At 37.3% G+C, this 60,637-nt stretch overlaps 4 protein-coding genes and 1 long non-coding RNA gene across 12 annotated transcripts; 2 read left to right on the top strand and 3 right to left on the bottom strand.

Moving 5' to 3' along the window:
- Positions 1-435: 435 nt before the first annotated feature.
- On the bottom strand, positions 436-3,587 carry LOC125489178. The gene has a single exon (XM_048624059.1). It carries the CDS (start codon positions 3,455-3,457, stop codon positions 542-544), a length of 2,916 nt encoding a protein of 971 aa, XP_048480016.1. The 5' UTR covers positions 3,458-3,587; the 3' UTR covers positions 436-541.
- A 195-nt stretch (positions 3,588-3,782) lies between these two features.
- On the top strand, positions 3,783-4,768 carry LOC125489179. The gene is made up of 2 exons (XR_007266788.1): positions 3,783-3,983; positions 4,565-4,768. It is a non-coding gene; the product is annotated as an uncharacterized LOC125489179 (long non-coding RNA).
- A 3,716-nt stretch (positions 4,769-8,484) lies between these two features.
- LOC105393004 lies at positions 8,485-13,638 on the top strand. 4 transcript variants are annotated; one of them, XM_011564695.3, is made up of 3 exons: positions 8,485-8,611; positions 10,054-12,673; positions 13,479-13,638. In XM_011564695.3, the coding sequence occupies exon 2, from the start codon at positions 10,365-10,367 to the stop codon at positions 12,660-12,662; it is 2,298 nt and encodes a 765-aa protein (XP_011562997.2). In that variant the 5' UTR covers positions 8,485-8,611; positions 10,054-10,364; the 3' UTR covers positions 12,663-12,673; positions 13,479-13,638. The 4 variants fall into 4 exon arrangements, with proteins under 4 accessions (XP_011562997.2, XP_037972160.2, XP_048479982.1 ...); XM_038116232.2 differs by having other exon boundaries at positions 8,512-8,623; XM_048624025.1 differs by lacking the exon at positions 8,485-8,611 and adding an exon at positions 8,717-8,740.
- Positions 13,639-19,256: 5,618 nt separating this feature from the next.
- LOC105393005 (mucin-17) lies at positions 19,257-49,603 on the bottom strand. Of its 4 annotated transcripts, none has more exons than XM_048624195.1 (27): positions 49,553-49,603; positions 49,196-49,255; positions 44,650-44,748; positions 43,625-43,678; positions 43,386-43,433; positions 42,877-42,975; positions 40,800-40,847; positions 40,482-40,577; positions 40,190-40,237; positions 39,598-39,693; positions 39,187-39,234; positions 38,835-38,930; positions 38,656-38,703; positions 38,443-38,538; positions 38,092-38,139; positions 37,549-37,644; positions 37,418-37,465; positions 37,233-37,328; positions 35,843-35,941; positions 35,503-35,550; positions 34,889-35,029; positions 34,363-34,407; positions 34,112-34,159; positions 33,027-33,074; positions 32,899-32,946; positions 20,243-31,090; positions 19,257-19,939 (listed from the first exon to the last, which is right to left on the bottom strand). In XM_048624195.1, exons 1-27 carry the CDS (start codon positions 49,590-49,592, stop codon positions 19,794-19,796), a joined length of 12,735 nt encoding a protein of 4,244 aa, XP_048480152.1. In that variant the 5' UTR covers positions 49,593-49,603; the 3' UTR covers positions 19,257-19,793. The 4 variants fall into 4 exon arrangements, with proteins under 4 accessions (XP_048480152.1, XP_048480154.1, XP_048480153.1 ...); XM_048624197.1 differs by having other exon boundaries at positions 42,877-42,972; XM_048624196.1 differs by having other exon boundaries at positions 44,650-44,745.
- A 2,917-nt stretch (positions 49,604-52,520) lies between these two features.
- LOC105387925 (GATA zinc finger domain-containing protein 14) lies at positions 52,521-59,949 on the bottom strand. 2 transcript variants are annotated; one of them, XM_048624214.1, is made up of 8 exons: positions 59,806-59,949; positions 59,587-59,620; positions 59,385-59,420; positions 55,469-55,621; positions 53,898-54,887; positions 53,477-53,533; positions 53,071-53,109; positions 52,521-52,696 (listed from the first exon to the last, which is right to left on the bottom strand). In XM_048624214.1, exons 1-8 carry the CDS (start codon positions 59,848-59,850, stop codon positions 52,644-52,646), a joined length of 1,407 nt encoding a protein of 468 aa, XP_048480171.1. In that variant the 5' UTR covers positions 59,851-59,949; the 3' UTR covers positions 52,521-52,643. The 2 variants fall into 2 exon arrangements, with proteins under 2 accessions (XP_048480171.1, XP_048480172.1); XM_048624215.1 differs by lacking the exon at positions 59,385-59,420.
- Positions 59,950-60,637: the final 688 nt, after the last annotated feature.

Here is a 60,637-nt window from a genome sequence, read left to right as displayed (position 1 = left end):
GCTCAGAAAAGCCGAGATCTCGCGAGATTGAGATTGCAATTGCATTCCCTATGATACTGTGTATGGGGAGTAGATATTTTTTTCGGGAATATCCCAAGGTCATCATAACAAAGTTGTTCAGAGTGAAAAGCTCTGTGACATACTTCCGGATGTGCACCTATGAAAGACTCACCCTATAACCTAACCTATCCACCCCCAACGTATCTTTTTCATGCAAAATGTGAAAGGTAAATTAGTTGATGAATATTTATTCGATAAAAAAACTACGTATATCATCATCAGCCCGTAGTCGTCCACTGCTGGACATAAGGCTCTCTCAATCAGAGCCACGACACTCTGTCCTCGGCCTTCCCCATCCAGCCACTATCTGTTTTAGTTACCTATCCTAACCTGCACCTATCATAAAGAACATTCAAACCAAAAATAAAATTGGTATAACATCATACATTCATTTATTGATAATCATATTTACAATCTAGATACACATTACATATTTAATAATAAGTTCAACGAACTTAAAAAAGTGCCTCTTACAAAAAGTTTACGAAGAAGGTTTAACAGTTTTTTTCGACACTCTCCGCTTTTTCGCCGGTGTCGGGGTCAATAGCGGCTTATCATCATCACCAGCTGATGCGGCTGCAGCATCAGTAGCTACGTCATCTTTCACAGCTTTCTTCTTTTTAGGCGCTTGCTTTTTCCGAGGCTTAGGTTGCTGCGCTTCTAATCTCGTCAGCGCGGAGTGTAAAGCTGTTTTCAGATTGAGTTTGGGTTTGTATTTATAATACTTCCTTTTCTCCTCAAAGCTCTTCAGCAACATCTCAGTTTTGTCGCCCAGTAGATGCGCTAGCGGGTTTATATTCACCAATTTCGTGCCAGACGGCAGTAACACCTCAGCATCATCATCCTCCTTGGCTTCCTCTGGTCCTGGGCTTGGTTCTTTCTTAGGATTCAAGATCTCTTCGAAAGGAACGATTTTGAAGAAGGGTGCTTTAGGATGCAAATGGCCCACTTGGATGTTGTTGAGCAGACCGTCGGTGGGTAACGATGCGGGAAGAACTATGCTATGAGATACAACGCCTTGGTTCGCATTATCTGTTACCGTGATGTGCTTGGGTATGTCCTCTGTGTTTTCTAAAAATACTTCTTGAGCTACTTCTGGTATTGTCGAGTTTTGTGTGCTGTTTGCATCGTATTTTTCCTCCTCTTGGTTGTAATCATCGTAATAATCGTCGTTCGGTATGTCTTCGTCTTCAGGGATTGCTGGTTTTCTGTCAAAATTAAGTTTTGGTTCTTTGTAGTCTCCTTGGAACACTTTAATAGTGGCACTCACGGGTTCAGTCTTTTTGAAGAACCTATTGAATTGAACAGGCATCCTGAGTTTAACTGGCCCAGTAATTTTAGGTTCTGGTTTGAACTTGGTCAATTTGATAACATTTGTCTGCTTTTCAAGTTTACCTTTAACAGGTTTAATGCAAAGTGTGTCGTTTATGGAAACATTTTTTCTGACGTCAGTTTCAGGAATGAAACTTTCAAGGAAGTTTTTTGCCGTGTTTGATGTTAATTTCAAAGTGGCCGTAGTATTTGATTGTGGTACGTATACTTTTTTTACTGTTCTCCTAATTCTATCTGAAAGAGGTTCAATATTGTTGAAAGATGTGACCATTTTGCGCTTTTCCATCAGCCTTTTTAACGTATCAGTGATGTGGGTTGTAGCGTGATCAGTTTTTAAATGATTGTCGAGCTCATCAACTGAGGTAAATAATTTCGCACATTTAATGCACTGTTTTGACTCATTCTTAAAGTGTGTACTGACGTGTCGGTGGTAGTTCTCAACGGTGTAACAATACTTTTTACATATGCTACAAGTCAGTCTTAGAGGCACCTTGTGTTTTTTCGAATGCCATTTCTTTGGGCCAATACTTTTTTTAGCTCTATTTTTTTTATCTATCAATGGTTCGTCATCTGAACTCATGTCAGGATCCACATCAGTCAGTAATTCTTTTGTTAAAGATTTCTTTTTTCGAGTTAAAACTTTTCTCTTGACATTTTCAGCATCAGTTTCATTGTCAGTTGGTGCCATTGTGTCTGTTTCAAGATTAGTTGAACTTTCTTCTTTGGATGTATTGACTTTCCTTTTTTTGTTACCTGACTTTGTATTCTTTTTTTCTTCATCAGTTTCGTAATCATTTGTAAAATTTCGAATCTCTTGTTCTTCAGCCTCGTTATACAAACTGGGGTTGTCAGGTGGTGTAAATGCATTCTCCAACTTCTTTTCCGTAAAGAACACATTAAAGTTCTTATCAAACTCAACAAAGCCTACACTGTTGTGTGCCATTTTGATGTGAATCGTAAAAGTCTTCCGAATTCGCCATTCTATATTGCAAATTTTGCACGAATAAGGTTTGATATCTTTATGTCTTGAGAAAAAGTGGCCTAACATTTGTTTGGGGTGTTTGAAGATGTACACGCAATGTGGACACTTGTACTTGTACAAGTGATAGTCTTTGCGGTGGCAACGTTCCATGTGCTGCCTTAAAGCTTTAGCCCCGACCAGCTCCAGGTGACAGTATCTACATTTCCTCAACACCATGGCGACGGGATGTTTCTCCGTCTGATGCGAAGTCAACTCATTTACCGTTGTGAAAGTGATATTGCATGGTACACACCTTAAAGCGCGACACTTCTTCACATGGAACTTATATGTGCGCTTATCAAAGAACTGCATACATTCTCGGCATTTAAGTTTACTATTTTCAGGTTTATATCCGTGGGAGCACTTTCGGCTGTGTTTGAAGTGCTTCCGCATGTGGGCTTTTCTCCGATACACACCAGCACAATGGTCGCATACTAGGGATGTGCATTTTTTTTTCTGTAGGTGTTTCACATAGACACTTACATCTGAAGTTGTGAACCTGCACTGTGCACACATAAACGTGCTGTTGCTACACAAAGACTTCAAGAATATGTCCGATCTAATGTTCAGAATGCTGGACAGTAGCTTGTAGTGCTTCTGCAGCATAACGCCATCTTTAACATCAGAATGGTTTGCTACTTCATGATCTTCCAAATCTTTTGGCTTGCTGAACATAACTCGACACTGCGAACACGACAACATGTTGTCTACAGCACAAACATGTGACTCTTCGTGCTTTCTTAGTTCCTCTGAATCTATAAACCCGCGCAAACAGTACCGGCAACACTTCAAGGAGGGAAAATGCTCGAAACATACATGTTGTAGATACGCCTCTTGATCAGGCGCTGTGGACGAGCAGAGGTGGCACGTGAGCCCCTCCGCGGCGGTGTAGGGGTGCACTTGAGCGACGTGGACCCGCAAGTCCTCGGAATCCAGGAATTCCGCTTCGCAAACTGAACAAGTAGTCTCGGCATCTTGGACGTCGGATATCGTGACAAAATCGGGTGCCGCCTTAGGCTTCTTGCCGCGGCGGGGCCTCTTCATGGTAGTCAGATTCGCAGTTTCATGTAATTCTTGTTTAAAAGACGCTATTCGTAGTAAAATTAACGTTTTTTGAGAAAAGCAAAGAAAAAGAAACGCCAAAATCGCCAAACGTAAACGAAGCCACAGAGTAGAGTACAGCCAGTCTGGCGAAAGACAGTCTGGGAAAAAATAAGTATGGAACGCGTACGAAAAATAATGGCGAGCACCGCTCACAGAGTACTTTTTACGCTATCATAGACATCTTTGGCTTTTGTCATCTGTCAGTGTCAGTCAGTCAATCGTTTAGTTTGAAAAATAATTGTAAATCATAAATTAATTAAGATTTAACAGTTATTTATATATTATTATTACTGTGGATAAGTGCAGTGTTTGTGTGGAGGTACCTAACTATTAGTGTTGCTTGATATTATTGATAATAATTATGTTTTATAAAACTTGTGAAATATTTGGTTTAAGAGCCGCTAGCCGGTCGTATAGATGGCCAAAAGAGAATTTTCATGGCCAAATTTCCACTGGATGAGGAAAGGTAAGCTACAATTAAAGGCTAAAGCATAGGATTTAGATTATTTATATGTATAAAAAAGTTAAAGTCTAATAAAATAACTGGAGGGTCAGCACAACCAACAATAGTGCATGAATGTTTTTTTTTATCGATATCGATATTTTTATTTATCATTAGTACGCACAGCTCATCAATCAGAACAACTTTTGTCTACTAGTTTTGGAAATTAGCGAAAATCAAATTCGGATCTCCATACAAAAATTACCAGTGACTTTTATTACAACACACGCACTCACGCCTTGTACTACTGTACTCCCTTGCGGGGTAGGCAGAGGTGCATTGCTGCACCCACTTTTCGCAAGAGTGTTATGTTAGTCCCAATGTAATAGGGGGCGGGCCTATTGCCATTTTACGGGCACATCCAAGACCTGAGAACAAATATCTGTGTTTAAACAAACATCTGCCCCAGCCGGGAATCGAACCCGGGACCATCGGCTCCGTAGTCAGGGTCACTAACCACTACGCCATTCGGTCGTCTACTTTTATTATACCTACTTAAATAATATTTAATTGTTTAATAATAATTATAAAAATGTTGTTTGCAGATGTAAACAGTGGGTTAAGATGACCGGTAAGGAGGATCTGGTTTATGTGCCTATTGAAAAGCTACATCAACTTAAACGAATTTGTGGCAATCATTTTCTACCACAACATTTTAAGAACACAATTGAAAAAAAAAAAACAATTCCATGTGTGGGACTTACTGCAGACACTTTATTTTATAATAAATAAATATAATTATATTTTTCCACTTTTATTTTATTTCAACATTATATCATAGCACTTACGTCAACGGAAAATCTCGAGTTTATTTTATGGATTATATTTTTGTGTTCAAATAGGAACATAACATAACGTTGAACCGAGACTTAACGTTGGTGTCATTGTATAACACTGAAATCCTATTGTGTAAAACTGAAATTGAAGTAATACATACACTCGCACTTTTTTTTTTTACTAGTTATCGATAAAAAATATTGATAAGAAGCACATCACTATTTCAGCGGGGCTATGTTGGCAGTTTTGTACGTCATAATTTTTGTTTTGTTGGTACCCTCTGTTAGTACGCGTGAATAAAAAAAAATAGTACAAGTATTTTTTTCTTTTTTTTCCCTTGTACTCCCATCTCTTAAAACGTAGTGTTCTTTTCTCTATGAGTACAGCTTTCCATTCCATAGGTTTTGACATTGACGTACACACAGAATATTAGGGTTATTATTCTCAGTGATGTGCTACTCTCATGGAAGTAATAATACAACAGGAATAATGAACACTCACCAAAATAATGCAAACAAAAATAGACCTAACGAATTCACCTTAAGATTTATATTTGAAGTGAAAGAGGCCGCGAGCCGATAGAGAGGGTTAAGACAGAGCCCTTCCTCTCGTTCTAACAATTGCCAGGATTTAGTTGTGTAAACTTTAGTAGATTTTGTACAAAGAGAGCTATGCAAAAAAAATATTAAATTAACTCATAGACTACTGTATATCATATCATTTTCAAACTCAAATTTATAATAAATCATTATAAACATGTAATTTTAATGAAATATTTGGTATTTGTATGAATAATAATATCATAACAAATATTGGTAGTTTTTCTAAATACTTTACGACAAGACCGAAGTTGTCAAGATGACGGATGACGTTTTATACTGTTGTGAGAGACGTTATGGTTAGGGTGACCATTCATTTATACTTTTGACTCACTTTCCATTAATTAGGACCTGTTTCATTCAACTTTTTGTTTAATTTTATATCTAAGTATCATTAGATATTGTTGTGGCTGTTATCTTATAAGGCTGGTACAGAGTTATGAGCTGTTGATTTTTTTGGTGATAGATATGAGTATTATAAGATAATTAATCAACATTAAAACCGACGGAAGCACTTAGGCTGAGAAATCTTATGATTTTCATCAACTAGACTATGTAAACGGAACACCCACAGAGTAAACACGTTTTAGGTACATAGTTGCGTTTAATGTTAACCTGTTTTGACACTTTCTTGTCAACACTACACCCAATTTAATTTTATTTACTTAAAATTATATTTTCCCAAATTTCAGCTTTCCTTCCAATGAAGAAAGCAAAGGTGGTTCCAAGTAATTCCCACAAATTTTCATCATTTTAAACCCGATGATAAATCCCGATTCATCGCAAGTGTTTATTATCGTTACAGTCGAACTATAAAATACATTCGTACCTACATTGCAATCGAATTATTCGAATAATAGGTGACTTTGAGATCATCGACAGTTATTCGCGACATGATAGATTAGAAGTGATGTCTCATGAATTACCTAAAATTATGGTCACCAAAAATAGAAAGAGATGGAGGGCTCCGTGCTGACTATCTCTGTCGGCTCGTTTTTTTGGTGCAGTGCGCATTCCTGTTGTATTATTACTTCCATGGCTACTCTAACTAGTACTAGCCCCTTATTATTCTTCTGATGATTTAATGCATGTTGTCGATGTTGCCAGGTAAGACATGGAAAACTACACAGATTTTATTTTCATGTAAATATAGAAATGGATATGGAAACACAATCATTATTTTAACCAGTGCTTAGATTTTTACTATCATTGTTTTAGTACGAATCTATTATATAAATTGATAGAGTCCCTGATTGTGTTGCGGAGAAGTTTTCCTTTTAATTTGTTTGTTTGAAAAACATTTATTCATCAAATAATGCAATAAAAACATACATTATACCCCAAACAGTAGTACTGTTTCTCGGTGAAGATACACTCTGGAAGATATTTTATTTATACATAATTAGCCATTTTACCGAAGCCTACAAATAACATCTAAATCGAAATAAAAACTTAATAAATTGTACGAATACAATATAAGTTTGTTATTTACTTAAATAGAATTAAATAAACATTACAGTTTATTAGGGTCACAAAATAGATACCTTTATAGAAATAATAACGGTTCACAACAATTTTCATTTTTAAAAACTTAAATGGTACTTATTACACTTTTAGTTACGTCATCCATTTTATTTAAAAAATTAGGAATTATGTATTGCTTTGTTCGTTTACCATGCCGTTTCCATTAAGCCAGAAGGGGGAGAGTCTTTGAAGCTTAATATTTCGTAAACGAATTACTGAATAAAAAATGATTTATGCATCTTTCAATTTTAAAATATTACTTATTGAAAAGTATAAAAAATATTTATTACCACTTTTCAGGGTATAACGTCGGCTTGGCACACCGCCAATACGATGAAATCACGTTTCCGCGTGTTTTGAAACTATACAAGGCCAGAACGCAGAGGGTGGGACTGCTCACGTATAGTTTCAAATTAAAATGGTGCCATAATTTACTTGAAAGTATACAAGGCCATTACGCACTAATCGCGTATATTTTCAAGTAAGTTTGGCCAAAATTATAGCTTGAAAATATACTGCAGCAGTTACCACTGCGTACTAATCGTGTATATTTTCTAGTGCCAAGCGGCAATGCGAGCACTTGAAACTATACATGATTAGTTACCAGGTAGTTATTTTGAATTGTTGCTCTCTCTTTCTTTCATGCGAAATAGTAGTAAGTCTATTGCTTTCTAAATACTGCATCGTCATTCCGCACTTGGCATTGTTTTCGTAACGTGTTTTTTGTTTACATCGTACAGTTAAAAAGTAAATTGATTTAAATTAAACTGTAAAACTGTTGTAAATAGTAAAAATGATCTCAGAAGAGGGTGTAGAACAATAAAATTCATAAAAGATAATTACGGTGAATTCAAAACTTGATGACAAATATGTCTGTAATAGGTCTATAGGGCAATACCTATCACACACACGAGCAATGAATATGTCCAAAAAGCAAAAAGTTGGTTGACACCAAATGACCCCAATTTTTTAAAACATTTAATTTGGAATTTGATCAAAATTTACGTTTTTAGTTGGTTATAATAATATTTTGATGCGCTGTTAAATGTACTTTAATATTGCCGACAGCGTCATTAAGTTAGTGTTTTCCGTTCAGGAGCTATCGTCACTGGAACTTTTTCATTGCTCGTGAGTGTAGTAGGTATTACTCTTAATTCATATAAATAATAAGATATTAGTATTCTTACTTGCAAGTATGATTGCTATAAATATCATTTTATCAATCAAATTAGAGCTTGATCATCTTTATTTATCAACATTCTATAGGTATGACAGGCAGAACAAGCAAATGGTAGTCATGTACTAGATGTACCGAAATAGTTCAGTAAATCAGAATCAGCATGTAGGTATAAATTATTTTCGACAAGAACGCCAATCAAGCAATGTGCGTAATGGCAATGTATATTTTCAAGAACGATTCAGTAAAACCCAACTTGAAAGTATACGCGATTAGTACGCACAAATCGTGTATATTTTCAAGTAAAATATATATTTTTTTCACTTGAAACTATACAGTGCTAGTACACTATGGGTGCGTTCTGGCCTTGTATAGTTTCAAAACACGCCACGTTTCCTTTGTCAAAATTTGTATCATGTCATGTCACCACCACCGATCACCGACTGTCACCCTAAGCCCGTACAAATCTAAAATAGGCGGTTTTAACTGCCATGCACAAATTCCAAGACCAAAAGGTGATTATTCAAGTAAATATCTAAGTGTCCGTTCGTGTTCTTGACAATATTCTTTGGAAATCTCCAAAAATAAAGTTTTAGCTTTATCATCATAACCTAAAAATCTTGTGTTATTTTTCGTCAATTTAGGTCAGTTTATCGACGCTGATGTTTAGTTTTGTGGTACCCTATGGGCTTTTGTGTGTGTTGTGCATGTTTATGTGATAACAGTATGTTGCCTTTGCAGAAATTATGGTTTTAACATAATGGGTAACATAGTATGAACACAAGTAATGGGTAGCAACCTTACTAAGTAAAAGAAGGTTTAAGCAGTATTGTACAAATATGTAAATAAATAAGTACATCATGGGTACGCAACGAGTTTAAATTGTGCCTCTTTTTTATTGTTGTTGTTTATCATTGCTGGATATCATTATTTAGGTGTTTACCCTACTGTTAATCATATAGACATGGAGTTGTTAAATTAATGAGTACTCTACAAGTACTCTCAATTTTTCTACATTGAACATTTCATCTAACAACCATGCAGCAGGTAATCCAATCATTTACAATAAATAAATAATGTACTTACTTATTTCAAAATCATAGCATAAACCTAATGTTATTTGCTTAATGTTTAAAAAAAATTAGCAAATCATAACTAATAAATGGGTACTAAGTAAGTAGTAAAGGTAAGACCCAGTAGATTTTACAAGATTGAACCAGTTAACTCTGTTTTATATTGGTTTAGAAACTCATATTTACATAAGTTACCATTATCAAATAACATCTGTTATTTGATTTTTATGTGGCAGTAATCCAATAGTGAAGTAAATTAATGAAGTGAATAAGTGGGAAGAGTTATTGATAAACTAATTTATCTATCTTCCATCCACAAGTCTTAGGATCAATATATTCACTCTGCGATGGCAATCTTGTCTCTTTTGCTGACTATACATTTCTGCCAAAGCGTCTGTATATTGGGTGTTTCCTGAAATGTTCATGTATAGGTTCTTTATACTTTTTTTTATCAAATTTAAATTAGTGACATCTTGTGGTAAATACATGTAAATCATATCACACACAATGTGACTCTGGGATCTGTGTTGTAAAACAAAACACATTAGAAATTTAAATAATGTTGCCTCTTACCTACCACTCATAAATTTACTTCCATTGTTTTCCATAACTTATCCTGTATAAACAAGTACGAAAAATAGTTTTTTTTTGTTGTAACAATAGGAGTTATTCTGGATTGTAAGAGATCAATAAAAGTAAAAACTCTTATCTCCTAAAATCAATTTACTGTATGAATCATAATACATAAGGATAATTTGTGTCCAAAGACTTTTATTAGAATAGATATTGAAACAGTTGTTTCAAAGTATTGCTATTATTAGAGAGTTCACTCTTGACAACAATATATTTATCTTACAACTAACATCCCTTCTCTTCTATTCCAGATCTTGTTATCCGGTGATAGTCATCAGACCCCACAGCTCTAAATCCGACAGTGTCCATCAAAATCTACAAACTTCCACACACAAGGCACCCCCCCTTTCGGCCATCACTTGTACGGGCATCACCAAATTGTTCCAAGCTTGCAACCGCAAGCTAACACGCTACATAAGCTCTTTTGAGCTAACAAGCACCAGACGAGGCAAACTCATAATCTTGACAAAACAAGAAAAACAGTTGCGCCTCAGTAGTTTCTAAGAACAATCATTTGTACAGACTGTTTTATTTTTTGTACAGAACGTTTTACTGAGCCGCAATGGCTGAGAGTAGCTCAGTGGACGAGTCCGTAGCGGACGTCGTCAAGAGGGCGTCCGAACTGACGGTGTTGTCATTCCGCAAGCTGGATGACGTGAAGAGACTCGCGAGGCATTTCCGGGGTCTTCTGGACCACCCTGACACGCAGAAGAACGCCACCGTGCTCAGGTACCTGAACAACCTAGATCAAACGCATAAAGCTATTTACACGCAGAAACGCGAAGGCGTTGAGGTTGAGTACATTTTTACCACGGAGAAGAAGAGCAGTCTCCAGAGGCAGAGGTTCAACAGCTTGCCGGTGAGTGAGGTGCCGGATCTGCTGAAAAACGAGCTGCAAGTGAGCGACAACGCGAAACAAGTGCACATCTGCACCGACTGCAACGTGGAGATCGAGTTGAACGACGAGGAACCACTGATGGAGTCGCTGCAGAAGCATTTCAACTTAGAAGTGCACTTGCCGAAGCTAAAGCGCGATAGTATCGACGTGTCGGAACCTTTTGAGCTCCCGAAGATGTCGCGTCGCCTGTCGTCCATGGGCTGCGGCGAGATCAGCCCGGCTCACATGGAGAGGATCGTGGCGATGGTCAAACCGACAGAGAAGGTCGAGCGCACTCTGCTGGCCAAACTAGAGGCGGCGTTGGTCAGACATCTGCCTGACAACTCCGAGGCAAGCATCAACGCTGCCGTCAAGTTCTACCAGGGCGCTTACGAGAAACTCTGCCAGGAAGTGACGTCTATCGACTTCGCGCCGCTCACCAGCTCTGTGGCCCCGATCATAATGAGTATCAAGGACAACGTGAACCAGAACTTTGCTTCAGACGCGAACAAAAACTATGACAACGAGGAGACTGAGCCGTCCGAGAAACCGGCCAAGAACCAGGTGAAGAAGTACCGCTACTACGGCCCTATAGAGAATTTTATAGTTAAATTGTTGATGAATCACAAGCTTCTAGCGTTGGTTGACGACCGTACCGGCAAACCGGCTTTCTTCTGCATGGCGTGTGAGTACTACACGCTGAGGTTCCGCTACGATAGCGTCCTCGCTCATATCTTCAGCGAGACGCACATTCACAACCTCGCCTGCATCGTGCAAGCGGACAAACACATTCCCTTCTGCACCGACGACCGCTCCATCGAGAAGATCAAAGAGATGAACAAAAAGTTCCTGTTGAACCACAGTATTACTGAGGACGACAAAGGGTTCAACTGCGGCCTCTGCAAGCTCACTCTGGACGCGCCCGAAGCGGCAATTTTCCACATCTTAGACGAGAACCATCTCGGCAAGATGTCCGACCGGCTGTACAGGAAAGCCAAGGCTAACAACCCTGACGGGCCGATGCCGGAAGAATGGGGCCCCAAAAGCCCTGATTGGGCTAAATTCCTCGCGGGAACCGGAAAGCCGTTGACGCATCGCGACCACGTGGTCGTAGAGAACTTCATCAAGCCGTCGGGAAAGATTTCCAACTACTGCTCATGTTGCGATATGACGCTGAAAGGTCCTAGACAGGTGCTCTTCAACCACATTCGCCAGAAGAAGCATTTGCGCAACGCCGCCCCGCACAAACTAGCCATGTTGTACCGCAACCACTGCCGCCCTTCCGAATTCTACGCCAGTTTCGGAAACTACTACCTTTGCGCTTTATGCCCTAACCACGTCGCGTTGCCTTCCTTCGCCGCTATCGTCGAGCATTTCGAGAGCACCATGCATATCGAAACCATGGCTAAGCTCATCCGCGCAGCTTTGTACAGCGAAGACAAGAATATTGACCAGAATCTGTTGTCAGCGCATTTGGAGACCACTCCCGAATTGAAGTGCAAGTTCTGCGACGAAGGATTCGAGGACATGACTGAGGCGGTCCAGCATATCCTGTCCAGTGTTCAGCATCAGAACGCGGTTGCCGTGGCTAAATACAGTGCGAACAAGGGCGATATCATCAGCGTTTACATGAGCGGTCATTACATTCTGCACAACGAGGGTGCTACTTTCACCTGTGCGTCTTGCAAGGGCATGTTCACATCGATCCGTCCGTTGCTTAACCACTTGGTCTACGCTGACCATTTCGCAAATAAACCCACTTCTGAAAACGTCTTCCGTTTCTACTTGGAGCTGAAGCATAACATCAATATGTGGGGCCGGAACAAGTATGTTTACTACGACTTTGGCAAGCTGAAGTGCGGGGTTTGCGACGGGGATATAGACCAGGAGGAGAATGCTAAAAATCACATTGTGTCTTCACGCCACCGCGAAAATATGGGGGCCAGTTATAGTGTTAATTTAGATGTGCCTGGGATGGAGTGAGATGACGATTGGTGAGTCTAGTTTGTAAGTTATGTGGATAAAGAAACAGTATGAAGTATTAAGTTGGCGAAATAATGCTATCTCGCCCTATTTGGAGGTGTGTCAACTGTCAGTACTCCTTACTTCTTTTACAGCAGCCATTTTTATATTGTTTCTTTATGTGCGCGTGTTATATTAGGTGAAATTATTAATTCTATTCATTCCTTCTAAATCAGTTCTACACCCAAACATGGAACCCTTATTATATTATACCTATGTCCGACGCATCGTGGGTAGCGACCGACGCTAATCTCACTGGCTTATCCTTTTAGTCGGCGTACCCTGGGCAGACTTTGAATAACAATATTGAAGGCTTTTTACAAAACCAGAGTAACTAACTTTTTTGCATAAAGGGATTTTAGGTTCTTGTCAATAGCATATTGGATAACAATTAAGAGTGATATCAGAAATATAAAAAAGTTAAGTTTGTTTTTTTAGAACCCCTTAATTTATCTGACTAACTAAACCTTTTACCGACACGCTAAGAAGAAGAATCCTTCTTGTCACTAACACGAAAAGAAAAACATAATCCCTGTCTCTTGTCCTAGCACCAAGACAAGTTTGTTAATGCCTAAAAGGAGGCTTCAACTTGTAGTTGTTAAGTAATTAAAAAAAAGTGATGTGAAAAACCTGTCTTATTAAACGAAAAACCTGTCTTATTGTCTTATGAGACGGCGCCGCCGCCGTCAAACGGAAGGTCACATAGGTACTTATAAAAGTCCACCCTGTATACATGTATGTGATATGTAAATAATATTCGTACTCTTTTGTCCACAGATAATGCTGCATGTTGACTGTGAAATGAATTTATGTGACGACGTTGTCGGCAAGTTGTTAAATCTAATCATGTTTCAACAATGATATACTTAAAAAGATTTACATGGCATTGGTGAAATCGTTTTACTATGAAATTTGAATAAATGAAATAATATTTTTATATGCGTGTCTCATTTCCTTTCAACTGTTTTACCAATTGAGTCACTAAGATTAGGTATTTAATCCTAGGATTCATCAAGTAAGTAGTTAGGTATTTCAGATTAGATAAAGTAGGTACTTTATAAATAAAATAAATATTGCTCAAGGAACCGATAACCGGTAAATGTATTCTCGAGTGAGAGTATCGTTCTAGCATGCTAGAGGGCGTCCCACGTTATGACTGCCTCTTTAGGTAAATACCTAGGTCATCTTAGACAATCTTAGTAGTACCTAACCATAATCACGGAATAGAGAGCCTACTATGTACTTGTAGTAACTAACTCCGGTCTAGTATTACTGCTTAAAAACCCAAAGGAACAGGGTCCTAATCCCAGCTAGGACCATCAATTTGCGTTACTTAATTTTGGTTGTTATGTTAGGAAGTTAAAATGCATTGAATTTGACACAAATTACTTCGTTATCCTTACTTACTTCGTTTTGACTTAACGATAGGGCCCATTCCCCTAGCTCTCTCCAGTCGTGTCATTGGGTTATGTTTTTGAAAATGCTTGAATGTAGAGTTGTATCCAGCGGTTCCCGATTAGTGTACCTAACACCGACAGATATGGAAAAACTGCTTACTTGATGAAAATTTGGTAGCTAGGTACCCCATATGAAGATACCCAAGTAGTAAGGGGTTTCTCTACACTTTGGATCCATGGTAAAACAGTCAGTAAGAATCTACACTAGTTACAAAGAAGATAAGTATTGATCTCTTTCTTAATCACGTCTCTTTCATTTTTTCCTTGTTTATCTCGAAAACCGTAAGAGATATCGAAAAACTAATGAAAATTTGGTACCCCCTACGAGGATACACCCCCGCAATGGGGGGTTCTCTACACGTCGGACCCATGAAAAAACGGTCAAGTCAGAATCGGAGAAGTAGAAAAACATTAACAATATTTATTGCATGTGTCGTTAATCTATGAGTTGATTTGAAAATTGTTAACTATTATTTAAATGTTTTTCTTTGCCGCATATTATAATAAATAACAGCTAAGTACCTACATAGGATAATATATTTATAGAAATATCTAATCATGTTTTGGTGTAACTCGACTAAGTTTGGATAAGACTCGACTCTCATTCATGGGGTCAAATCTGGCCATGAAAAATGAAATTCTGTAGTTGTAGCTCCAAAAATATAATTAAGTATGTTGAACAAAGGATGGAGTAATTATTTAAATGATACCAATGGAAAGTGCCTGATAAAATAGTAAAGGCAAATAGCATTGGGTCTTCACTTCACACTCAACAGAATTGCTATTTAAGGAAGCAGGCGTTTGAAAGGATAAAGGGCAAAAATGTGTGTGTGGGGGGCCCCACACACACATTTTTGCCTACCCACGTATGTACAGTCAGGTGCAGAAAAACCTGACCCCCTGCGCTTCAAATAGAAATTCCAACGACGCAAAGCCAATTTGTCGGTGTGACGTATGTTGCGGTAGTGCTCGTGTCTATAGACAGACATAGAACTATTTTACTATTCTCCTATTTATATCCATCATTTAGATAATATCCATCATTTACACAAACTAACGAATTCATAGAACAATAATATTATAAAATACAAAATTTAAATTCTTTTTGTTTTTCATCTGGGCTCGAATCCGCGGCCCAATTATTCGCAAACCAACCATTTGCCCGCTACGCCACGAAGCTTGTTAAACTCGTTTGCAAAATAGTGAATATGTTGCGGTTCATTAGCAAAAGTATAGTCTATGTAGTGAGTGATAATTGTTTACAATATGAAATATTATAAGCGCAGAGGGTATTTTGAATTTATTTCTCATTTGAAATTGTAGACTTGAAGAGAATGTTTTGTTGCATTGAGATGGGTTTTGTTAATTCCATCTGATTGATCTGATTTATATTTACCTATAATATAATCAACATTATTAATTTGTAACGATGACAAACGAATTTATTAACAAGGTCATCATTATTAATTGAGTTAAGTGCCAGGACAACATTGGGTTCGTATTTTCTCTTTATAATTTTATTGGTTATTTTATACATTATTGGCTTTCATTTATTTTACTTATAGATTATCATAATATACTTTTTACGCTATAGTAATAATGTCACAATTATTTTATCTTCATTAAGGCATGATCAAATTATTGTTTTTAAAGGTTACCGAAGATGGATGTCCTATAATAGGCCCTGAAGAACTGTTATAAAATAGCTAACGCATGACAAGAATTAATTTGAGAATTTTAAAGATGATATTATGGTTGCTGTTTGCATTGCGTGAGAATATCTTCTACACGATAACAGCACAACTCGCATTGAAGAAATGGAACATTATAACTATGTTATTATACGTTTAGTAGGTATTTAACGGGTCCCCAGTTTAAAAATGAGTAAAATTTATTTAGTAGTAAGATAATTATTTGTTCATACTGTTAAGATAATTGATTACATATTTATAAGTAACTACTTAGTAATAAAATTGTTGCTTATTTATAATTTAATTGTAGAAAACAACAAGAGATGTAAATTGTGAAATTTAGTAACATGTTGGTTCTAATTGTTGTAATTCTAAAATTTTTGAATTTGTTTACTTTTGTTCATAATTATTCTGCATACAGACTAATAATATTTACTTGTTTAGTGAAATAAAGTTCTTTTTCTTATACATATATTATGTTTTTATTTTATTTCCTGTTCATATTGATAAAGATAGTCTAAAATAACCTATCTATAATAATTAACAAAGTAAAACATAAAAATAAATTTTATAAGTCCTCTTCCCAGAGATTTGAACTCTCAACCTCCATATTGATAGCCGAATACCTTAACGATTAGACCACACTGTCAAGTAGTTAGACTGGTGAAAAATGCAATCACTTCGTATCACACTGAGCTGGCTTGCAATAGTTAAAAGTGAACAACACAGGTTTTAACATTCTGGCATGAACTTTATGAAGCTAGTTCCAATATTTGAATTAAGATGGCGCTTAAATTAATAAAAGTCCGATATTTAGCGCCATCTTTTCTTTAAGTCTTAGTAACGAAACAAGGTTTATGTAGTTCAAGGTTATTTTACATAGGTGGCGCCTAAGTGGGAGGGTTGTAGTTATAGCTATATAGGGGATCAGGATTAATTGCACTTGACTGTACCAATAATGACCAAACGTACCTACAGTGCCACAAACTTATCTGATCCGGTGAGCAGTGGCGGATTTACAAATTTGCCGCCCGTAGGCCATTCAATTTTTGCCGCCCCTACTGACTTCTGAAATTCAATTTGTTAGTTTAATCCCGTTATTAGTATGATTGTGAACTTAATGATGTGGATATTTCTATGTCTATCTGTCACCAACTTCAAATGTTTCATCAAATCTTATTTAAGGTTCCGTACCTCAAAAGGAAAAAAGAAACCCTTATAGGATCACTTTGTTGTCCGGCTGTCTTTTTCTCAGAAACGGGTAAAAATATCAAAGCTGACATTTCGCAAAGATATACAAGGTGGGCCAAAAGTAATCACCCTATTGGAAATTGCTCTCATTTGTACAAATGGCCGCCAATTTCAAATTTGTTTTGATATTGGTGGACTAGAGAAATGCAGAATACAAGTTGACAAGCCATGGAAGCCACACTTCCCAAGAACGCCAAATAATTTTGTATATTCAGTTTTCGGGTCGCCTTTTTTTCGTTTTATATGTCATTTTTCCCTGCAATATCGCCCGATTTAACCGTTTCAGACAGTTTTTGTGGGTGTTTTTTCAAGACCCGTGTTAATGTGAATAAGCCCGTGTCTCTGGAAGCCCTTATGGACAACATTCGACACGAGTGCGAGAATCTCTTGCCCGAAGGTCTCGCTGAATTGATGAGAAATGCCATAAAAGGAGCCCGTAGGGCAATCAATTGTGACGGCCAAACGGAGAAAAAAATTAGAGCCAATCAAGATAGGATGACTTCTTTTATCCACCTTGTACAAATGTACGGCATCGACAAACTGGTAAAGTAAATTAATGAAAAAAAAAATGTTACCTTCCATACATGTAAAATGGGGAAGATTTTTTTCGTTGATGTACAGGTCTTTCAAAAATATCAAAGGTCTTCTCAAACCATTTTTTTATTCAGTGACTGGTTTGCGAAATATTAAGCTTCAAACTGCGAATTTTTGGTAGACTCAAGTGACTGTTTGGTCCAAAAATATCACTGATGTACTTAGGGGCCGTCCATTAATCACGTGAGGCTAAAAAGGGGGGGGAGGGGGTACGTAAACCTCACGAAACATCACGAAGGGGGAGGGGGGGTCTCGTTAGACATCACGTGTATAATTTTTTTGTCAAAAAGGGCTAGAGGTATTTCCGAACCGAAATTTTGAACGGCGAAAAAATTTGAACGATTTGTAGTATGACCTTGATTGACTCGGCCGCCGTTGCTAAGCAACGACTCCTCTTATATTTTTTATAGTAAAATAGCTTTTACATAGACTTCCAAAAAAATACACGTTATCCAGTGGGGGGGAGGGGGGGATGAGAAAAACGACCTCACGTGATTAATGGACGGCCCCTTAGTACATATGGCAAAATTCCACATTATCCACAAAACTACCATTACAGCCGTTTCCAGTTTCTCCAAATTCGAAAGTATTCCCGCCGATTCTTGTCGCGTTACAGGCTTTTCAGTAATATCATATTTGATTGATTTCAAAGAATATGCATGCCAAGAATCTCTTTAACTATTACATGCTTCTTTTCTGGCTGACCATCGTCTCAAATTAACTCTATTCCGGGTTTTGCCTTTCCTGATTTCACTCATTTATTTAAGCCAGCGTTATGTCGAGTTTACAAAAAATTCCTGTAGCAGCATGAAAAAGCGGCAATCTTGGCTAGTTTAAGACGTGACATAAGTTATGCATCGCGCTCACTCACATCGCGCAGCCTCAAGAGCGAGCGCGACGACGTAGAACTTTTATCACGACTTAAATACGCCCCGTACTAGCCCTTCTGAGCATGATTCAGCAGCCACAGTTGCCACTAAATTCAAAGAATATAGGTACATACTGATATGACAGTGCGTTTATTTATATGTAGATTGTGTACACGTAAATTTATATTTAAAAAATCTGTAAAATAAAAAATGCAAAATTTGCCGCCCCTCTAAATCTGCCGCCCTAGGCACTGGCCTTTTTGGCCTATAGGTAAATCCGCCACTGCCGGTGAGAGCGAACTAAATTGATCCATATCTCATTACTTACTAATGAATTGTATATTATAAAAGATTAGATGGGTTTATTAACACCGCAAGAGCGAATTAACAATACGAGCAAACATAAAATCTTATAGAATTATGAAATATTAGACATTTATGTGAGCTGACACCGGAACAGATAAGTTTGTGGCACTGTATGTCTTTAGAAAGCTTTTTTCATGACTGTCATTTGTTATTGTGTATATGGGCTAGTCTCAATTCGACTCATCTTGATAGGACATAAGGACCAAAACGCCCGTCATTCTTTTCATTAGTTTCTCGATGTCTTACAATTTTTTTTAGAGATAAAGAAGGAAAATAATGAAAGGATAAACTATGCATGTAAATTAAATGTCTGATAAAATAAAATCGTTTACAGGAAAAAATTGAATAAACTTTAATAATAAAACTAACCATATGAGTAAGCACACTTAGTTATAACGATATACTATTCATAATAAACTTACAGGTATAAAATATTTTTAAAAAATTTAGGGGGAGGTTTGATGTCACCATAAAGTATGTGTAAATCGGAGTGAAAAATCGGTCTGATAAACTATGTGATTCGGACACCCTTAAACTGCCACTGTGTCACAATTTTTATTGCGTTATGTTATGGTCACAATTTTTATTGCGTTATGTTATGATGCGCCACTGGCATGCAGCTTTTTGGCTGCCAGTCCACCAGAGCGGACCGAGGTAGCGGAACGGTGTGCGAGGCAAAAGTAGACCAATGAAATTGCTTAAAAACTCCGCTCTTGCAATTTTATTGGACGATTATTGCCTCGTACACCCCATACCACCCTTGCTCCTATCTGGTGGACAGGTAGCCTAGAGGCGGCTGAAAATTCCATGGTAGTTCTACGAATGCAGCGTTAAATCTAGAATGGTGACACCAGCCCTCACAGACTAATTCAAGCTCGGCAGGTTGCTGACGGGTATGATCTGTGGCACGCTGTCGTTGTCGCACGTACAGAAGCAGTTCTTGCCAGGAGGCCCCGTGGGCAGGATCAGGATCTTGAGGTTCATGCTGGTCTGCAGGGCGTGGTAGATCTCTGCGGATACACAGATTAGGGTATATAGGTAGGTATGTATATAAAAATGGCGCGATATACCAAATATTGATTGCCTCTGTCGGTAGCGGTAGGTATTCGATAAACATGGCAAAATCATGATTGCCGACCGGACTTCAGTTTCTATTCAGTATGTCAGTTGTAGGAGATGAGTCTTATTATAGCATTAGCACTAAATAGCAGTGAACGATCGAAATGACATATCGACTGTACCGTATACATTCTTCGCGGTCTCTACCGTATGTCGGCGTATGAAATATGAATGAAAGAAATATCAACACTTACCTTTCCGTTCGTAATTAGCAGCGACTTTTCCTCCGACTTGTCTGTCGTCTGGGGGCCCCACGGGCGCGGGGGTCGGGGGACGCGCGGCCCCCGGCGGGGTCGGCGGCGCCCCCGCGGCCGACTGCTCTATCCGAGTTATATCTGTCTCTTTGCTGCTGCTAGAAGACTCCCTACTGCTCATGCTACTGCTTAAACTGTCTTTAGACGACGAACTGCTGGACTCTGATCGTTTCAGGCTTGAAGAAGAACTGCTCGATTCTTCTGTATCCGTGCTAGAAGATTCTTGCAGGCTAGCAGAGAAGTCACTGCTTTCCGACTCTCGTTTAGAAGCGGAATAACTACTGGAAGAAGATTCCTTGTCGCTGGAAGAGGCAGAATAACTATCGCTTTCAGACTGTTTGCTGCTAGACTTGGCAGAAAAACTGCTGCTCTCCGAATCTTTCTCGCTTTCGCTAGCAGAATAGCTGCTGCTTTCGGAATCTTTCTCGCTGGCTGAAGCAGAGTAGCTACTGCTAGCGGACTCCTTGCTGCTAGATTTAGCAGACAAACTGCTGCTCTCTGACTGTTTGCTCTTGGAACTTGCGGAAAATTTGCTGCTTTCAGACTCTTTCTTGCTGGAAGATGCGGAGTAGCTGCTGCTCTCTGTATCTTTGCTGCTCGAGCTGGCAGACAAACTGCTGCTTTCGGAATCTGTTTCGCTTTCGTGAGCTGAGAAGCTACTGCTCGCTGACTCCTTCTTACTGCTGCTTGAAGAGAAGTCGCTGCTCTCAGAATCTTGACTGCTGGAGGCTGAAGATGACTTTTTACTTTTTTTGCTCTTTGATGTAGTTTTCGATTTTCCTTTTCCACAAGTACACTCTTCTTCGACTTCTGTTTCCGTGGACTCTTCATCGTCATCCTCTTCTAAGCTCATGCTATTTGACGATTTGGATTTGTGGCTCTCAGCCTTTGCATCGTAAGAGGCCTCAGATTCAGCCTTAAAAGAGCTTTCAGAATCAGAACTGTGTTCGCGCTCAGATTCAGCATGGAAACTACTCTGCTGTTCTTTTTCGGAGCTTTTTTGCGCATTGAATGAGCTTTGTTCCTCTTTTTCTGAAGTCTTCTGTGCTTCAAAACTACTTTCTTGTTCCTTTTCAGAGCTTTTTTGCGCGCTAAAAGAGCTTTCTTGTTCCTTTTCGGACGTACTTTGTGCATTGAATGAACTTTGATGTTCCCTTTCAGAACTCTTCTGCACATCAAGACTGCTTTGTTTTTCTTTTTCAGAAGTGCTTTCAGCATTATATGAGCTTTCTTGTTCTTTCTCAGAGTTTCTTTGGGCACTGAAATTACTTTGTTGCTCTTTGTCTGAACTACTCTGTACATTAAGGTTACTTTCCTCTTCTTTCTCGTAGTGGCTCTGGAGTTCTGCGTTGTAATTACTCTCAGTTTTCTCACTTGTTTTACTTTGAGCTTCTTGATTTATATTTGTTTCTGACTGTGTATTCTGTGAGCTCTCGTGACTGTGTTCTTCATCAAGTTCAGAACTTTCTTCTTCAGATTCATCCTCGTATTCATGATCTTCCTCATACACTAATGTGTTGGCACCAGCGAGAGATGGTTCAGGACCTACTGACGTAGTTGATTGATCTAAAGTTGCAGCTTGGTTGGTCGTGGTCGGAGTTGCGTTAGGTTGTGCAGAACTTATTATTGGAGATTGGTCCATATTATCCGAAGTAACTGTAAGGGTTTCTTGCGTATTATCTGGTGTTTGAGAAGTAATGTTATCTGGTTGAGTTGTAGAACTCTCTGGCACTGCAATAGGCATTGCGTCTAGAGTTATTGCAGAAAGAGTATCATTACTGTCAACTGGTGATTGAATAGGTTCAGCAGAAGATATGAATGGTTTATTGTTCGAGACCGTAGGTTCTGTACTGATTGATTGGTCTTCTGGTTGAATTGTAGTATTTTCTGGGAGAACTGTAGTAGATTCGGCTGGAACTGTAGTAGATTCTGCTTGAACTGTAGTAGATTCGGCTTGAATTGTAGTAGATTCTGGTTGAATTGTAGTAGTTTCAGTTTGAGTTGTAATATAAGAAGGTGCCTCATTAGTTCCATTCGATATTTCAGGAGTATTAACCACCGAAACGATTGTCGGCACCTGATTATCATTATCAGAAACTGAACCAGTAGTTTCAACGTCTTGTGGTTTATTTTGTTCTTCAAGATTAACTCCATCTGGTTGAGTGGATGTAGTTTCGCTATCGTTGTCTTGTACCTCAGCATATGCTACAGCCGCTGGAGCTTGAGTTGTTGCTTCTGGTAACGGAGTGGCAGTGGTATCGATTGATTGCGGTTCGGGAATTTCACCTGAAGGTTTATTTGGCTGAGCAGAAGGAGCAAAAGTGGGTCCGTTTGTTGTTACTTCAGGATCATTAATAGTAGTTGAAGAATCTGCGGTGGTTGCCGTTGATGATGTATTTGGCTGACTTGCTTCGTCAGATGTATTTACCACAGTCGGCGTTGATTCAGTATTAACAGTAGATAGCTCATCAGTTTTATTCTCTGGAGTTGGACTAGTTGTGTCAGATGGTTGAACATCTACTGCAGTATTGACTGGTTCTGCGGAGTTCACTGTGTTTTCTGGTTGTTGGACAATATCTGTGGATGGAGCTTGGGTGGTGGTTGGCGCCTCTGCTTCTGGTTGAGAAGTAACTTCTGATGGGACAGAAGTTGTCTGGGCCTGTACGGTTCCAGATTCTTGACTTAATTGACCAGCTGCAACTTGGTAATACAACGGGTTTTCTGTAGATGTAGTAGAAGTAATTTCGGTATTCGCTATATTTTCGTTATTTTCAGGGGCATCTTGTATGGTAGAAACTGTTGTTAGTTCGGTTGGTGCAGTATTTTCTTGCGGTTCTTTTGTTTCATTACTCATAAATTCCTCTGAGGGCTCAGGCTCTGAACTAACATATGATTGTTCAGAACTACCAGCTGGTTCTACAGACGAATTATCACTCAGTGGTTGTTCAGTTGAAGGTGCACTTGTTGTCGCTTCTGTAGGAATATTGTCTTGACCTCCTACAGTATCTTCAGGTTGAGTTGCTTTTTCATCTGATGCTGAACCATTGTCTGCTGTGGATTGTGAATAAGCCACTGCAGTTTCCGTAGAAGTTAAAATTTCAGATTCAGGATTTGCAATAGGTTCTTCAACAGCTGGTGTTGTACTACTTGGAGATTCAGTTGTCTCTGGAGTTACTTCTATATTTGAACTATTTACAGGTGATGTAGTTATCTCAGAAGTAGATGTTGTAGAGTTCGTTTCTGTAGGCGTATTTGTGGTAGTTTCAGGTGTTTCATATACTTGTTGGTAAGTCGTTTCCGGAGTTGCATCATAGGTTGGAACTTCAGTGGTCTCAGATAAAACAGCAGGTTCTTTATTCTCTTGTGTAGGTTCGACCACTTGTGGTTCGATTGTTGCAGGTAGATCAGTGGTAGAACTTGGTTGAGGCTGTGTAACCGTATCGACTTCAGATGGGTTAACTGATTCTGGGCTGGCAGCTTGTGGTTGAGGAGTATCTGCGGGAATTTGAGAATCACTGATCGGAATTTGACTGTTCTGGTTTTGCGTATTGACATATGCTACAGAGTCTGGTGCTTGAGTTGTAGTTGTTTCTTCTGGAGCTTCAGTAGTAGGTTCAGTTTGTTGATTTACTTGCGGACTGCTCTCAGCCTGACTTGACGAAGCACTAGTTTCCGGATTAGATGTTTCAGGTGCATTTTCAAATGCACTAGTGGTGGAAGTTGAAGTAGGAGTTTCATGGTATTCATCATTTACAATAATTATTTTATTACTGTCTATATCTTCGGGTGAAGGCTCAGTTACAGAACTGCTTTCAGCTACAGTACTAGCTTCAGGTTTTATATCATTTTCAGTAACGGGAACTGTGTCTTTTTCACTAGTTTCACTGGGTAATGTACTACTTTGAGGTTGATTAGTAATCGATACTTCAGGGTAAGTACTTGCTTGTGTAGAAGCTTCAGCTTGAGTAGTCTTTTCAGGTAGTTCAGTTGTTGACTGACTATCAACTGGCTGGATTGTTTGTGTAGTAGTTTGTGTTTCATTTTCAGGCTGTGCGGCAGTACTTTGATCTGTGGTTACTTCAGGAACATAATTTTGATCAGATGGTGCTTGACTAGAGTAAGTTTCAGAAACAATGGGGGATTTTTCAATTCTTTCTGTTTTTTCTTCATAGTCATCATTTTCATCAAGCTCAGGACTCTCATTATCGATTGTTGTTTCGTCATCAAGATACGTATTGTTTGGATTTACTGTGGTTGTTTCAGGTTCAGAAACGACTTTGGTCGCCATGGCTGTTGTTACCTCAGGTGTTGTAACATTTGTGGGTGTTTCAGCTGTAGTAGCCTCAGTTTGTATTATTGGTTGGTCATTATCATTAGGTTGTAAGGCAGGGGAGGAATTTTGGGGTTCGGGTTGCGTGTTTGTATTCACTATAGTTTGTGGTGAATCATTGGTTTCATTAATAGGTCCTGTGTATGCGTACGATTGGGAAACTACTGGTGATGATTCATAAGTTTCTGGCTGTTCGTCGTAATATTCACTGTCATATAGTTCAGGGCTCTCATCATCGCCTGTTGTTTCGGTTTCATCAACAACAATAACTACTGGTGCACTTGTTGTTGTTTCCTCAGAAGTTGTTGGCGCTGACGGTGGTTCATTATTAGATGCATCTTGTTTTGTTTGTTGCTCATCGGTTTGTGTCACAGGAGGTGAAACTTGAGGCTGGGATTCTGTGCTTGCGTACACTACATTCTGTGTATCATTACTGACGATGGGAGATTGGGTAGTAGTTTGTTCGGCAGTGAGATCCGTTTGCGTCGATGGTTGCTGTTTCACAGGTTCCTCGTCTTCAAAGTCAACTCCATCAGTCAGTTCATGACTATTGTTTTCATTAGAATTTTCTTCTTGAACCGGAGTAGAGTCATTGTTAACTGTACTATATGCCTCTGTTGATGTTGGCGATTGGTAAATTTCTGTAGCTGCAGTTGTTGGTTGATCTTCAGAATTCGACGGATAAACTACACCGTAAACATCAGTTTGGTCAGTCGGAGTAATCACTTGTGGCTGAGATTTTGGTTCTGTGTTCGCCTCACTCTGTACTACTGTTTGTGTTGGTGCTGTAGTTTCATCAGTAGATTGTGGTGTCTCCGTAGTTTGCTCGGTTATCGTACCCGTTACTGGAGATTGCGTCATAGAAGGTGCAGGCTGTTCTGCCGTGGGATCTATAGTAGATACAGATGTTGTATCTGCACTAGGTGTAGTCGTTTCTGCTGTTGTATAAGAATCATCTTCATAGCTTTTACTCAAGTCACCACTTTCATTGCTTTGTGGAGTCTCAGTTACTTTATCATTCGATTCAACTGATTCAGGCTGAGGTGGCACTGTAGTTGTGCTATTAGAATCGTTTGCATTAGGTGTTGCAGTTGTAGGTTCCTCACTCACCATACTTTCTGTCGGTTGTGCTGATGTAAAACTTTGAGCAACAGCCGATTCAGTAATTGGAGATTGAGTGGTAGTTGTTACTTCAGAATCAATTTTATCTTGATTTTCAGGGCTAGCCTGAGTTTCGGTTTCACGAAAGGGCTGTTGTATCATGGTAGTTGAAGACTGATTCGTGTTTTGTGGAGTAACAGTTGTGTCTTCATTAGGCGCTGCAGTAGTAACAGAATTTTCATCTGTGGTAACAGTTTGCGTTGGAACAGTCTCAGGCGCAGGTTCAGTTTGATCATTACTATTATCAGGTAGATTAGGTTTCGTATCAACATTTACTGATGTATTTTGAGTTTCAATAGCAGGTTGTGCTAACGGTTGATTATAACTACCATTGTCTGTAACGATCGGTGTAATATTATTTGAACTGTCCGTTGGTCGCTTTATTCCAGACAAGACATCTTGATGTACCACAGATTGCGGTGCGTCAGGACGAATGAATTGCGATACTGGCGTCGGAGACTGTAGTGGCCTTGTTGGGATTTCAAACATTTGATTTTGAGTTCCAAATACCGGTCTTACAATAATGGGTTGATTATTCTGAATTGGCTGAATATTTTGAGGTCTAAGTGGTGTAAGTCGACCATCATTAACAGATGTAAAGCTGTAAGCATCATTGGATACTTGGCTGGGTTTCTGTGGCGTTGGTGCATTGTATGTTGGCAATGCAATAGGATAATCATTGGCTATATAGTCATCTTCTAGGGGATTTCTGTCTATAGTTTCTATTTCTTCTGACGGTTCTGCAGACTCTGGTTCTCCAGGGGTAACAGCTGGCGCATTTGTTTCTGCAGTACTTGTCGTTTGCACTTGCGAGATAATTGGCGTTTCTGAAGTTACAATGGTATCATCTTTAGCAGGTTTATTTTCTGTTGTAGTCTCCGCAACCGTTGTTTGCGGGGATGCAGTAGTGTTTTCGGCGCTGCCATCTTCCTTTAGTTCATCACTTTCAGTAAGCTCCTCAGTAGATGTTCCCATCACAGCTGGCTGGCTATTGTCATGATCAGGGGCACTTGAGATGACTTGAACACTGCTCTGATTTTGATTTTCAGGATAAGCTTGCGGTTGGGAGTCTCGAAATGTCTGGTTCTCAGTAGTGGTTTCAGGAGATTCTACACCTTGAGTTGTTGGCAAGGAAGTTACTGGAATGTCTGTGGTTTCTGAAGGTTGAGGGGTAGGCTGTGGAACAGCTTGAATTTCAGGATTACCGTTATACGGTGCGGAGGAGGATACGGTTTGGTTTTCTGGTGATGTCTGTGGGGGTTGAGGAATGTCACTTGTTGCTTGTGTAGTAACCTCTGTCAATGGTAAAGGTTGCAATATATCTGGACTTAAATATTGACTTTCAGAAATGATTTGCAATTGCTGTTGTGGCTGTTGAACAGTAATTATTTGTTCTATAGTATTATCTAATTTATCAGTAGCATTAGAAGATGGAGTAGACTGGGTGATTGGTGCAAGATATTCATTTTGTGGTTTATTTTCCGTCGGGGCCTCTGTTGTTGGATTTTCAGTTACACCTTCTAGAACCGTTGTTGAAGCTAATGTTGTATATTGATCATTTGTGCTTGTTTCGGTAGTTGTTAGTGGTTCAGGAGTGTTTGGAGTAGTGGTCGTTTCTTCGTACTCTTCAGAACTTTCTATGATTCCACTATCTGGCTCAATGTTTTCTTCAGTAGCTACTGGTGTTACCGTCGTAGGCTCAGTTACATTATTTACTGGTTCTGGTTCTTTTTGTGATTGAGAATCTGACGATGCACTGGCAGTTTGTGTATTCGGTGTTTCAGTTACTTCACTTACAGCCGTTGATGGAACAGAATCATCTTTATTCACTGCTGTCTTAGAGCTTGTTTGGTTTGTGTTTTCTGGATAAGAATCTTGAGTGCTGGTGCCAGGAGCTTCAGTATATTGATTTGAGACTGATGTATTTTGGAATGCATCTGTTTCAGGTTTCGATTCTGTTGTAGGACTAGAATCACTACTTTGAACTGTAGTTGTGCTTTGCGCTTGCGTAGAGTTTTGTACTGGAGTGCTGTCTGTAGTAAATGACAATGGAGTAACATTATCAACATCTACAGGCTTTTGATCTTGAGTCGTAGAATCTGGCGATGCAACTGTAGTAACCTCAACAGTGTCTGGTGATTGAGAAGTAGCTGGTAAAGAATCGGTATTGGAGCTTGACCCTGGACTTTCACTCTGGCCTGTTGTTACTGCATGTTCAGTTGTTGTTTCAGGAGTACTTGTAACTACTTGTGTCGTATTTGATTCCGGAGTTGATGAAGTATTAACATTAACAGTAGGATTTCTTTCCGTTGTAGTAGTTACCGTTTCAGCGCTATCTGCGTTTATACCTTCTCCGCTTTTATCAATTTCTTCTGAACTGGTTGGAGCAATTGATGTTGAATCTACCAAAATCTCGTCAGGATTTTCTGATGGCATTTTATTTTCTGGTGTGGTTGTTTGTACCGCTATCGTACTATTTTCTTCAGAAGGTGTTGGGGAAGCTTCAGTCGCTGTGGTTGGTACAGTTTCAGATGGTGCTGTGAAGCTTTGTGATTCAGCTGTTGAGGTAGCCTGAGGTTGAGGCTGCTCATCAGTTATTTGACTTGCATTATTGCTCTGACTTTCAGTTTCAGGTAGTTGCGTTGAACTGGCCATTGTATTCGTTTCAGGGTTTTCTTCATTCTGAATACTGTCGTCCTGAGCATAGGTTTCCTTTGGTTGAGATGTAGTATCCGGCTGATTTGTGGTATCAGATGATGAGTATGTTGATACTTCCGAGGTGTTTAAAGATGCTTCAGTAGTGGATGTACTTGTAGTAGAAGTCGAACTATTATTAGCAGTTTCTCCAGAACTAACAGATTCCTGTGGCTCTTCTGAAATACTTAAATCTTCAGAGGTCTCAGATAATTCTGGACTGGCAGCCGTTGTCCCTTCTGTAGTTGAACTTTGTTCTGTGCTTGGGCTTTGTGTTGAAGGTTCTGTTGTGTCCACTATAACTGGTGTTGTTGGGGATTGGTAACTACTTTGCGACTGAGCATAGCTCTGAGCATCTGTATCAGATTCAATGTTTGGCTCATTATTTGCTGTCGGTGATGAAGACTCTTGGTTCGTATATATTATTAAGCTATCTGGTACTGGTTCAGATTGAGGTTGATTTGCATCAGCGTATTGGATGTTCTTACCTTCTTCAGTGCTTTCTACATAAGGTTTGTTTTCGATAGGATTAGACTCAGCCTCTTCCGATGTTATGGGTGCCTTGTTTACTGTAGTATTAAATTCATTTGTTGCAATTCCTGGATTATCCATTGTCATGGGTGTCTGGGGTACAAATTGGGGACGATTATCTTCAGCTTCAGATATCACAATAGTTTCGACTGCAGGAAGTTGTCTTATTGGGCGATAATCAGTCTGCGACATCATCACAGGTGAATTGTTTGTGGCTTGACTTACAGTAATGATTTCTGGTCTTTGAATTTCAATTGGTCGTGGGAATACAATAGTTTCTGATCGTTCAAATGGACGTTCAGGTTGGTAAGCCGTTGGCACTCCAGCAGTTGGTTTAGTGATAGTTGGCGTGAAACCTCCTGTGGGAATTTGGTTCGGTGCCAAAGAGGAAAACTGTGGTCGATTGAAAAAATCGAATGTTGGTTTTTCTGGCGAGAATTCGTTGGTCGTTATACCAGGATATTGATTACCATCTGCAACAGGTTGCAACCTCGGACCTTCTATTATATCAAAGGTTGGATGGTCTTGTACAAGATAAGAATTGGTCTGTCTAGGTGTCAATGGAGAACCATCTGGTTGAATAACAGTAATAATATCCGATGTTTGAATTGGTGATGCTTGAGGAACTTCATTTGTTAAAGGTGTTTGCGGCGATTGAGGTACCATTTGTGATACTGTTTCATCTTGTGGTTGAGATACAGTATTAGGTTCCGTGTTTGGTGCTGGTTCAGGCTCACTTTCAGATTTTGCTATTGTATCATTTGAGGGTTGATTAGGTGTTATTGTTTGAGCTACAGCAAAAGTAGGCGTCTCATTGTTTGTAGATTGTGTTGTTATTGATTCCACTTGTCCATCAGATGGTGCCTGTTGTGGTAGTGAGTCATTACTGATTGCTGACGCTTGTGATGCATTCTGGTTATCATATGAAACTGGACTTTGTGTCGTAGTTTCCTCTTTAACAACAGTAGAATCGCTTTCATCCGGACTTTCAGTAGTAACCCCTGAAGGTACAGTAGTAGCTTCTGGAGTTTCAGTATTGGTTTGACTCGATACACTTTCGTTACGCTCGTTACTAGTAGGTTGAGATGATGGCGTTGTTTCAGGAGTTTCAACAGGAGTTGTTTTATTTTCAACTTCAGACACTTGGGAACTACTCTCAGCACCGTCAATTGGTAGTTTTTCAGGTTGATTAATACTTTCAGTTGTTGAAGGAGTACTTTCAGTCGCCACTGGTTCTTCATTGTTTGTGTCACTGGTTGTTAACGGTGATTCCGTTGTAGTTAGTAATGGTGTATAGAATGTCGAAGCTTGTTGGTAAGTTTGATCATCCACTGAATCTTTGTCATTTGGCTGTTGACCTGCTGATCCAGGTGCCTGAGTGGTAGCTTCCGTGGTCACGTCACTATTTGGTGAAAAATAACTTTGCGCGTAAGAACTAGCTTGCGTTTCAGGTTGGACAACCGATTCTGTGGAAGCCTCTTCAGATGTTGGTAAATTTTCAGAACTATACGGTGTTTGACCATCCACGTCACTGGTTGCCGGTTTTTGAGCGTAGCTGTCATCTTGAACATTTGGTTCCGTTGTAGATGCTACTTGGACAGATTCAGTGGTTGCTTCAGCTATAGCTACAGGTTCACTGTTACCATCGTCTGAAGGTTGATTTATTGTGTCTGTTTGCTCAGACGCTTGACGCTCAGCTTGAGGACTTGGTCCATCGTAACTGGAAGCAGAGGCAATGCTTTCAGCTTGGCGCTGCTGGATTGGACTTTCGGTAGTCAACTCTTCCGCTTCTGTAGTAGATGATGCTTCGGTATTTGATGTTGCTTCGGTAGTTGATGATGCTTCGGTAGTGGATGTTGCTTCGGTAGTTGATGAGGTTTCGGTAATAGATGTTGCTTCGGTAGTGGGTGTTGCTTCGGTAGTGGTTATTGCTTCAGTTGTCGAGGGTCCTTCGGTAGTGACAGGTGCATCGGTGACAACAGGTGTGTCGGTGGTGGTTGGGGCACCAGTAGTGGTGGTAGTCACAGCACGCGGCAAGCCAAGCTTCACGTGGTCGATGGCTTTCGGCATGTCTACAGGAAGGCATAGAATTATACAACGGTTTAATCATAGCTGATTGTTACCAGTGAATGAAGCAATATGATGGGTGGCCCAAAGAGTGACGTCCAAAGGAAAATGTTTGATTCCTTAGGTCAAGGGGTAGCCAAATCACCCCCATGTATGTTCAGCAATTTTTAGTAGTTTAGGAGTTATGATTTTTTTAAATAATTTTCTACGAAAATCGACTTCAGTGGATCAATTATGTTTTATTATTTTTTTGGATAAGTTTTTTGAATATTTTTTATTTTTGTGTCATCCTCTTTAGTTGTTCTTTTAACCATAAAAGTTTCAGCTTCCTAGCTGTAATGTAAGTTAGTTATTTTTATATCGAAAGTTCAAATTATATCATCGAGCTAGACTGCTCTGAATTTTCAACTTGAAATTAAAAATTGAAATAGATATTCTCATGGTCCCTTATTAATTTTAAAAACTCCGCAAGGTTTCAAAATAACATAAAAATAAAAATAAACTATTGCTTAATGGGGTATTATTTGCAGAAAACAGCCTTCAAAGGTACTTGGGTGGAAATTACCTAATAAGTAAATTGTTTCAGAAAGTTGAAAGATTCCTGTTATGTAATTACTAAGGACTAATTCAGTTAGAAAAAGTATCAAATTAAAGGGAAAATAAAATTATTTACTATTTTTTTTTATTTAAGTTACATTTTTGAATGTAATTTCTCAGTAAAATGTTTATGTCTGAGTTGTAAGATTTATGAGATAATTGTATTATTAATAATAAATAAATAAACTCAAATAATTCTTTTACAAATTTACTCACAATAAATTTTCAAAATGGCGACCTCCCACAGCAATACACTACCTACATCTACGCAAGAAATTTTCTTTAAGTCAAAAAAGTGACAAATGTAAAAAATATGACATCTGTCAAAAAGTTAAACATGTCAAAACAGTAACTTTTCTCAAAAATGTGACATCTGTCAAAAAGTGACATCTGAATGAAACAGAGAAGCGACTTAAAGAAAATTTCTAATATTCTCTACTCTTTCTATAATTATTTGAGTTTATTTACTTAGTATTAGTAATACAATTATCTCATAAATCTTACAACTCAGACTTAAACATTTTACTGAGAATTTACATTCAAAAATGTAACTTAAATAAAAAAAAATAGTAAATAATTTTATTTTCCCTTTAATTTGATACTTCATCTAACTGAATTAGTCCTTAGTAATGACATAACAGGAATCTTTCAACTTTCTGAAACAATTTACTAATTAGGTAATTTCCACCCAAGTACCTTTGAAGGCTGTTTTCTGCAAATAATACCCCATTAAGCAATAGTTTATTTTTATTTTTATGTTATTTTGGAACCTTGCGGAGTTTTTAAAATTAATAAGGGACCATGAGAATATCTATTTCAATTTTTAATTTCAAGTTGAAAATTCAGAGCAGTCTGGCTCGATGATATAATTTGAACTTTCGATATAAAAATAACTAACTTACATTACAGCTAGGAAGCTGAAACTTTTATGGTTAAAAGAACAACTTAAGAGGATGACACAAAAATAAAAAAATATTCAAAAAACTTATCCAAAAAAATAATAAAACGTAATTGATCCACTGAGGTCGATTTTCGTAGAAAATTATTAAAAAAAATCATAACTCCTAAACTACTAAAAATTGCTGAACATACATGGGGGTGATTTGGCTACCCCTTGAACTAAGGAATCAAACATTTTCCTTTGGACGTCACTCTTTGGGCCACCCTGTATTGTTTATCAAGGGGACAATTTGAGTAGAGTGAGGGGATAACTTGCCATTTTCTCCAGTGAATCTTCGTAACTCTCCTAAGGCGTCCATAAATTCTGCAAAAACATATTTTTGTAAGTTTTTTAAAATACTTTAGTGGGAAATAATTAAAATATTAACGGTCGAAGTAACATACCTTCAGTATAGGTGTAGCCCTCCAAAATTAGCATCATATCTTCCATGTCTGAAATGAAACATATCACACAAATGTTTATTATCTAGGGATTCAAATCCAGAACCTTCTGATAAAAGAATGAATGAATTTCTTACTCAATAACCAGGTTTTTTATACAGAGTGTTGCAAAGTTTAATAGTAAGAACAAAAGAACAGTCACCACTTTAGTTACGCCTTGTAAGTACCTATGTACGTAATATGTAAGAAATGAAGTAAGGGTACCTAACTACCTATTTAAATTACAACAGAATTTCAACATCGTCACAAGCCATCACGTCCTCACTGCTGGGGAACGGGGCTGCTTCCAATGAAGGAAGGGTTTAGGCCTAGTCCACCACGCTGGCCTAGTGCGGGTTTGTGGCCCCCACACAAGCAAGCTTGTGCTGAGAGAGTGGTCGGTTAAGTAGGCAACCCGACTGTCAGATTATGAAGCTGCTGCTTTCGGCATTCAATATGTTTTAGGTCATTATAATTTTAATAAGCTGTTAAACTGCAAGGCGCATCCAACTGGGTTGGGCTGCATTCGGGAAACTTCGTCACATATTCTCCTCGGCCATTCCTCAGAGCCTGAAGACCAAAGTCTTCAACCAGTGCGTCCTGCCAGTGATGACGTATGGTGCAGAGACGTGGACACTGACGGTAGGACTGGTCCACCGATTTAAAGTAGCTCAGCGTGCTATGGAGAGAGCTATGCTTGGGGTTTCTCTGATGGATCGTATCAGAAATGAGGTTATCCGTCAGAGGACTAAGGTTACCGACATAGCTGTCAAAATATGCAAGCTGAAGTGGCAGCGGGCTGGTCATATCTGCCGAAGAACCGATAACCGTTGGAGTAGACGAGTTCTCGAGTGGAGACCACGAACAGGCAAACGCAGCGTGGGACGCCCTCCTGCCCGCTGGACTGACGACCTTAGGCGGGTGGCGGGTAGTGGTTGGATGAGGAAGGCCGAGGACCGAGTGTTGTGGCGCTCCTTGCGAGAGGCCTATGTCCAGAAGTGGATGATTATTGGCTGATGATGAAGCTGTTAATTCAAATCAACGCTTACCGAATCTCTTGCTGACCGTAATAAGTTTTTCATAGAACTTCACCAGATCTGAAAATATACAAATTAGTTAGGTAGGTATTTACCATTTAATTTAATATCACTGTAGGAAGGTACAGTGCAAAGTTTGATCAGTGCTAAGAGCCCATTAAACACGAGTTTAGCACCGCATGTCAGTAAGTACTTCCGTCGGAAATGACCAATCATAATGTTGAAATAAATAAATATGAAAGTAAATAAAAAATGTAACTTACCCATCCGCGCGATACCATAGATAGCTTTGCAAGACTCGATGAAATCTGAAAACAAAAAGCTAAGTTTAGTTATAGTGCGACAAACTTATCTTTTCCGGTGATAGCGAACTAAATTGATCCATATTTCATTACTTACTAATGAATTGTATATTGTAAAAGATTAAATGGGTTTATTAACACCGCAAGAGCGAATTAACAATACGAGCAAACTTAAAATCTTATAGAATTAAGAAATATGAGACATTTATGTAAGCTGTCACCGGAACAGATAAGTTTGTGGCACTATACCTAGCTACTGAAATTTTTGATAGTTTGTATTTCTATACACACATAAAACGTGAAACACACATGAAATATTTTTGGTAAGTAGGAGGAAAATTGAATATACATACCTACTGATTGCAATTAATACCTAAGCACTATTACTATTGCCCTACAAAAATTCGGTTGTGTGCACGCTAAATTAAAAAAATATTTTTAGACAAAAAAGTAAGATTCTGTGTGTTTTTACCATGTTTTTACTTACTATTCTTGTTGGCCATTCTGTTGACTTTCTCGGCTGCGTGCGAGAAGTTGGTAGAATTTGTCACCTTCATTATAGTTTCTATAAATATGATCGCCTCCACCTTCGTGAATCTGTATATCACGTCGAATATCTCGAATATATCTGTGGAGGCAGTAAATAACTATCAATAGTCAGCGGTCGCGGCACGGGTCTGTTGTCGATGTCGATAAATTACTCGTTTAATGCGCGTTCCACCAATAATATGCCGTATTTATGGACAATCGCGATATAGTGACGTTTACTACGTCGATAACGAACCCGTGTAGCGGTAGCAGATGTGCTTATGCAGATGTGCGGTGGTGATAAGATAGGTCTGCTAGAAAATGAAAACTTAGCTGGTAGTAGTAGTAAATAATTAACTGCGGCAGAACTAGAATACATTTACAGAAGAATAGGAGGTTATACGATTTAATAGGTATTTTATGGATAATTATGTTAACTCATGAATTTAGTAAATTTAGTTAGTTAGGTTTTTATGTAATTTGCACAATTGACTGTATGTCGCGCACTTGAATTAATAACTTATAAATGAATTCATTAAATATACATTTAATAAGATAAAGTATATAACATACCGTTTAATTTGAAGATTTCCACAGTTTTTTCAAATGCCTCTTCAACAGCTGAAAAAAAAAGATTTTGATCAAATACTCTACAAAGTAGTTACGTAGGAAAAAATAACAACTTAACTCTTATTAGGAAGTATTAGTTTTCCTACGAGTTGTTATGTGGAGACCACGTAAAGGCCAACGTAGCTTAGCGTGGGAGGGAGGCAACCAAACCACCGGCCGAAAAGAGAGATAGAACCAACATTTGACAGTGTTGAGGCGTTCGGAAAGGCCTATATCCAGTGAGAATACTGACCGGCAATAGAAAATAACCTTTTTTATATCAATTGAAAAAATATTATCATACTTTTCGCTCCAAAATAGTCGAGATACTTCAGGAAAAAGTCGATGACGTGCAGGTGTCCGGAACGCTTCCTTATCAGCTCGAAGAATTGAATCAGTGACACTGGAACAATAGTGTCAATCAATTAGATGATGCTTATAAAAGAACTAGCTGTTCCCGCGCGCTTCGCTTCGCCTTAAAAAGTTTTCCCGTGGGAATTCCGGGATAAAAAGTAGCCTATGTTCTTTCCCAGGGTCTATACCGTATGTATACCAAATTTCATTCAAATCCGTTCAGTAGTTTTGGCGTGAAAGAGTAACAGACAGACAGACAGACAGACAGACAGACAGAAAGACAGACAGACACAGTTACTTTCGCATTTATAATATTAGTTAGGATAATAGTTCATTGCAACCTTATTTTAATATCAAGTAGATGGAGTGCCGTTGCAAAAGAAACGTCTCGACAAGTAGTCGACATCACAATTCTACCACTGAACTCTTTTTTTTAAATTAGTTCGGTTAGAAGATTTGTGACTTTATGCATTGTATGATAGTACAACGGTTGTCATTATAGAGCTTCCACTATATTATTGTATTTTTGACGTGTCCTTATGTCTGGTAAGTAAAGTTGGTTTTGCTTTGCAGTCATCAAATATGTATGGGATTTGGAATGTCAAAAAACAATAATATAATGGCCAAAGTATAGGCTGAACTTAAAACGGTTTGACAGTAAACAGAATGCGGATAGTTTTGTCACAGCATCTTGTTCGTATATCGTTAATCTAAGGTTCAATGCAATAAAATAAATGTCCATTTAGTTTAGACGTTGAGTTTGATTTAAGTATAAAGTAAAGTAAAGTAAAAATGTTTATTTCCTTTAAAAATATACAAGAGATGGTGAATGTACTGACCCCCACACTAGGCAATGCCTGTCCCGTGGAGGATAGAGATAATAATTAACCCATTTAAATACGGCTTTACAAGAACATAAAACTTATACAGTGCAATCTTGGATAAATTTGATATATGTTAGAAAATAAAATAAAAAAGTGTGTTTGTGTTTGTGCGTGTGTGTTTGTGTGTGTGTGTGTGTGTGTTTGTGTGTGTGTGTGTGTGTGTGTGTGTGTGTGTGTGTGTGTGTGTGTGTGTGTGTGTGTGTGTGAGTGTGTGTGTGTGTGTTTGTGAGTTATGGTGTGTTTGTGTGTTTAGATTACTTTACAAGGAGTGCCAGAAAGTGTGTATGCGGTAAGTGCCAGGAGGTGTGCTGAAATGTGCGCTATTTTAACTGTTTTAATAGACTTTCTGATTCCTCATAGGTCCAGCTTATGAGATGATTGGTGATAATTAATTTGGTTTCAAAGGTGGAGCAGTGTTTGAAGTTGAACAAATAGACAACAAGTTTCATAACTTACGTTTCCTGGTTGTTAGCTTCTTGAAAGAATTGGCGGCGTCCTCCAGGTACATTTTACCGGTAATTTCCAACAGGGAATCCATGAAAAGTAGCGGCTCTGAAAATTCATAATGAACAAGTATGATTTTAATCCTAACCGTATTCACACACGTAAATATTTTTGTTATGAGTTTAAATCCTACTTACCATTGCTTCTGGTCATTTTGTTGATTCTTTGAAACACAAGCATGAAATCTGTAAAAAAATGCAACAAATAAAAAGTTATAGGTTAGGTACGGGGAAATAAAATTAGGATTGATTTAGGAGTAAATACTTACTGTTCAAGTTAAAAACTCTTTTGACAATTTCCAGTGCTTCCTCGATGTCATCAACGCCGACGATCCTATAAATGTTGTCGAAAACTTCACTGAGACCTGTTAAAAACAGATAAACATAATAAAGGAAAATAATTATGTCGATTCTTAATAATAATAATATAATAATAAACCTTTATTTCAGGCATCAGTGGCCCATATTATAAACTAAACACATTTATTTTAAATCATACAAAATAATAAATAAAAATAACATAATTATAACATTTGACTAACTTAAACTCTAGCACTATTAATAGCAGGGGATTTAATAGTTTGCACAAAATTTCTTCATAGTGATTTCAGATTTTGTAATATGAGATTTACGGAAAACCTTATAGAGTCGAATTTAAAACAAATAATTTAAGGTTTTGAAGCACAGAAGTTAGAATTTATGCCCTTTAATCGACATTATTTTCGTAGTTAGAGGTTTGAATAAAGCTTTTTTTTATCATATAAAAAATACTTAGTTCTAACTCATTATTTGTATAGTTGAATAAAACTTACTCAGTTTATTACACTCATGAGTCATATCTTCTAGCGCGTACTTCATTTCTGTAAATAAACAATATAACATCATCTAAGTAAACAACACATTATATAAACTAAATAATGTTTGCCCTTTTGCATCTGAATTGTTTGTTTCACTTTTGTAATTAAAATTCATTCCAAGACCGATACCTAAATATAATATTTCTGTCTTGTTATTACTACTATGTTCAAAAATAGACATAACGTAAATAGTTATATGTATCTGATGACTTGTGTTCAGATCAAATTACTTTTAAATTCAAACTTATTGTATTCAAACTTAATTTTTAACTGTAAATTGAAATAAAAATAATATATTATGCTTACGTTTCTCTCCAGTTATTTTCTTCATCACGACTATACTCCTCGCAAACGTTGGTCGTCCAACTATTAAGTTGAGTTTTTCTATGGCTTCTCCGATGGCTGGAAACATGGGCAAATGAATATTAATTAGATAAAAGGAAAACTACTCTACGGAGTAATTGTGTAATTGTAATACCAGGGTATTAAACTTTTTTAATATAAAATATTTAGTCTTACTCGATGATCTGGTTACGGCAGTCACAAGATCCAATGTCCCCTTTAAATCTGAAAAATGAAATAGAGCTTTATTATTCAGACCCTGTGTATGACATATAACTGTATTAGTAAAATGGGTTTGACTGAAAAAACAAATAAGCTTAGTAGTAATAATTGAAATGAATGCGAACTGCACATACCAACTTCAGGTGCCAAGGCTTTGAATGTTTCTGGAAATTCCGGTGATCCTAGACCTCCAGTTAATTGCATGATGTAGTAATACACTCCTTCCACACCTGAAATAAAGACCATTTTACAGAACCCTTAACTTGTGTAAATAAAGAACCCGAGGGAAAAGCTCTTAGCATTAGTGGCCACAAATGCTGAGCAGATGCCTTTTGACGATCTGGACAGCAACCTATTGTGTTATTGTTTGTTATGTTGCATTGTATTATTGTCTGTATTTTTTGCTGTTGCTGCTATGTGTGTGATAAATAAATGCAAATTTATGTCTTTATCTACTTATACGTTTTAAAATCTTTGGTAACTTACCACCAGTATGAGCGATGTGTTTGAAGAAATCAGTGATGTTGAAAATACCTGAAAAGTGAAGTTATGGTGCGATAATATAACTAATGCTTTATGGTAATAAGCTACCTACATATACCTACCTTACCTTACCTACCTACCTTGCTACCTTAGTTAATAATAATATAAAGTAAAAATTCGATCTAAAAAAATATGAGGGTTAAAGAATATTAATTTTAATAAACAACTTTCATCGCATTACAAGAATAGAGAGATAACTTATTTTAAAAGTTAGATAATTTAGAGTAAAAAGGCTAGGTACTTATGTTTACGTGCGAAATCGAGAAAAGTGATAGCCTACTTGGTATTCATTAAAAATATAAAATACAATCTAGGTAAGATCTTTTAGCAGTAGCAAGGCAGTGAGCTCCTTACCCTTTTCGGTAGACAGCATTTCCAGAATTTCGTAAACACCGTCAAAGTCCGCATGGCCGGTCAGTTGCTCAATTATTTCAAAGCCCTTGAGGATATCTGAAAAAAAAACATTAAAAATATAGTCTTTTGTAAATGTAATCTATATGTACTTTCCGATTTCTTCTTTTTTAGGATGAAATAGGAAAGTTGATGAAGTATTAATTTACACAAATAGTTATTTAATAAAACTGGAAATCCAACAGCTGAAAATACTAACATTTTAAGATGTAAAAGCCTATTCTAGATGTACACGTAGGTGTAGGTTGGCTGGTAGAAAATGCTTTTAGCATTAAGTCCACCTTTTGTATACTTATATCTCATTGTGCAATAAAGTATTAAATAAATAAATACATAAATACACGTCATTTGTTATACAAGTTTGTACCTATATGACAACATTAAAATAAAAGTAGGAAAGTATCCAAAATAGGAAAGTAGATTAGATGGAGGTGATCCAGAAGGCTTTATTACATACGACGAAACAGAAAATTTAAATATCCATTAGGAAAATAAATTTTATTTTTTTAATTAAATTTAATGTTGTGAAACTTACCAGATTCATTCGTAATATACTTCACAAGAAGGTAGAGGTGATCGATCTCTGAAAAAAAAAAGTTTGAATATACATAATTATACCTAAGTATAATTTGGAAAAAAGTAAAAAGTACTGAGCGTATCTGTAAAAAACACTAGGGTTGGTTAAAAATATGTTTTTTGGACTACAAAGCTAATAAATATGAAAAATTAACTATGAAATCATTTGTGACAAATCTCTCCACTGCGTGACAAGAACATAATGAAAAATGGCCGCTAAAAGGGCAAAAACGTAACAAAAATGTACCTACTTGAGTCTCCCTCCAACATCTTCAGGAACTGTATCACGAAGTCGATGTCTCGGGACCCGCTCATTTTCTCGAAGAACGAGAACAATATCTCATCGGCTGAAAAAATATATCAATATTTCACAAAAAAATATTTAGATATTGGTTGTGTAACACGTCTTTAATATTTGACGAATGAATTTTATTATAAATCTAATAAAGGCTCTAAACTCTAAACCTATACCAATTATTTTAAAGGGACTTCAATTGTGATTACTGAAAAACGTGCAATGGTTGAATGGTTAAGAGGAAAAAAACATCTTAATGTAGAGAAGTACTCACTTTGAATTCCGGTGACTTGTTTACAGTACTCAATCGCCTTTCGCATATCTGAAATACATTATTAATTAGTTTAAAACAACCACAATTTAAAGGGTCAGGAAGGAAGCCAGGGTCTGCGCTAGTCCTTAGAAGGGATGCCCGATTTTCTGGCTTGAATCGATCTTTAGGATCGTAATGGATCGTAACTCCGTGAATCGGTTCTCGATATAGATCGTATGGCTTTGAATCGATTTAATCGGTTTTTAATAGATTCTTTATATAAATTGTATGGCTTTGAATCGATCTCAAAAGATCGTTACATTATATAAAAATATCTATGACACGCAAGTTTTTATGTTTTTGACAAAATTCTTGTAAGATATAAAGCGTCTGATTTGAAACTAAGAAAAGAAACTTGATAAATGCGCTGGGACTAGCTTACTACAACTCAACCGCTCAATATAAACAAAACTGTATATAAACAGTTTTGTGGGACATTAACTGTAATACCACATATTATATGTACACTTTAATAAATAAATAAATAATGAGGAAGAGAATCAAGTGACTTTGGCAGCACAATCGAGTATATTGAACAACCAAGTTATTAGGGAACAAAATGACGCTTAAACCAATCAATAATAACTTCGGGAGTTTCATTTCGTTTCGATTTTTTTTTTTAATAAAAAAAATCATACGATTCGATCTGCCTAAAGATCGCATTCCATTGGATCGATTAAAAAATCGGTAGATCGTATTGCAGATCGGGCATCCCTAGCCCTTAGTCCGTCCTTTCGTTGTTACAGTAAGTACCAATAGGTAATAATTATTACGAAAATACAATATTTGTAGCAGACCTTGCCTAATTTTATAATTTAAATTAAAAAAACCGAATACAAATGACACAGCCACAGCGGAAGCAGATGTATCTGTAGGCAGATGATATATTTTTTACATACCTACTTACATAAGCACATAATAAAATTGTATACCTATTATTTTTATGATTACATGGATAGTATATGGATATTTGACACATTAACACATCTGAAAGTAAAAGCACGTTTTATTTATCGGTAGATGCAACAGGCGTTTACTGACCTCTAATGTGTTAATGCTTTTTTTAGGTACTACTTAAATATCTAATCTTTATAGAGATCCTGGCACCATCTGAAATACCTATATAATTAAATATAATAAGTACTTACTTTATATGCAGTAGTTATATTATATATTTTTATGTATTTACGTACCGTAGGAAACACGTAACTTGACCAAAAATTGTGTCTTTTTTAGACATTCACCCCGCCCCTTCAAGGAACCTACGCATTGGTCAAGTTGCGTGGTTTCTACTATACCACTATAACCATTTAAACATAGTGTTTATTGGTGCCAGGAGCTACTTTTCGGTACAAAAGTTGTGAGACGCCAATGGATTGGTGAAGGAGACGAAAAAAATGGTTCATATATTCGTTCAAATATTCGTTCTAATGGCTCTCTCTGATATGACCCTCTCCTATCCTCTACAGTCGTCGAAATATAATAGGCCCGTTTGGACAGCTACACAAATTTGCTATTTACTCTTGATTTACTTGATGAAATACATAAAAAGACACAAAATCGTGCTTATTTTTTAACGGCTGAAAGAAAAAAGAACTTTTGAAGCACCAAAAGTTACTTATTGTTTAGATTTTTATTATTTAGATTTGACACTAGCTGTCATCCCATACATTTTGGAGCTGTCCAAACGGGCCTGTTATATTTTGACGACTGTAGCTACCTCCCAGGCAAAGCATATCCTCAATAAAAAATCGGGTTAAAAATATACCCCCGAATTTCATAAGAACGAACGAATTCGGTGGAAAGAATATTTGAACCATCGTAACATTAATGTGGTGTCATGCGATGAAAATGCATGATTTCGAATTCAAGCAAAGCGTATTCTTTGCGATTTAATTAAATTTATACAGGGTGTTAAAAACGGTATACGTTAGCCGAAAGGACGTAGAACGTACTTCAAAATTAATCACCTATTGGCTTACTATACCTACGTTTTGCGACATCCTGTATAAGTATATTTAGAAAAAACGTCTCTTACACCAAAGGTCCATTAGGTGTTTACAACTTTTGTCCGAAAACCACGGATTGAGGTGGGTCCATTCCACTATTTTGACATCACCGTGCTTGTATGGAACTGCTGGTAGAAGGGGCTAATCAACAAAACACATTAACAAATCAGATACAGATGGATAAAACTTGCGTAAAGCTGCATACAGACCGGTCAAACGAACGCCAACGAACGGGTTTCGTTGACTTTCGTTGCTGCAATCTGCCCTGTATGCCCAGTATGATATCGTTGGGCGTTCGTTGGGCGTTCGTTGGGCCGGTCTGTACGCAGCTTAAAACATAGTAAATTATAAGTAGGTACATACTATGTTTTATGCTGAGCCTTATGTTTACATGATGTGAGACAGCTATTGGTCATAAAATTGGCATAAAACATTGTAAATTATAACCAAAGTAGGCAGTATGCTTTATGCTGAGTTTGATGTTCATGTGATGTGAGATGTGAGACAGATATCATTGGTGTAGGTTGTTAGTTCTTACCCGTGTTTCCAGTGAGCGCCACCAAAATGTTTTGAACTTGAATGCGATCTATAAAAAAGGAAAAAAACCATAGGGTAAAATATATATTTTCGGTAGGTATAATATATTTTTTAAGTTTTGGAAAAAATCTTACTTTTGCAGTTTTATTCGTATGTAATTAGAAATACATAATTTCACTACATACACATACACTCATGCATATTAATATGAATATTTAAGTATTTTTTTTAAGAAATTACCGTTAGTGTTGAACACTGCAAAAAATCGCGAGTACAGCACTTCTTGTTCCGGATCTGAAAATAAATAATAAAATTAAAAAAAAAAAAAAAAACACGCACTCACGCCTTGTACTAATGTACTCCCTTGCGGGGTAGGCAGAGGTGCATTGCTGCACCCACTTTTCGCCAGAGTGTTATGTTAGTCCCAATGTAATAGGGGGCGGGCCTATTGCCATTTTACGGGCACATCCAAGACCTGAGAACAAATATCTGTGTTTAAACAAATATCTGCCCCAGCCGGGAATCGAACCCGGACCATCGGCTCAGTAGTCAGGGTCACTAACCACTACGCCATTCGGTCGTCATAAAATTATTATTACAATAAATAACATTGTTCACTTTGATCACTAGCGTTTTAATATTTCATACAAATATCGTGAAAAAAACCTGCGCATCTAGATTTAGCACATCTAGATGTGTCATTCCCACCAACCCGCAATGGACCAGCGTGGTGGGAAATGGTCCAATCTTAGAAAGGAAGTTCAGACCTAGGGGATATGCACAAAGCTTCCATTTGAGAGAGCCAAGTACTAAAACTGCCATAGATAATAGTAGAATATACATATAGATAGAATACACTACCCATGATTCCCTATAGATAGAGTGATATTAACAAGTTGTAACTTAATTACGATACAAAAGGCGGTCTTATCACTAAAAGCGAGCTCTGCCAGACAACCGTTGGATGGAGGGATTAAGAGATTAAGATTGGATGCAGTGTACCTGTTAAGAAGGAATGTAGATATAATATAAACACTCACACCTTGTACTAATATACTCCCTTGCGGGGTAGGCAGAGGTGCATTGCTGCACCCACTTTTCGCCAGTGTTTATGTTAGTCCCAATGTAATAGCCTATTGCCATTTTACGGGCAGATCCAAGACCCGAGAACAAGCCCCGGCCGGGAATCGAACCCGGGACCGTTCGGTCGTCTAAGAAATTTAGAATACAATGTAAATGATTTCTTTATTTTTCAGTAAACGTACCAGCTGGTGGGACGGGCCCCGCCGGCGGCTGCGCGGGCGTGGGACGCCCCGGCACGCTGAAGTACGCCGGCATGGTCCGCGGAGGCAGCTTTGACGCTGCTGAGGAAAGTATGTTGTTATAAAATGTATACAGGGTGTTGTAAATATAATAAATAAATAAATGTAAATAATAAATAATAAATCTTTATTTCTTTAACAATGTTTAGGCAAATTAATCAGTAATAAATGGAATCACCTTTTAAGCATGAAATGCCTGTGCCAGGTGATCCCGCTCCTTCATAACATCATTTATAAGTGCTAAGGTACAAATTATTGCTAAATAAAGATAGTTTACACAAAATAACAAGAAAAAGAAAAAGTAAATATGGGGTTTAGAATCTTACCCCCTTATTCATAGAAAAGTTACAATACGTTTTAACTAATAAACTGTTTTGTCCCTCTCTGTCAAAGAACAAATTTATTATTTATTTATTTATTTAATTCTTTATTGCACAAATATAAAAATACATGTACAAAAGGTGGGCTTAATGCTAAGAGCATTTTCTACCAGCCAACCTACAGGAGGTGCAGGAAAACAGGTACAAAGATGTGCAAAAAAAAAAAAAAGGAAAAATGTAAGATGAAAGAACTAAAAACTAAATAGTCACTTAATAATTATCTTAATATATAATAACAATACATTCAAATAATTATATAAATTTATAAAAGATAATAATAATATACATATAATATTAGGATACATAACTATAATATATACAAACATATAATAATATAATATCCAGACAGGTACACGAAAATGCTATTTATTTAAGTTGCTGAGATAATGAGCGCGGGTTAGTCGCTTGAAGATGTGGCGAGAAGGGGCTTCTCTAATATTCTCGGGAAGATTATTCCATAGGCGAACGGCGGTGACAGCGAAGGAGTTAGACATAAAACCAGAATGGAAAGAGGGCAGTGCTAATAGATGATTATGGGAGGAACGGAGATGACGTGTATGAGTGTCAGAAAGAAAATCAAACATGGATTTAAGATAGGGAGGAGTATTAGGCTCGTGGAGAACGGAGAAAAGGAGACATAGGATACGAAGATTCCTACGATCACGAATGGGGAGCCATTTTAGCTGTGAACGGTACTGAGAAACGTGATCATATTTACGTAGCCCAAAAACGAAACGGATACAGGTATTCAATAAGCGTTCAAGCTTATTGAGTAGCACTTCGGTCAGATCCAAGTAACACACATCCGCATAGTCTAAGATAGGTAGGAGCAAAGAGTTTACTAAGGCTAGTTTGGTGTGTTGTGGAAGAAAGTTTTTAAGGCGAAGCATAGAGTGGAGGGAAGCGTAGATTTTGCGGGACACTTTGTCTAACTGTTGCTCCCAACTTAAGTGCTCATCTATGATCAGACCAAGATCATTGACAGTTGTAGAGAAAGGTATCACACGACCGTCAAATTGAACTGGTGGAACAGTGGTGTAGTCCAGACAGGATAGAAGTCTTGAACTTCCTACAATTATTGCCTGACACTTTTTGGGGTTGACGGAAATGCCAAAATGCTGCGACCACCTTAGTATCTCATCGAGATCTCCATTCACCGCCGCAATGCCAGCATCAAGATCGTCAATTTTAACATGGCTGTAAATCTGCAAGTCATCGGCATACAAGTGGTAGGAGCAATGAAGATTAGATGTGACGAAATTTATAAAAGTAGAAAAAAGTAAGGGGGAGAGAATGCCGCCTTGAGGTACACCAGCAGTCAAGTCAGCCCAGTCTGATACAACAGAAGTCCCGTTACGAATTGCTTGCTGGCGGCCTCGAAGATAAGAGGAGAACCAGCTGATAGCAGGAACAGAGATCTTGTGACATTCGAGAACGGCAAGTAACAGGTCGTGGTCGACTGCATTAAAAGCATTACTGAAGTCGACCAACACCAGAACTGTCACCCGCCGATTCTCCATGGCACATCTGATATCTTCTGTCACTTTAAGCAAAGCCGTGGTCGTACTGTGTCCCGAACGAAATCCAGACTGGAAAGGATTGAGGAGACTGCCTTTGGTAAGAAATGTAGTCAGTTGGCGATGTACGACAGATTCTAGTATTTTTGACAGGAAGGGTAATATGGAAATAGGACGATACTCATTGGGAGCGGAGGGGGCTGGAACTTTGGGAAGGGGAAGGACGTAAGCTTTAAGCCAAAGGTTCGGGAATTGTCCTGTGGAAAGGGAATGGTTGACTATGTGGGTTATTGCAGGGAGAAGGATGTCTAGAAGTGTTGTGACCATAATACGCCCTATATTATCATGACCGACGGCTTTGGATTTCAGTGACAGAATAATCTTTTTGATCTCGTCCCTAAATTTCAACTTTCAGGACTTTTAACAATTCACGAAAAAAAAGTTCCGCAATAGAATAAGCTGTTGCTATTGCAGTAGCAGCTGGTTCAGCTTCCTTACCCTTTTGGCAATACTATGTATGAAAAAATAAGTGGTGTTCGTTATTTTGTCTTACACTGCCTGTTGTAAACGATAGATGTAGACTGATGTAGCTGGAGTTGAGTTCGGTCCTGAATAGATTTGTAGTAGGTAGAATGACTGGAAACACGACTTGTAAATACTTATAAAACTGTTTTATTTACTGAACACACACTAAAGTTCACACCAAGATGGAAGAAGAGAGAGAGGAAGCGGAAGTGCCTACTTAGGTTTTTAAATATTAATGTTGGTGTTGCCAACACTGCCACAGCATAAAATGAACACAAAATCCTAACTAATATTATAAATGCGAAAGTAACTGTGTCTGTCTGTCTGTCTGTTACTCTTTCACGCCAAAACTACTGAACGGATTTGAATGAAATTTGGTATGGAAATGGTCTTGACCCTGGGAAAGAACATAGGCTACTTTTTATCCCGGAATTCTCACGGGAAAACTTTTTAAGGCGAAGCGAAGCGCGCGGGAACAGCTATTGTTAATAATCCTCCTTATTTGTTGTAAAGTGTATAGAGCATATTTTTATTAGAGTACTAGCGGTTCCCGCGAGCTTCGCTTCGCCTTAAAAAGTTTTCCCGCGGGAATTCCGGGATAAAAAGTAGCCTATGTTCTTTCTCAGGGTCTAGACCATATGTATACCAAATTTCATTCAAATCCGTTCAGTAGTTTTGGCGTGAAAGAGTAACAGACAGACAGACACAGTTACTTTCGCATTTATAATATTAGTTAGGATTAGGATGTTGTGTGTTCTAAAAGTGAATAATTGTTTTAATCTATCTATCTATCGGTCTGGCTAAAACTCGGGAACGCCTAGACCGATTTGGCTAATTAAGACGAAGTAGAGCTCGCGGCGAATTTTCCTTACATTTTCCGATTTTGTCTTCTATCGATTGAAAACATTGCCTCGAAGTCGTAATTTGAGTTTTGGAAAAAAAGAACCTAGAGCCTGGATACCTGAATAATATGGTGGATGCTCGATGGTATTTGTTGAGTTTTTGCGCAAAAATTCATTCACAATGAAGATCCTTGTGCGAAGGCGCATTATCTCGGTGAAAATCTTTCTAGATTTTTTTTCCACAAATCTGGCCTTCTTTGTCGAATTTGCAGTATTAAATTCCACATAACCCGCAAATAATATTATTTTCCTACCGTTTGACTTTCTGGCAAGAATTCCGAGTGCACAACACCACGATAGTTGACGATAGTCAAAGAAAACAGTCAACATGACTTTGACAAACAATCGATGGAAGGCAAAAAGGAAAAATCGCCGCGAGCGTATAAAAAAAATTGTGATGATTGGATAATTTGTTGGCATATATGTATCGATTCTAAAAGAGCATACTTTGAAGGTAATAAAATAAATTTGGACGAATAACAAACATTTTGTGTTTTATTGATCCACTCCCGATACTTTTTACACAGAATGTATAAGTATTGTATTGTTACAATACTCGGATAAAACTTTGTTCTAGACTTTTATAGGTTTCATAGCATTAACCTTTTCCATAAAACGGAATGAAATAAAACTTTTTAGTAGGTAAACTAAAATTAGACCATTTCCAGAGAAAAAATCATTGCAGTTTAAGTCGTAGCCGCGTAGCCGCCTACGCCGTAACCATACAATTTGTAGGGACGCCTACGCCCACCGTAGCAACTTACGTAGCTACTCGTATAACTGATAATATTACAAATGCGAAAGTAACTGTGTCTGTCTGTTACTCTTTCACGCCAAAACTACTGAACGGATTTGAATGAAATTTGGTATACATACATGGTCTAGACCCTGAGAAAGAACATAGGCTACTTTTTATCCCGGAATTCCCACGGGAAAACTTTTAAAGGCGAAGCGAAGCTCGCGGGAACTGCTAGTTGTGTTATATGTTCAATTTGTGTATTCGTATGTTTGTTTTTATACACAGGATGTTGCAAAAATGGAATGAGTCCCGGCCTTTCCTCTTAGTGTACCCTTTTTGCAACAACCTGTATTATGTATTATTATCAAGTGATACAATTATATTGAATTAAGTATCTACGTAATATATTGATTTTACATTATTTACCTGAAGGTTTATAATTCTCGAAAGCCGGTCTCACGGGCCGAGAAGGTTTTCCTGGGAAACCTGCAAATGTATATAACATACATAAGTAACTAAGTACATAAACTAAATAAGTACAAATTAAGTGCGTTAGTTGGCAATTACAATGGTTACAAAAATATATTTGTATAATACATTTAGTTATCTAGGTAGACACATTATAGAATTAGGTTTAAAATGGTCGACTAATCTATACGTCAGTAATAGTTAAAATAAGTTTATTTATATGTCCTTATAGCTTATTAATCTTTACTCGAAAAGTAGTAAGTAACTGATAAAATACATAATTAAGTCAATTCATTTAATAAAAACCGAACTTACTTTGTTTTCCGTTGCTAAATAACCCTGAAAAAAAACACATGATTTACTTTTACTGATAAAATTAAAATAATATCTGCTGCAGCAAAAATAGAACTCAGGAAATCAGAACCATCTTGCCACTTCAACCAAAATAATAAACAAAATGTTCTCAAAAACACTCACACTAACCAACGAACACAACAACACAGGGTGTTGCAAAAAGGGTATACTAAGCCGAAACCTACATGTGCAGCATGTTATGTCTAAGCCCGAAACTTAAATCAGAATTTCAAAATTCGCGAAAAAAAAAACATTCTCCATAACGTAGTAAAAAGTCACGTGACCAACAAAGTTTCTATGGAAAAAGATTGTTTTTTCGCGAAATTTGAGATTCTGATACCCTGTATACAGCGTGTTTCAAAAGTTTTGTTTCAGCTTACACCCATATTTTTACACCGTGTATGGGAATGCCATAACTCATTATATTATTATACTCTTTCAAAATGCATTTTGACAAAATATCAAACAACACAACTCTAGTAAAATGTGCATAATATAATCTTTTGACAAATACACTCACGGGCAAAAAAACAGTTCCACTTTTACAAAATGCAGACACGAAACAGCCTCAATTTTTTAAAACATTTAATTGGATATTTTAAAAAAATGTTTACGTTTTTAGTTGCTAATATTCTGATGCACTATTAAATGTAGGTAAGTACTTAAATATTGCAGAAGGCGTCATTTAGTTAGTTTTATCCGTTTAGGAGTAATTTGATGATTTTCTGAATGGAACTTTTTCATTGCTCGGGAGTGTATCTGACCCGGCGATCTGGACTCAAATCAGAGACATAAATATGAACAAGCCTCGCAAATCACTCAAACATCAAATCAAATCAACTCGAAGTAGTAAAAACCTAAAAAAACAAACGCAAACTTACAAAAACCAAAGCCCATTACTATTTTTTGACATAAGATCTTTAAAAAAAACCTTTGTAAAATTAAAATAAAACACAATGAAAACAAAAAATATACATTAAGTTGGATGATGTTGATGAGTTACCTGCTAAACCCCGGTGTTCGTCTGTGAATAATGATTAATTCCATACAAATACATATTTATTAATCACTTTAAATGTATGGATGGACGTTGTGCAGGGTGGAACTTTATCAATGAATTTTACCAAGTTATGTCAATGTAACCGACATACTGTAAAAACAGTAGCGAGAATAGGTAAAACCTTAGTATGTAACATAATTCCACCCTATGAACCGCTTTAATCATGCCGTTTTTATATGTGGTATACCCATGGATGGCTTACTCATATTGTTGCAATGGATATAATTTATTTTTTGAATTTTTTGAAGAAGCGAAGTACGGTGTCAAACCTCATATTGTTCAACGACTGTGTCACTAACAACATGGAAGAAGGATTTGAAACTGATGTCATTTACACCGATTACAGTAAGGCGTTTGATCGAATTGATCACTCTATTCTGATTATGAAGCTTGAAAGTGCCGGCATACGAGGAGACCTTCTACGGTGGTTCAGGTCTTATATCAGCAATAGGTCGCAGGCGGTTGTTACTAGTAACTACATCTGGACAAAGGTCCCTAGTGGTGTTCCGCAGGGGTCACTGCTAGGTCCCTTACTCTTTGTTATTTTCATCTCAGACATTGATGAGTGCTTCCCTAACTCTCAAGTCGTTAGTTTTGCTGATGACATGAAAATATTCAAAAAAATTACGTCTGAGGTAGACTGCGCTCTCTTGCAGGATGATCTCAACCGGCTATCTTCTTATTGTGCTATAAACAGACTTGACCTCAATGCAGCTAAATGTTACTGTGTTACTTTCTCCCGTAAACTACAAAAAAACAACTTTAGTTATAAATTGAAAGAGCATCAAATAACAAGAACTGTAACTATTAAAGATCTGGGTATAATACAGGACGATAAGCTGCATTACGATAAGCATGTCGAAACCATCGTGAGTAAGGCAAACAAAGTTCTTGGGTTTATACTTAGAGCATCAAAAGACTTCAAAAGTGCAAAGGTCCTAAAAATACTATATTGCACTTATGTTCGTAGTAATCTAGAATATGCGTCACAAGTATGGAACCCCATGTACAATGTCCATATTGAAAGACTTGAAAAAGTCCAAAGAAAGTTTATGCGGCATCTCAACTTTCGTAACTTTTGTAATGTGAGCGATTATGAAGAGTCCTGCAGAAAGCACCATCTACTCCCCCTGACCGAGCGTCGTGCTATATCGGATATAGTTTATCTAATTAAGATCGCGAGAGGTGAGATTGACTGTCCTAATCTGCTTAGTAAGCTTTTATTTTATTATTGTAATCGTCCAGTAAGACATACGCATACATTCCATACCAATGCGGTTACTACTAATTATAGAGCAAACTCATTTCTCCTGCGATCCTGTAGGAAATTCAATAAGCTGGAGCGCGAAGTAGATCTGGATCTATTCTTCACAAGCATTCCAAAGGTGAGGCAGGCGATTAGCAGACAATTTTTTGGTGCAAGCGATAAACCATAATTAAGTTTTGTTTTTTGTATTTTGTAAACCAGTATAGATTACTTTACTATATAGTAGGTGACTATATTATAGTAGTATGTACTATGTTTCTCGTAAATAGTGTGTTTTACTAAATAAGCGCTTATCACTTTTTTTTTTCTTCTTGTTCTGTATTCCATCAGTGGTCTCTTTTAAATGGCTTATTGATTCTATAATTATAATACTTTACTGTGTAATGAATAGCTGTTAGTGACCCGACAATTATAAAATAAAATAAATAAATAAATAAAATATGAAAGTATGAAACATAATAAATGAAAGTAGACAAAAACGTATATATTTTTAAACACACGCCAAACGTTGATAATTACGTATGTTCATCAAATTTGTTATTTTTTGTTTCTGTCAGACAACTCCCCATTGTAAGTAGATATTAGATCATAACAAGGGGTTAGTTGCTGACTGTTGACACATCTGTCAAGCATTTAAGATTGTCATAGAGTAAAATTTCATTTTAGATGACACTTACAATGTAGCAGGGGTGTTAATGATCTAACAGAGTATGGTGGAACTAACCCTAAGGTTGAGATGGTAATGGTGGATACTTACGGTCGTCATCTTCGTTATCATCTGTGAAATAAATGAATATGAATGATTTAATGAACACGTTTCTTGCCAGCACCAAATGGTTCAAATTATTTGGGCAAAATAGTTGGAGGTAAGCAGTTGTAACCCCATGTATTAACATAATGTGTTAGCCAAGGCAGATAATACATTAAAAATGAAGATAAAAAGAGAATGTAACTATGATCGTGAAGTTATTGTACTATAATTATGTATACTATGTTAGATTTTTCTAAATACATAGTTAATTATTTGCTGTATATTGCTTTGCTAAGATTAAAAGGAGATGAAAGTTAAATCGAATTTTATACTCCTCCTGTCATGTCAAAGTCGTTTCACCATGAAAACTTTGTAGTTTTGTAGATATTTACTTAACTTACCAATATTTTGAGCGACATAGTCTGTCGACGAAGCGTCACCTGTGTCAACAGAATTAAAATCCGTCTTAAAATAACAAATATAGCGAACGTCTGGCGGGAGGTAATCAATTTAAATCTAGGTTACCTATGTGCCTTGACGAATTGACAATGTGACAAAAACAAAAAACTAACTATAGAAGTTTTTTTTACGTATCCAGGGTATCCCGTGAATAGTGGTCAACCAACGGAAAGGAGGTCACTCAGGGGGTCAACTTGAACAACTTTTCTTATAATATGTATTATGATAATTCACGAAAAAAAAAAAGTAATTTTAAAATTTCCAGGTGAACCCGAGGTAAACACTGTATTTTTCATTACAAAAACGTCGAAAGTAGAAAAATACATAATGAAAAATATATATACTCACTGCTTGAAGACTGAAAGTTGTTCTCGCTGTATTGTTGAGATGTTTCAGATTGAGATTCTGCAATAAAATTATATGCTTGAATAAAAAGCCATCGGTAGTATTTTTTTTTAAATAAGTACTTACTTAGATCAGTTAATACATTTTAATTTAGCTAACTTTTGTAAGTAGACTACATATCATAAGACAGCGTATGCAAATTGTTTTATTCTGCAAAATATTAAGTCAAATAAAATTAGAGATACCTACCGACAAATTTTAATGTGGATTGGACTTTAAGCAAAACGTAAAGCGCCCATTTTACGCATCAGAAGCAACAGTTGCTTATAGTTACTGTATTAAACAGTTTTGTGGGACATTAACTGTAAAACCTACATAAAATATGTACACTTTAATGAATAAATAATAATAAAAATATACTTACGTTCCTCATTATACGATTCCTGCTGTTTCGATTCGCTTTCAGCAACGGTTTTAGCTTGCGTTTCAGAGAAAGAACTACTTTGTTCATTCGTTTCAGCCAAAGAACTACTCTGTTGATTATTTTCAACAAAAGAATTACTTTGTTGATTATTTTCATTGAAAGAACTAGTCTGTTGATTTGTTTCATCGAATGACTGAGCTTGTTCGTTTGTGTAAGAACTGCTCTGTTCATTTGTAGTATCGATAGAACTACTTTGTTGATTATTTTCAGTGAAATAACTACTTTGTTGATTATTTTCAGTAAAAGAACTACTATCGGCGAATGATTGGGATTGTTCATTCGTGAAAGAACTACTTTGTTCATTGGTTTCAGCAAAAGAACTACTCTGTTGATTTGTTTCATCGAATGCTTGAGCTTGTTCGTTTGTGTAAAAACTGCTCTGTTCATTTGTAGTAGCGACAGAACTACTTTGTTGATTATTTTCAGTGAAAGAACTACTTTGTTGATTATTTCCAGTGAAAGAACTACTTTGCTGATTATTTCCAGTGAAAGAACTACTATCGGCGGATGACTGGGCTTGTTCATTCGTGAAAGAACTACTTTGTTCATTGGTTTCAGCAAAAGAACTACTCTGTTGATTATTTTCTGCAAATGATTTGGCTTGTTCGTTTGTGTAAGAATTAGTCTGTCCACTTGTTTCAGCAAAAGAACTACTCTGTTGATTATTTTCAACAAAAGAATTACTCTGTTGGTTATTATCAGTGAAAGAACTGCTCTCTTCATTTTTCTCTGCAAATGATTGGGCTTGTTCGTTCGTGTAAGAACTACTTTGTTCACTTGTTTCAGCGAATGACTGAGCTTGGTTACTAGTTTCTGATCGTGATATTTCAATGATTTCCGGCTGTACGGGTGAGAATTGGGGGCTGATAGATTGCAAGAACACCGCTTCAGGTTTCCCCAGGTCGAAGTTGCTGAACTGTGCTGCCGTGTCTGTAATGAAAACAAATTGGTTATAAATGATAACATGTAGGGACATCTCATCCGACCCCATACTAGGCAGATTGTAATATGGGTATCGGACAACTGATTTATCTACACACATACATAGATAGATACATATTGATAGTAGCACCCAAGACCCTAGTATAAATATCTCTCTTCAAACAAATATCAGCCCCGGGGACCTGCTTAAGCCAAAGTTTCACCATACTCTGTTAGATCAAAACGTCGTTGACTTTTGTCAAATATCTGAAGAATTTAATATGGAGATGACATTACAGTGTACAGTGCAACAAACTTATCTGTTCCGGTGAGAGCGAACTAAATTGATCCATATCTCATTACTTACTAATGAATTGTATATTTTTAAAGATTAGATGGGTTTATTACCTAACACCGCAAGAGCGAATTAACAATACGCGCAAACTTAAAATCTTATAGAATTAAGAAATATTAGGAAGAAATTTACGTGAGCTGTCACCGGAGCAGATAAGTTTATGGCACTGTAACAGGGGTATTAATCATCTAACAGACTATGGTGAAACTGGGGATAAAAAACTATTTCTACTCACTTCCATTGGTGATCGTGGTCGTGCGTGGGACCTCGGCGCCATACTTGCGGTAGATAGGCCCGCGTCCTATCTCACTCAGACGGCCTAAGAACGGGATCCGTTCTTCGGTTTCGATTTTCTTCGTTATGTCCGGTAGTAGGGGTTGTTTTTGGTCTGTGATGGAAGACATTTGTAAGTATAGGTGACTGGGTTGGGTTTTCGACCCTTTTACAGGATTGGAAACATAAAGATGGAAAGAAGACATCTCACACACGGCTATCTGACCGTCAGAGCCTGTAATATGGGTATCGGGCAGCTGGTATTATCTAATCACACACACACACACACACACACACACATACATCATACATCTACTTATAGATACATTAACATCCAAGATCCGAGTACAAATATCTGTATAATAAACAAATATATACCCCGGCCTGGGATCGAACCCGGGACCATCGGCATAGCAGTCAGGGTCACTAACTTCTACACCATCCGTCGTCAAATATCCAACAAACTAACAACGTCAAATATCCAACAAAAGTGAAAACTTTTTAGATTAAATGTATATTATAATAATAATAATAATAATTATTATTTATTTATTAAACCAATTACAAGGTACAGATGTGTTGAGTATTGCCATCTGAACTAGAATATAATTCTGTATTTCAGAGGATATTTTACAAAGTATAGATAAGTAACATTATTTAACAACTAAATTGCCGTTTGAGCATTATTGAAAAGATAACATAGTAAGTAAACAAACAAACAAAAAATCACAGGCAGAAATAGGAATGGCATCAAGCTACAGTGCAGTGACCAAAACTTTAAAGAAAATAACGGTGTCTCATGTCAAAAATACTTTTTTTTATAAATATAGGTTTAGACAGCAACAGCACTAAAATAAAATTAGAATTGGTTTCAGAATCCACAGTGCGATGATTTGATATAATGATGCACCAAAACCGATAGACCAAACGTCTGTCAGTTATTACCTACTGAGCGGTGGTAGCTCAGTCGGGTAAGCGCCCGCTTCCCACACAAGAGATGCGGGTTCGATCCCGGCGCTGACATGTACCAATGAGTTCTTTTAACTTAAGTACAATGTATACCATCGCTCTTACGGTGAAGGAAAACATCGTGAGGAAACCTGCATATCTAGATTTAGCACATCTAGATATGTGAACCCACCAACCCGCAGTGGACCAGCGTGGTTGGAAATGGTCCAAGCTTAGGAAGGCAGTTTAGACCTTGGGGATATGCACAAAGGTTCCATTCGAGAGAGGCAGGTGCAGGTACTTACACCCCCACAGAGAATAGAATAGAATATTACCTACTATTTACATTAGGTAAAAGTGACTCTGTTAAGGTACCCACACTGACTTGCACAAAGCTGCATTAAAATGAATGTACTTCAAGTTAGCTGTTTTATGTCATTCAAATCTATTCTGTAATAACTATATTACATTATAATTTGCATAATAAATGTGCAATAACATGGTATCTTACGTAAGTGGGAAATTCGCTATGCTAAACGATGCACTTGAACAAATGTGTGCAGAAAAAAAACGACCTCTAAGTATAACTATAAATAAAAAAAAGTTTTTCTAAATTTCAAGGTAGGTACCTAAATAGAAGGTAAAGTACGGTCATGTGCAGAGAAACCTGACCCCCCTCTAATAGTAACAATGCTTCTGAGAGGGGTCAGATTTCTCTGCCTTATACTTGTACAACGTAATACGTAAGAAGCTATTATTTTAGCTCTGCCTAAACTTAAATTGTATAAACCCACTTGAAAATAAAATTTACTCCAAATCTAAAAGTTTTAAGTATACTTAAAAAAAGATTTTAGTAACTTAGGTGTATAAATTATTTAGTTATGTATAAAGAAAACGGTGGTCAGTTCATAAGGAGGCCTTTGTCCAGCAGTGGAACACTACACAGGCTACATAAAGAACTTATTAAATGGTTTTTAAAATTGAGGAAGTCTGAGGTTTTTTTTGTAAGTGAAACTTTTTAATTAAATAAATAAATAAATAAATAAATAAATAAATATGTGGGGACATCTCACACACGGCCATCCGACCCCAAGCTAGGCAGAACCTGTGTTATGGGTGTCGGACAGCTGATATATCTACACAAATACATAGATAGATAGATACTAAATATAAATATCAACACCCAAGACCCGAGTACAAATATCTGTCTTTAAACAAATATCTGCCCCAGCCGCGAATCGAACCCGGGACCTTCGGCATAGCAGTCAGGGCCACTAACCACTACGCCATTCGACCGTCTCATGAGAGACGTATTATGTATGACCTCGCCTATGATTTCATTGGCATTGGCCCTCCGCCCTGTATGACGTAGGTACAGATTGCGGCACAGAAACATGACGCTTTTCAGACAGCATTTTCATTCTGAGAGGGGTTTTTTATTTGTAAGTTACCAAAAAAAGGATCTTGAACAAAATAATTGCTATAGACGATATTGGGTAAAAAATAAGTATTAGGATGGTTCTACCTTTTTTGGCATAAGATTTATTTGCCTAATCTCGTATTGCATAGTAACGTTTGGTCAAAGTCTCGTTACGCCGAAAATCGTATGGCATAAATCTCGTTTAGTAAAAAGTTATTTCGCATAACATTGTTTAGCCTAATAATGGTATGGCCAAATCTTGAATAGCCTAATAATGCTATGGCATAGGTTTATACAAAATAATAATATTCGTTTGGCTTTTACTTTGACGGAGCGTCTCCCTACATAGCGCAAACTGGTGCCTTGTATTGTTTCCGCTGTTTGGAAAACGCTCCGCTCCGCTTCGCTGCGCTCCGCTTTGGTTTTGATGAACATGTGCACCTAACACGCTCCTCCTCGCTTTGCTCGTCGTCGCACCTATTTTTAGGTTTCGATCTCATGGGGTTTGTAATAATTATATTGGTCGTTAACTTTCGATTTTTTGATCATACAATATCGTGATTTTCGGGATGTAGGAGGAAAATACCACAATTTGTACATTTACTACATACTTAATATATTATTTATTAAGATAACATTAGGAGAAACAAGATTATACATAGGTATAGACGAACATAAATTTGAGCAAACGAAACTTAGGTGTTTAAAGATTGTGCCTAAAGAGTTTTAGACGAAACGAGCCTTATGCCACATAAGTCTTGGCAAAGTGATGGTTCGGCCAAAAAAGTTTAGACCATACGAGTTATGCGAAATGAGTTTTGGCCAATAAAGATTATGCGAGATGAGCGGAACCCTATTAGGTTAGATTGAAGTATTAGATACCTAGGGGCAATTCTGAAACATTTTTTGTCATTATCTTTGAAATAAGTTACATTATATGACTATACGTACAGGGTAATTTTAGAGACATTTTTGCCATTGGAACATTTGATTTACGTAGGTAAAGGAAAAAATTAATAGGGATGTACCTAGGTAGCTAAGAAGTGAATCATTCAATTATTATTATTATTAAGATCAGCTAACGTACCACCACTGAAAAGACTAACACGACTACAAGTTACGTCAGATTTGACAAGAGATTGCTAATAATGTTCGGTGGTGGTAACCCCACAGTAAAGTTAGGCTTTGTTATAATTTATAATCTACCTAACTATGATCTTTTTGAGCTAATACTGGAATGTTTTAGATCTTATGTTAACTAAATAAGATTCTTTTGGAAATTTGCCACTGCACAACCAGTTTTGACATTAAATTTACGTCTTTCAGAATGGGCTACAATCTACCAATAAGAAAACAAAGCAGATTCAATGTCGTTTATAAGTGGAATGAGTGTGGAAAAAACGTGATTAATTATTATTATTTACAGAACATACGTATTTCTAAATACACTTAGGTTTAGCAGCTTGTTAGTATACACTTTTATGATAGTAAATAGTAAGTATATACATACCCCCTTTATAACGGCGGACAACTATAAGATCGTGACCTAATAAAAACAGCAAAATTTTGAAAAAATCACAACATGTGAATAATTTTGAAATATGGTCTCAAAAATTTATACCAAAAGTAACTATTATAGTTTAAAAAAAAAAGATCACGTCAATTTAAGTATAATGTCTCATTTGGAAGAAGAAATAAATTTAAAAACTTACGTTTTCGTTCCGGCGACGCTTGCGTCAGACTGACCTACGATTTAAAACAAACTTTTTAATAATTCATCACAATATCACACATTTATCACAAAAACGGCACACAAGTAACAATACGATATCGATTATCCCGAATCGATCGATTATTGATCAATGACGCACAACACTAAACACACTGGCTGCATAATATTGTTACCTGTGCCACCAGAAAAAAAAACTCACGCAGAACGTCACGAGCAAAAGCCCGCTAAAAATAATTAAATTCATTTCTATGTAGCGTGCTCCCTCAGTGGCCAGATTTTAACTACTCTATATCCACTAATTATTAATTAAAACCGTAATCGAATATATATCACCTCTACTATAAAAACATTACGATCGAAACCATTTTATTAAGGCCCCTCATCACTCGGTTAAGTTGCGCTCACAATGGCTAACATTGAGGCGAAAACGTGAATTTCATCAAACAATTCAGCGTATCTATTCTTTACTTTGCAAAAGGGACTGTATATAGCGATTCTGCTTTCAAACGGCAGTCTTATAACCATTTTCAGTGACAAAAATACAGGCTTTCAGTTGGATACGAGACCGCGACAGAGGTCTTGTGTAAAAAGTCAACGGTGACACTTGTGCAAATACGAATATGGTTACAAATGATAGTTAGGGGCTAATGGCAGGTTTTAATTGGCTGTCGAAATGCCTACGTCACGTCAGACAAGGACAGACTGCTGTTTGTAACCTGAACTCTTTCCATCGCTTTCCTAGAAATACTTACTGAAAATTTACATAGTGACATTCAGTGAAAGCAAAAACAAGTTCTTAGAATAGGCTATTGAGATATTAGCCATCTGCGCAGGAGTAGATTATAGTGCCCATCTATTCTATTCACTGTGGGGGTGTAAGTACCTGCAGCTACTGGCTCTCTCGAATAGAACCTTCGTGCATATCCCCCATAAACTGCCTTCCTAAGCTTGGACGCTGGTCCACTGCGGGTTGGTGGGTTCACATATATCTCTAGATGTGCTAATTACTCGAATCCACATCAGTGCCCATC

Source organism: Plutella xylostella, chromosome 11, assembly GCF_932276165.1.
Source record: "Plutella xylostella chromosome 11, ilPluXylo3.1, whole genome shotgun sequence".
NCBI lineage: Eukaryota > Metazoa > Arthropoda > Insecta > Lepidoptera > Plutellidae > Plutella > Plutella xylostella.
Note: the sequence above shows the minus strand (reverse complement) of the source record. Positions and strands in the feature narration are given on the sequence as shown.

Coding starts and splice junctions, on each gene's coding strand:
- LOC125489178 (XM_048624059.1), bottom strand. CDS start 3,457: ATGAAGAGGCCCCGCCGCGGCAAGAAGCCTAAGGCGGCACCCGATTTT.
- LOC105393004 (XM_011564695.3), top strand. CDS start 10,365: ATGGCTGAGAGTAGCTCAGTGGACGAGTCCGTAGCGGACGTCGTCAAG.
- LOC105393005 (XM_048624195.1), bottom strand. CDS start 49,592: ATGTGTTTTTTTTCAGGGTTATTTAGCAACGGAAAACAAA. Junction 49,256..49,552: donor ATTTAGCAACGGAAAACAAA/GTAAGTTCGGTT, acceptor ATACATTTGCAG/GTTTCCCAGGAAAACCTTCT. Junction 39,694..40,189: donor GTATATTACGAATGAATCTG/GTAAGTTTCACA, acceptor TTTTTTTTTCAG/ATATCCTCAAGGGCTTTGAA.
- LOC105387925 (XM_048624214.1), bottom strand. CDS start 59,850: ATGAATTTAATTATTTTTAGCGGGCTTTTGCTCGTGACGTTCTGC. Junction 55,622..59,384: donor TGTCCGCCGTTATAAAGGGG/GTATGTATATAC, acceptor CTTCCATCACAG/ACCAAAAACAACCCCTACTA. Junction 53,534..53,897: donor GGAATCGTATAATGAGGAAC/GTAAGTATATTT, acceptor ATTTTATTGCAG/AATCTCAATCTGAAACATCT.